This window comes from Perognathus longimembris, chromosome 17 (assembly GCF_023159225.1).
Source record: "Perognathus longimembris pacificus isolate PPM17 chromosome 17, ASM2315922v1, whole genome shotgun sequence".
In the NCBI taxonomy this organism is placed as follows: Eukaryota; Metazoa; Chordata; class Mammalia; order Rodentia; family Heteromyidae; genus Perognathus; species Perognathus longimembris.
The window spans coordinates 6,387,679-6,448,626 of record NC_063177.1 but is presented as its reverse complement, the minus strand read 5'-3'; the positions used below and the strand labels follow the sequence as shown (position 1 = coordinate 6,448,626).

General features: G+C 45.8%; 1 protein-coding gene across 1 annotated transcript; it reads left to right on the top strand.

Moving 5' to 3' along the window:
* The first annotated feature begins 11,760 nt into the window (after positions 1-11,760).
* Gucy2d (guanylate cyclase 2D, retinal) lies at positions 11,761-24,691 on the top strand. Its single transcript, XM_048366050.1, has 19 exons — positions 11,761-12,496; positions 12,584-12,888; positions 15,059-15,410; positions 15,746-15,830; positions 16,419-16,521; positions 16,884-16,985; positions 18,175-18,255; positions 19,797-20,000; positions 20,106-20,262; positions 20,568-20,717; positions 21,339-21,487; positions 22,004-22,167; positions 22,288-22,480; positions 22,742-22,916; positions 23,119-23,217; positions 23,327-23,421; positions 23,557-23,642; positions 23,770-23,864; positions 24,590-24,691. The coding sequence occupies exons 1-18, from the start codon at positions 11,761-11,763 to the stop codon at positions 23,861-23,863; spliced, it is 3,330 nt and encodes a 1,109-aa protein (XP_048222007.1). The 3' UTR covers position 23,864; positions 24,590-24,691.
* The last annotated feature ends 36,257 nt before the right edge of the window (positions 24,692-60,948 follow it).

Below are 60,948 nucleotides of genomic sequence, written 5' to 3'. Positions count from 1 at the left end.
TGGGAATACTGGGGCACAGGAGGCAAAGCTCATGGCCCTGGGTCTACTAAAGTCTTTTCCCAGGAACTCTGACTTGTCTGGCTGATTTAGGCACAGGGATTTTCAGCACAGTCTACGTGCATCTGACAGCCAATGCTTGCTCTCTTTTAATATGAAGCCCAGATGGGTGACTTCAGGTTTACAAATTTGTGCCTTTTAACATTCTAGTTTGTAAAAGCATTTTCCTGACTGGCTGGGGAACTGATCTCTGATGACCTAAAAAGTTACCTTTGCAGGCCTTTAACAGATCTCAATAAGGACACAATCTCAGGTCTACAAGCTTTCTTTCCTAAACAGATGTATCAGCTTAAAATTCTTACTGCCAGTCAGAGCTTTGAGTAAATGCGGGGGGTTGAGATTTTAATCTATCCTCTCATTTGACAAACTTACCCTTACTAACCACTATCACAGATGACTGGCAAGTTCCTGCCCAGTAGACAGACATGGGCATTGGAAAGGCATGCTTATGAACTATTCTTCTAGGACTTCCCGGCTTTGATTAACTTTTGAAAGGCCAAACAGGAGTGACTCTAGGATCTGACACCATCTCTGCCATCCAAGCAGTGGCTTACTGCCTCTGGATGCTCCATCACTTTTGTCCCAGGAGGAGTGACTTTCCACTGGACTTAGACTCAGGGCCTGAGCGCTGTCCCCCAGCTCTCCAGCTCAAGACTAGCACCCTACCACTTTGAGCTCCACACAACTCCGTTCCCAGCACTCTGCTGGCTGATTAGAGACAAGTCTCTCACAGGGACCTTTCTCTTCCCGGGCTGGCTTCGAACCGCAGATTTCAGATCAGTGAGTCTTACAAGAGGCCACTTTACTCCAATTAGAAGTAACAAGGTAGTCCACACAGAAGTAGTTTTTAAGCATGCTCTCTTACCTGGAACTTATTAAGGGCCAGTATTAGATCTTGACAAACTTGCAGGAATCACCTGTGCTTCTCTGTGGGCCTGCTGGAAACTGTTACAAAAAACCTACAAAGAAGCTGGAATGGCAATTAAACATTTTGGCAGCCATAATTCTCCTTTTCTCACTTTGCAATAATTATTTAGGACAATTTTACTTCCAAATTTCTTTTCTTTTTTTTTTTTTTGGCCAGTCCTGGGCCTTGGACTCAGGGCCTGAGCACCGTCCCTGGCCTCTTCTTGCTCAAGGCTAGCACTCTGCCACTTGAGCCACAGCACCCCCTCTGGCCGTTTTCCATATATGTGGTGCTGGGAAATCCAACTGAGAGCTTCATGTGTAGGAGGCAAGCACTCTTGCCACTAGGCCATACTCCAAGTCCCCCAAATTTCTTATCTAGAAATGTATTCTTGATTTCCAAAGCCTTTTTAACACTAACACAACACTTTAGCTTTTATCTGCTTCGGAAAAACTGAAGCTCACAGGCATTCTGAAACCAGGTGCCGCCCTTTGCCTACGGGCTGCTTGTTTCAAAAGAGCCTCTTTTTTTCCCTTCAGTCCCAGTTACTGCATGGCATAAAGATCTTTGAATTTTTAATGCAAGAATTACAATTACAGAATTAGAAATACTTATCCATTCAGCTTTCCAATATATTAGTGAGAAACATTGGCCCATTTCTTCCTACATACAGAGTTAATGAGAGTTTACTTCTACCCCCATTAGTTTAATATATATCCTTTTAAATCCAAATTTCTGACACTTAGCTCTGATTTTTTAATTAAACATTTTTTAACTATAGTTCCTCTTTAAAACAATGCAATAATCCTTTAAAGCATTTGGTAATGCCCAAACTTGATGACCATTTGAATTTAAACTTAAACTTAGTTTTGCATCATACTGCAGTCTTGAACATGTTCACACTCTGGTTCTGAGCTATCTCCTTAACCTCCCTCTAGTGAGCTAGAATCAAGTCTAGAGGGCTAGATGGAGGTTCCCATGATAGAGTGTTACCCATAGCTGTGATCAGATGTTCAGTCCAAAAGGCTACAGAAAACAAAACAACTATAACAATATAAAAGGAGGAAAATACAGGCAAGATCAAGAACAAGAAAAAGAAAAACTGGAGATTTCCCAAATTGGTCTGCTGGGGTTCTTTCTCTGACCCTGCTCAGATGCTTATTTCTTTCTCTCTTATTACCCTCCGTATCGTCCTCTCCCCTAACCCTCGGCCTGCAGGTACGTTAGAGTGAGACGTAGGGGTGACTCCGGCCTGGCGTGCACTCGACCTACGTGGTAATGTGGCTGCTATCCTTCCCTGGGAGCTAGCGTACATAGACCACGGAGTAGGCTTCTGAGAGCGAACTAACTTTATTGAGGGAAGGTCAAGGGGAGATGATTCCGAAGGAAGGGGGTTGGCCAGGATTCCGATAGGCTAAGAGCTGTCACTTGACCTCCAAGGGGCTGGGTCACTTGAGCCCACCGAACCCGGGCGGGGTTGGTGGGCGCCCGGCTGGCTGGCAGGTTGGAGGGCTGTTGGCCCAACCGGTTTCTCTGGATTCCAATCTAGAGGGGGTAGCAGGGCCGCATTCCCCAGGGCTGGGGGAGGTGCATTAAGCCCCTTCCATCTAGGGGGGAAGATGGACCCCAACATTGGTCCACACAACCTCCTGCATGGGTGCAGAAGGAGTGGACTCAAGTTGAAAGCAGGGCTCCAGAGGTCCCCCTTCAAGGACAAGAACAAGAAAAACTGGAGATCTCCCAAATTGGCCCACACAACCTTCCTGCAAGGGTGCAGAAGGAGTGGACTCAAATTGAAAACGGGGCTCCAGAGGTCCCCCTTTAAGGGTGGGGAGTCTGGGGCATCCCCCAGTCTCCCCAGGATTGCCGAGTAAGCGCATCTGCTTTGACAACCCCTTCAAGAAATAAGCAAAAGCAAAACAGACAAACAGACACATTACAGGACAAGACAAATGAACAGGGCTGTTTTCCTACCTTCGGAGTCTGGGGTCTCGGGGGTCTCTGGGGCTATCCCAGACGAGCCCCCAAATGTTGTGCCAAGTCGTGAGACCACCACCAAGAAGACCACCGAGACTCAGACATTCCAAAATGCAAAAGCAAGGCAAGGCTTTATTTAAGCAAGCTGCAACTCGGGCCTCATCCTACCCACCGACACAGCGGAGGTTAGGAGGGAGCCTCGAGCTGTGATTACACTGGGCTTATAAAGGCAAAGAACAAGGTTAAAACAATCAGGTGTTCAAGCAAGCAAGATTAGGACACAGGTACAAATCTGATTGGCTCAGGGTTCAATTCTAAAGTGGGGTTCATGTGGTAAAATGGGGTTCACGTGGTAAAATGGGGCCTGACTTCAAAGTCTGGCACTTCAAACCCAGGGCTTCATGTATAGGAGGCAAGCACTTTTGCCACTATGCCATATTCCCAGCCCCTCTAGGTCCAGTTTTTAAGGAAAGGAACAAAATACAATCTGAGTGCTGGTGGCTCACGCCTGTAATCCTAGTATCTCAGGAGGCTGAGATCTTAGGATGGCAGTTTAAAGCAGCCCTGGCTGGAAAGTCCATGAGACTTTTTATTTCCAATAAAACTACTCAGAAAAAGCCAGAAGTGGTGCTGTAGCTCAAAGAAGCTCAGCTCAGGGACAGCATCTAGGCCCTGAGTTCAAGCCCCAGGACTGTCAAAAAAAAAAAAAGAAAGGAAGGAAAGGAGGGAGAGAGGAAAGGAGGAAGGTAGGAAGGATGGAGAAAAAAGAAAGGAAGGAAATATGGAAGGAAGAAGAGAGAGGTGTGTGTGAGAGAGAAACAAGACACACAACATCCTTGAAAGGTAATATTGGGGTGCTAAATCATTGGGATATGCTACCAACATACAACAGGAGAGCACAGCTGTTTAAATATGATCTTGTCCTTAATTCCTATTGGACTTTTGCAGGCCCAAGTGAAGAGTCTGTGCTTTCAGAAAAAGCAGCCAGCCCATTACATGTTCAGACTCTCCAGAGAAAAATGCAAATTTCAGCTTCATCATGATGCTTAGCATGGAAAGATTATTTTTTCTTTTTCTAAATATTGGAAAAAATGAATACACACTCTGGAGCACAGCACAGTAGTATATACATATAATCTTAGCACTTGGAGTCAGAGGGAGGAGGATTATGAATTTGAAGCCAGCCTGGACTAAAGAGTAAGATGTGTCTCAGAAAAGAAAAGAAGCTGGGTGCTGGAGTCGCACATCAGCAATCCTAGCTACTGAGGAAGCTAAGATCGGAGAATCATGGTTCAAAGTCAGCCCAGGCAGGCAAGTCCATTAGACTCTTATTTGCAGTAAACCACTCAGAAAAATCCAGAAGTGGCGCAAGTGGTAGAGTGCTAGCCTTGAGCAAAAGAAGATCAGTGACAGCGCCTAGGCCCAGAGTTCAAGCCTCAGAACTGGCAAAACAAAACCAGAAAACATGCTCTGTCTTCAGCCTATGGGGAACTGACACTTGGGTCATTGCAGGTGGGAGTATAAATTGGTATAATCCCAAGTGAGGAAAATTGGGTAACATCTCCTCAGACTACCGTGCATTTACCCTAGCAATTCACCCTATACATGTGTTCTACCTACAATAAATGAGATTTGTATAAGGTGATTTGTTGGAGCAGTGTTGTTCATAGCAAAGTCTAATTAGTTAAACAAGCTATGATTGTTCCAGTCAATTCAACACTGCATTTCAATAATCAGCTCCCAATGAAACAAAAACAAAACCTCCGAGATGTTGAAATAATATAGCAAAGTTCAGAACAGTATTAATGTTTATGTAAAAATAGAATTATAAGAAAATAAGTTCTTGGACTGGGAATATGGCCTAGTGGTAAAGTGCTCGCCTCATATACATGAAGCCCTGGGTTCGATTCCTCAGCATCACATATATAGGAAAAGCCAGAAGTGGTGTTGTGGTTCAAGGGGTAGAGTGCTAGCCTTGAGCAAAAAGAAGCCAGGGACAGTGCTCAGGCCCTGAGTCCCAAGCCCCAACACTGGCAAAAAAGAAAATAAAAGAAAAGAAGTTCTTGCTGGGTGTGGTAATGCACCAGTTACCCAGAAGCAAGGGAATACAAAGGCCGCCTGGGCAAAAATGTAAGACTCTGAAAAATGAACTAAAAAGCAAAGGGACTTGGGCAGGGGCCTGGCTCAAGCGGTAAAGTCCTTGCTAAAAGTTTGAGAACCTGAGTTCAATACCTAGTATTGCTGAGAGAGAGAGAGAGAGAGAGAGAGAAATTCTTCTTTGCTTGGGTTTGCAGAAGGTCCTGCAAAGGATACACAAAATCAAACAGTGAGTGGCTCTCTCTTTTTGGGGAAACTGAGGTGACAGGGGCTGAAGTGGAAGTAAGGCTTTACTCTGTTGTGTTCTACTTTTTTTTTTTTTTTTTTTTGCCAGTCCTGGGGCTTGGACTCAGGGCCTGAGCACTGTCCCTGGCTTCTTTTTGCTCTACCTCTTGAGCCACAGTGCCACTTCTGGTTTTTATCTATATATGTGGTGCTGAGGAATCAAACCCAGGGCTTCAAGTATACAAGGCAAGCACTCTACCACTAGGCCATATTCCCAGCTCTCTACTTTTTCCACCCCCCCCATTTTATTTGTGAGAGTACTTGGCCCTGAACTCTAAGTCTCATGTATATGGGGGAGGGGGAGGGTGCTTGTGTACAAAAGCAATACCTTCACTTCCAGCTTTTTTGCTGGTTAATTGAGGATAAGAATCAGACTTCTGCCTGGGCTGGCTTTGAACCAGGATTCTCAGATCTCATATCCTCCTGAGTAGTTAAGATTACAGGCGTGAGTCCCTGGTGACAGGCTCCTCAGCCCTTTCTTGCTTTATTTTTCTAATTGGTCTTCTGTTTAATGCCCAGGCAGGTCTGGATCTGTACCCTCCTGTTTATACTTCCTATTTGGCTGGGATGACAGGCATGGGCCGTTTTTTATTAGTTAAGATGGAATCTCCTGAAAAAATTGCAAATCTAGCTTTGAACTCTGGTCTTCAGAATCTTCACTGAGTAGCTAGCACTTATAAACATGAGCCACCCCACCTGGCTTGTGTATACCTTTTGTTTATTTGTTTTGTTTTTGTTGCCAGTCCTGGGGCATGGAGTCAGGGCCTGAGCACTGTCCCTGGCTTCTTTGTGCTCAAGGCTAGCACTCTACCACTTGAGCCACAGTGCCACTTCTGGCTTTTATCTATACATGTGGTGCTGAGGAATTGAACCCAGGGCTTCATGTAAACGAGGTGAGCACTTTACCACTAGGCCATATTCCCAGCCCCTCATGTATACCTTTTAAAAAGCTACTAACAAGCCAGGTCACAGTGGCTCATGCCTGTAATTCTAACTACTCAGGAAATTGTGGTTCAAAGCTAGCCTGGGCAGGAATTCCATGAGACTCTTATCTCCAATTAACCACCAAAAGCCAGAGTTGGAGCAGTGGCTCAAGTGGTAGAACATTAGCCTTGAGCAAAAAAGTTCAGGGACAGCACCCAGGCTCTGAGTTCAAAACCCCGGACCAGCAAACACATAAAACACTCGCACATGTGCATACATACATACACACACACACACACACACACACACACACACACATACACACACACAGAGCTATTAATGAACCAGTTAGAGTGGCTAAAGCCTGTAATCTTAGTTATTTGGGAGGAAAAGTTGAAGGGGAGTTGATGGTTCAGGGTCAGCCTGGGGGTAAAAAAAATGTTTGCAAAATTCATTCTCAACCCAAAGGCTAAGTACAGTGGCACACACCTGTAAAACCAATGCAAAAGGAAGCATAAAGCAAGACCCTATCTCAAAAATAATCACATGAGAAATAGCTGGTGGGTTGGCTTTAGTGGTAGGGGTAAGTGTGGGCAGATGTGAGGTTCTGAGTTCAAAACCCATTATCACCAGGAAAAATAAAAATCACTGCCATAGTGGTTCAACAAGCAGAAGCTAATTCCTCTGTCAGTTCCTCCAAATCTTGTGCTTTTATGCGATCCCAGGGAGCGACAAGAATACCTACCCAAAGAAGGACATTTTGCCTTTCCTTCTAAGAAAGACCTTCTCGGGTGGGAGCTCACAGCTTCGCAGGCTGTTCATAGTTGTCGGATTTAAATATAATTCTGCCCTCTGGTAACTCCAGCTGGCTACTTCTTTAAGATTTGGCCTCACCCTTTGTACTAGGGTGTATGTTTTGTTTCAATACATTACAGACAACACAAATTAACCAGCAACAGATAAGAAACTTGAGCAAGCTCCTGTAACTTCCGTAAAAGGGAGGGGTAGTGTGGGAGCTGCTTCTGGCTGTGTAATTCTGGAATGAGGACAAAGACAGACTTAAAAATATTCTACACCTGAAATATAACTTTAAAATGGTGTAGCTACTATATTTAAAAAAAACACGGTATGCCAGCTCTTAAAACAATAAAAAATAGAATCATGATGTGATCCAAGAATTTCACTTTCATTTCCCAAGGAACTGAAAGTAGGGCCTTAAGAGAGAGTTATATGTTCATAGTAGCATTATTCTCATAGCCAAAAGGTAGAAGCTACCCAGTGTCCAAGGAGAGATGATTGGATAAACAAATGTGGTATTTAGATACAATGAAATAGAATTCAGCCTTTAAAAAGGAAGGAAACTCTGATACATGCCACAATGTGGAGTGGACCTGAAAACTTGCCAAGTGAAATAAAACAGATGAAAAGGACAGCTTGGCACTGGTGGCTCACACCAATAACCTTAGCTACTCAGGAGGCCGAGATCTGACAACTGTGGTAGGAAGCCAGCTGGAGCAGGGATGTCCCAGAGACTTCATGTGCAATTAATCAGCAAAAAACTGGAGTGGAGGTGTGAGCAAGGAAATTGAGAACGATTCAAGGTCCTGAGCTGAACTACCAGCATGAGAAAATAACATATTTTATTTTGTATGTCCTTGATTATTAGAGGTTGAACATTTGAGGCTGTTACATGAGATACCTAAAATAACCAGACTCATAGAGACAAGAAGAAGAATGGCCGCTGTGCAGACTGGGGAAAGGGAAAGATAGGGAGCTAGTGCTCAATGGGGAGAGATGCCAAAGCAAGTTCTGGAGAGGACAGTGGTGCTGGCTTCACCCAGTGTGGATGCATTTAATGTTACTGAACTTGACACTGAAAAACTGTCAAGATGGTATAATTTACATGTATTTTACCAAAAAGATTTTTTTTTTAAATTTGCCACCACGCTCATGCCTGTAATCCTAGCTATCCTGAAGGTAGAGATGTGAGGATCCTGGCTTGAAGCCAGTCTGAGCAGAAAAATGCTAAGACTCTGGTGTCCAATTATCCAGGAAAAAGCTATAAATGGAGCTCTGGCTCAAGTGGTATAGCTCCAACCTTGAGTCAAAACGTTAAGGGACAGCACCCAGGCCCCAGTACCAGCCCAAATTATTATTATTGATATTAGTGTTAGTATTATTTTGCCCTTTATCTTTATCAACATTGTCGGTGAATGAGTTCTAGAGGAAAGTTGGGGAATTCCTGACTTAGCCAAATCAGCCTCTGAGTTCCATTTTCATCTGAGAAATGAAAGGGTTGAAAGAGTTTCCATGATTCCAAGAGGTTGCACAAAAAGAAAGAAGATGTGGAAAAATGGCCTTCATGGAAAGTAAGGAACAAAGGACTTGCTAGGTGGCTCACGCCTGTAATCCAAGCTATTCAGGAGGCTGAGATGTGAGGATCAGGGTTCAAAGCCAGCTAAGGTTGAAAAGTCCATGAGACTCTATCTCTAATAAAGGAGAAAATGCTAGACTGGAAGCATGGTTCAAGTGGCAGAGCACCAGCCATGAATGAAGAAGCCAAGCAAGAAAAGCTGAGAGTAAGATGCAAAAAGGAATGTGAGACTATACAAGAGAGCACTGACTCTACTATAGGTCAGATATTTGATTTTTTATTTAAAAATAACTTTTTAGTTACTCAGTAAAATATTTCAGACATACAGAAAAATTCCTATAGCAACAATGCATCTCCAAAAAACCTAACAGATCTCCATGTTTTACTAGATATAGTGTGTATTTTTTTTTTAATTTTTGTGCCCATCCTGGGGCTTAAACTCAGGGTCTGGAATTGTCCCTATAAGTTTTTCTAGTTGTTGTTGTTCAAGGCTCTACCACTTGAACCACAACTCTACTTCCATGATACAGAATATATTTTTTCCCTCTTGATCTTGCTTATCATCTTTACCCTTCACTACAATTCAAATTGTAAGACAAGGATTTATGTATGTGTGTGCATGCATTGGTCCTGGTGCTTGAACTCAGGACCTAGACACTACCCCTGAACTTTTTTTTTTTTTTTTTTTTTTTTTTTTTGCTAAAGGCTAGCACTCTTCCACTTGAGCTACCACTTTCCGCTTTTTGATGGAGATAAGAATCTCCAAGGACTTTCCTGTCCTGACTGGCTTTGAACTGGGATCCTCAGATCTCAGCTTCCTGTATAGCTACGATTACAGGTATAAGCTGCCTGTGCCTGGCTTCTTTGTCCATTTTTAACACTAATATAATATATCTTTTTTTTTTTTTTTTTGCCAGTCCTGGGCCTTGGACTCAGGGCCTGAGCACTGTCCCTGGCTTCTTTTTGCTCAAGGCTAGCACTCTGCCACTTGAGCCACAGTGCCACTTCTGGCCATTTTCTATATAGGTGGTGCTGGGGAATCAAACCCAGGGCTTCAGGTATATGAGGCAAGCGCTCTTGCCACTAGGCCATATCCCCAGCCTATATCTTTTATATAAATATAACTATAGGTCAACATAGACTTAGATGAGTAGAGAGATAGAGATGTGCTCTGTTAGTATTTTACAAATACCTTCTAGTCTAAAGCTCATGTTTTCTTTGTTATGTGCTTCTTTTGGGGGCCAAACTTCTTTTTATCTACAGAAATTTACTAAAATTAAAATTTGTGATGATTTAAATTTCTATACCAGATCATCCATCTGTCTGCCTGCAATAAAGATGTCACTTTAAGCCACATTTAAGCCAGATTCCAACTTAGATGGTACTTGAAGAATAGAGAAGAATACCACATCTTTTACTGACATTTAACATTTTTAATGTTTTAAAATTTATTAATCTTTCTTTTCATGGTTTTTACTTTATGTGTTTAAAAAACTCCTACTCTTAGTTAATAAAGGCATCTCTTTTTAAACTTTGTCACTTTTTATTTGGAAATAACTTCAAACTTACAGTGTTGCAAAAAAATAAGTACAAAGAGTTCTTTTATGCTCTTTACCCAGATTTACCTATTGTTAACATTTTTACTCATTTGTTTATTTGAAATTATTATATATCCAATATACTATACATGAAATCTATGTCACATATATCTTCTGAACCATTTGAGGATTACATACAGCATAACATTTAACACTAGACTTGTATGTATTTCCTAAAATAGGGATAGTCTCTAAGCAAACTACAGAGAAGTTAACTTTGTAAATTTGTATCTTGATAACTTTTATCAAATCTACCATTCATAGTCTCATTTTTGTCAGTTACCCAAGTTTTCTTTTTCTTTGCCAGTCCTGGGGCTTGAACTCAGGGCCTGAGCACTGTTCCTGAGCTTCTTTTGCTCAAGGCTAGCACTCTACCACTTGAGCCACAGCACCCCTTCCAGCATTTTCTGTTTATGTGGTGCTAAGGAATTGAACCCAGGGCTTCATGCATGCTGGGCAAGCACTCTACCGCTAAGCCACATTCCCAGCTCCAGTTGCCCAATTATTTGAGTGGGAGAAGTGGAAAAAGTTGAAGCAGTCTGTGTAGCTAGGCCACATTCCCAGCCCCTAAGGTGCTGTTTATGAGTTAGAAGAGAGACAGAGAAAAAGCAATCATTAGACAATGGAGAAATGCGACAACATTTGATCAGATGACCAAAATTAACCAATGAGGAAACAGAAACTCTATGTTTGCAAACTGGATACCCCAAGAACACCAATCCCCCACCCCTACCCCCCAAAAAACCTACAATAATTATCCAATGGTTGTTCTCTTCCAATCAGAAGTGACCTGTAGGGAAATACTCTACCTACCTTTAGCATCTACAGACAAGTCCTATCTCATCCACCTTTTACCAGGATAGTTGAGAAAGAACTCATTTTAAAAGCTTTGTTTCTTCTGTGTCTGTCTGTAGCCTGCAGTTGAGTGTGTGTATGGCGGTGAGGTAGGGATCTGATTTTATTTTCCTCCCATATGCAGTTAGCTCATCATAGCCAGGCTGGCAGTAAGACAGATGCCACCCTAGAGGTGAACTGGGAGCTCCCATCCTCCACTGGTCTGCCTCTCTGATTAGGGATCCTAATCAGCTTGGGGAGATTAAGGGCTCCAGCCGGCTGTTCCCACACCCCCCGCCCTGGGCTGGACAGACAGAAGGGGGATCGACCTGTGACCCCTCACCCGGGCCCCGGGCCCGAGCCCTGGACTTTCTGGTGAGTGGCAAGGGCCCCTCTGCTGGGCCTGGTCTTAGGCCAGACTCAGGACTCCGGTGCGGTCTACGCGTGAGGTCGAGGAGTCCTCCTCCTGTCAGCGGTGACAGTGAGGAGGAGAAAACAAGCTGGGAACTAGGAGCAGGCGAGGGCCAGGGGCGCCCAGCCCTGGCGCTGGGCCCCATCTGATGGTCCGATTCGGCCCATGGGGGTGCTGTGGACGTGGAAATAATCCCCTGGGTGAACTGGGCGAACTGGGATTTGAGAAGTGGGCTTGCAGGTGTATGTGGGGGATGGGGAGCCCTAGGGGAGGTCTGTGTTCACAGGAGCCGGCAATGACCGTGCGCGCTGGCCTGGAGGGTGGCCTTCCCGACCCCTCGCTCGGTGCCTTGGCCCGGAACACCGAGTCTCCCCGTGGCCTCCCGCGCGTCCAGCCCCGGAAAGAAACGCAGCTGCTCAGGCTCCTGTTCTTCCTGCTTCTCTCGCCCCACTCGGCCCTCTCCTCGGTGTTCAAAGTCGGGGTGCTGGGTCCTTGGGCTTGCGACCCCATCTTCTCCCGGGCCCGCCCCGCCCTGGCCGCCCGTCTTGCTGCCGAGCGCCTGAGCCATGCGCTGGCCCCGGAAGGCGGCCCGCGCTTCGCCGTGGCGCTGCTCTCCGAGCCCTGCCGGACGCCGGGGGCGCTGGGCGCCGTGCCCCCCGCGCTGGCCCGCGTCTCCGGCCTGGTGGGACCCGTGAACCCCGCAGCCTGCCGCCCAGCAGAGCTACTGGCCCAAGAGGCTGGGGTCGCGCTGGTGCCCTGGGGGTGCCCGGGGACGCGGGCGGTGGGCACCACGGCCCCCGCCGTCATCCCTGCGGCTGAGGCCATCTACGTCCTCCTTCGGGCGTTCCGCTGGGCGCGCGTAGCCCTGATCACCGCGCCCCAGGACCTGTGGGTGGAAGCGGGGCGCGCTCTGTCCGAGGCGCTCAGGGCCCGCGGCCTGCCAGTCACCCAGGTGACGTCTATGGAATCCTCGGATCTGTCTGGAGCACGCGAGGCCCTGAGGAGGGTCCAGGAAGGGCCTCAGGTCAGAGGTAGGCTCCCCTGCAGAGTGGCCGCTGAGAGCTGGGCACGTCCTGAGGCCGACCCAGCAGCGCAGAGAACCCTGTCTCTGTCCGCAGTGGTGATCATGGCAATGCACTCGGTGCTGCTGGGCGGCGAGGAGCAGCGCTACCTGCTGGAGGCCGCAGAGGAGCTAGGCCTGGCTGATGGCTCCTTGGTCTTCCTGCCCTTCGACACCCTCCATTATGCCTTGTCCCCAGGCCGGGAGGCCTTGGCCGCACTCGCCAACAGCTCCCGGCTCCGCAGGGCCCACGACGCGGTGCTCACCCTCACGCGCCACTGTCCTCCGGGAGGCAGCGTGCTGGACAGCCTGCGCAGGGCGCAAGAGCAGCACGAGTTGCCTTCGGACCTGGATCTGCAGCAGGTAGACAGCCCGAGGGGCAGCGAAGAGGGAGGAGAGCCAGGAAAGCTGACAGCAGATAGCCAAAGGAAGGGGAGAAGGGCGGAGCCAGTGAGGAGGAGGGCGGGACCATGAAGAGAGAACCGTAGCTCTTTCTGGAGTTTCCTCTGGTCTTGCTTGGGGACATCTTAGTGTATTGCACTTGCCTCAGAAGTAGGCAAAGAGAGCTCTGGAAGCAAGATCCAGGAAGTAAATTCTAAATGCAACATCATTTTCAGTCTGTTTCAAAGTAGACCTATTCCCAGATCCACAATAAACAGCTGATCTCAAGAGAGCGGGGAAAGAGGGGGGAACTCAGATCAACCCTCCATGCATAAGTCAGGGCTATGTCTTATGGGGCCTCAAGGCTTCCTATGGTATACAATTTAGACAATTGAAGATCAAGGGCTTTATCAGCTTCTAAGTGCCAGAAGGTCCCTAGGTGACACAAGAGGCTCCTATAACCAAATCTAAAGATAATTTCCAATGTCTATCTAGTACCCAGGATTCCCTAAGTTTCCAGAAACTCAGTTCAGACAATCTAGGAGTTTGAAACAATTAAGGTAGAGAAAAATTTAGATACATAAGCAGAAAATTACCCAACACAAAGGCCATTATTCTAAAAGAGATTATAGATTTTGATCTATAGGGACTGAAATGTTCTCCATCAATATCCTAGCCTGCCCCAAGAGGATTTAGGGTAACAAATGGGGGAAGAGGGAGAGGGAGAGGGAGAGAGAGAGACAGAGAGAGACAGACAGACACAGAGAGAGACAGAGAACGATACAGAGAGAGAGACAGGGAGAGACAGAGAGACAGAGACAGAGAGACAGAGAGACAGAGGCAGAGAGAATGAGAATTGTAAGAATAAGAAGGGCTAGCCAGTGGAGAAAGAAGGGAAGAAAAGTGGAAAGAAACCCTCTTTAGTTGTCAGTAAAGACAAACAGCAAAGTAAGTTGTTGCTAGTACTACTAGTTGCCCAAGTCAGACCCGAGAGAGTCACCTGATTCCTTCTTCTTTGTCGTTCCACATCTAGACACCAAGCCATATTACTTTTACTTCTGAAAGCTCATTGGAATCCATTCACTTTCTCCATCCTCAGTGGCTCTGGTTCAGGCCATAGCATCGTTAACCCATCCCAGAGCATAATCTCCCAAACAGTTCAATTTTTGGGCTTCAATTCTTGGGCCTTTCCCCATCCAATAACTAGATCGAGCTCTGGACACATTCCACCATATCACACCCCAGTTGAAGTCTCCCAGTGGCTTCTGCATAGTTTCTTTCAGCTGGGATTAGAGACCCCCAGTGCCCCATATGGATGGAAGTCTCCTCACATTATTTATCAGGACTTGAGCTTCTCTTCTCTTTTATGAACTTAAGCCAAACTGAGCTACTTTAAGTTCCCTAAATGTGTCTGTCCTCTTTTGTCTCTCAACTGCTGAGGAGTGTTACTTTCTCTCTCTTGCCCAACCTCCTGTACGGTTCTGATTCATCCTCTAAGGGATAGTTACTTACTTCTGGGATCTCCTCCCCGCCTGAATCATTCTGATTCATCCCCCAAGGGATGGTTACTTCTGGGACTCTCCTTCCCCTCCTCCCCCCTCCTTCTTTTCTTCCCCTCAATTCTGTCCCTGAAGTCCCATCACGTTTCCCTATCATTATTTATTGCACTCCTTTAACTTTCTCAACTGTCCCCAACTAAATGAGAAGTTTTGAGCCAGGTTCTCTTTCAATACGTCTCTTATGTCACACATTGCCTGACATGCTAAGAGATGGGAACTGGGAATAGTATAAATCCAATGAGACCCAGAGGTACCATTTTGGTAAAAAGGAAAAAAAAACGGTGGAGGGGACAGAAAACAGAAGCTAACAAAAGGATCGGCTAGAACCAACAATCTTGAGAAGAACTCAGGTCTGGAAAAGAGCAGCTGTGGGCGGGAAGGGCTGAGTGGCTTAGCCAATAGGAGGAGAGGAGCCAATGGGGAGAAAGGAAGTGATAGCCAATGAGGAGGGGTGCGGGCAGGGCAGTCACTGACTAGGAAGGGGCTCACCGCCCTTAAGCACAAAGCTTGAAGGGTACAATGAAATAATTGTGAGGTGCCATGAATCCCAGCCTTTTATGGATTGTGACTCTGGCTTTCTCTTCCTTCTCCAGGTCTCCCCGCTGTTTGGCACCATCTATGATGCTGTCTTTCTGTTGACCTGGGGCATGGCGGGAGCGCTGGCTGCCGCCGGGGGAGGCTGGGTGTCCGGAGCAGCCGTGGCCCGCCACATCAGGGATGCTCAAGTCCCTGGCTTCTGCGGGGCTCTGGGAGGAGCCGCGGAACCTTCCTTCGTCCTGCTTGACACGGACGCTGCAGGAGACCGGCTGTTTGCCACATACATGCTGGACCCATCTCGGGGGTCTCTTCACTCCGTGGGGACCCCAGTGCATTTCCCGCACGGTGGGCCGGGGCCGGGGCCGGACCCCTCCTGCTGGTTCGATCCAGATGTTATCTGCAATGGAGGTGAGGGAAAGGACTCCAATTCCCACCGCGGCAGCACAGATCAGTCACAGAGTTGTGAAAAAGAAGGAACTCTCATCCTGTAGTGCTCCCAGGCCCTTCCAGACTGCTCTCCATCACCTGGCTTGCTCAGGACCCCTCTCTTGAGCAGTCCCAAATGTTTTCAGCATTTTGAGTCCCTCTTTTAGGAATCTGTGACCACCCCCCAAAACCCCTCTTCCCAGCACCTACCCCCATTTCCTGGAGTCTCCTGGGATTGGTCTGGCTGCAGGCCTTCCTGGAAAGGGGGTCTTCCCCTGCCAAGGCACTGAGGGTCTCTCCTGTCATTGTCTCTTCAGGGTTGGAGCCAGGCCTAGTCTTTCTTGGTTTCCTCCTGGTGGTAGGGATGGGGCTGACTGGGGCCTTCCTGGCCCATTATGTGAGGTGAGTAGGGGAGTGAGGTGACAGAGGCTCTCTACCTGTTAAAAATGAAACTGTGCAGCAAAGACAGCAGGCTTAATCCACTCAAAAGTAGAAGGGCAAGATACCTGTGGGTCACACCTATAACCCTAGCTACTCAGGAGGCTGAAATCTGACAATAAGGGTTCAAAGCCAGCCTGGGCAGGAAAGTCCCTGAGACTCTTATCTTGAATTAACTACCAAAAACCTGGGAGTGGATGTGTGGTTCAAGTGGTAAAAACCTAACCTTGAGAAAAAGAAAAGCTTAGGGAAAGTGCCCGGGCCTTGAGCTCAAGCCCTAGTACTAGCACAAAAAGAAGGAAGGAAGGAAGGAAGGAAGGAAGGAAGGAAGGAAGGAAGGAAGGAAGGAAGGAAGGAAGGAAGAGCTTTTCTTAGGGAAGGGAGTAAAGATTTTGGAGAGCTTGCAGAGTTCAGGGGATGTCTACTTTGGCTCTAGCTGCCCTCCCATACACTTCCTTGGCGCTAACAGCATCCCTCTCCCTTATATCTCTTGCTGGCCTCTTCTCACTGAACTTGGTCCTCTTTGTGGGGATGACTTCTTTTCCCCACCAGGCACCGGCTTCTTCATATCCAAATGGTCTCTGGCCCCAACAAGATCATCTTGACTCTGGATGACATCACCTTCCTCCAACCACTTGGAGGCAGCTCTCGAAAGGTCAGGAAAATGGGGCCAGGACTCACTTGTCTTCTCCCTACATATTTGGTCCCTGGCCTGAGCCAGCCCTCACTCCTGTCCCCAGATGGGAAGCCTAGTTTCTGCCTCCAGCTTTGGCTGTGGTCTGAGCTCTGGGGACCTCAATATGTGCAACATCCCTCCCCTGACCGACTACCAGGAGCAGTGTAAAAGTCCAAGACAACTGTAAAGTGGTGTGCACATGGGGAGTCATGTCATTATCACCTTTTGTAACTGAGATTCCTTCATCTCCCCACTTTAATCCATAAAACTCAGGCTGACCTCAATCCAGGACTTTGACCTCAGAATACTTGTGACCCCTTGCATTGACCTCTGCCCTCCAGGTGGCCCAGGGGAGTAGATCAAGTCTAGCTACTCACAGTGCGTCAGACATTCACAGTGTCCCCAACCAGCCCCCTGACAGCACCAACATTGGCATTTATGAGGTAAGCCTGCCCCAGAGCTAGGCTTTGTTCTACTCTAGGAGGGTCAGAGAAGAGGCATTCTCAGGCTCAGAGGAAGGAGGGTGCACACTCTTAAGGGAAACAAATGGTCATATAAAACCCTGCAAACTCCAGGTTGGGATAGAAACCCAGTCCAAGAAAGGCCCAGGGCTGGTGGCTCATAGCTACTCAAGAGGCTGAGATCTGAGGATCCTGGTTCAAACAGCCAAGGCAGGGAATGCCGTGGGACTCTTAGCTCAGTTAACCACCAGAAAATCTGAAGTGGCTCTGTGGCTCAAGTGGTAGAGCACTAGCCTTGAGCTGAAGAGCTCAGGGACAGCACCTAGTACCCAGGCCCAGAGTTCAAGCCCCACAACTGGCATGCATGCTTTTGGAGTCAGTACTAAACTTTAATAACTGTCTTATAGTCCACATTCCTTACCAATGAGTAGTTCTACCTACATGATTTACAAAGGAAAAAAATAAGAACAAGTGGCCTCTTGGTCATTCTGATGACAGCAGTAGATCACTAAGCCAAGCTCAGGTCCCCTGAATGTTTGTACAGGTGCCATGCCATGAACTGGCCCTGCCAACAGCTGAGGACAAAAAAGCCCACAACCAGAAAGGAAAACTATCTATTGGTTTATAATACCCAGACACCCAACACTATTCTCTTGTTGCTATGGACAGTGAGGAGGGCTTTGTAACAATTCACTTTTGCTGGTACCAGTGCCTCATGCCTATAATCCTAGCTACTCAGGAGGCTGAGATCTGAGGATCATGGTTTGAAGCTGACTAGGGCAGGCAAATTGAGAGACTCTGATCTCCATTTAACCTGCAAAATGCCAGAAGTGGAGCTGTGGCTCAAGTGGTAAGCATTAGCCTTGAGCACAAAAGCTAAGGAATAGTGCAAGGCCCTGAGTTCAAGCCCCCAGTAGTAGCCCCAAATGATACAAAAGAAAATCCACTCAGTGAGACTACTGGTGGCCATATCTCCTGCAGTGGGGACTGCCATTCAGACTGTATGCATCTGTCTCACTTCAACACTCCAAAGGCAGACATGGAGCTCCTCATTCGTGAGGCTCTCTGATGGAAGATGTATTCTAGGAGAGTGGAATGAGGAGATTCTAGAGTTCCTTGCATCATGGGACTTCAAACATCTGAGTTCTTAATTCTCTCCTCTCTGCTGCAGGGAGACTGGGTTTGGTTAAAGAAATTCCCAGGAGATCATCACAAAACTATCCGCCCAGCAACCAAAACAGCTTTCTCTAAGGTAAGAATCAGACCCATGATGAAGGATGGGATAGCCATCAATTCCCCCCTCATTACTTTCTCTTTGTAGTGGGGTACAGAAGTAGGTTTCAGTTAAGTGTTTCCTCCATTCTGGAGCAACTTATCTGTCATTCTCTCCCTTTGATGGTCTAATCACAATATATATGTGCACTAACTAATCACATAAGTTATATGTTCATTTGTGGGATGCCTCATTTTTTAATCTGCCTCTCTCGTGGACTTCAAGCTGAGTGAGGGCTCCCCTGTGCCCCTTCTCTGCATTTCCAGCTTATTAGAGAGACCTAGTAGATATTTGTTGGTTGTTGGGTGAATGACAGAAAAATTAAAATGAGTGGGGTTGTTCTCAAGGTAGTAGGGCACTAGCCTGAGCACAGGGGCAGCACCTAGGCCCCATGTTCCAGTCCCAGGACTGACACATGCAAAGAGAGGGGGGGGGGAGGGAGGGAAGGAGGAAAGGTAGGAGGGAGGGAATTAAACACGATTTCAACTTCTGTCATACTTTTTGTGCAGAATAATCCGAGCTGTATTGACCCAGGCTGAATAAAATAGAAAAGGTTGCAATGCAGCAATAAATGGGCTTATTCTAGTCCTTTCGACTTTGATGTCTCTCTTCCTCCTAAACACTAGGCAGCCTTTTTCCTGGCCTGCTTCTCAGAGTCCTCCATAGGAGTTCAAGGTCACTGCTTAGTATTGACTTCAGTGAACTGCCTATATGAGTCAGCAGACTAAACCATTTAATAGCTGGTGTTTTAAATAAAAAGAAGCCTTTTTCTGGTTTTGTGGATCCAAGAAAAGCTAGAAGCACTAATCAACCTCTAGCACCTTTATTTTCCAGCTTGGGAAGGCTCCCTATCCTGACTAGTGGGTGTGGCCTTATGATGACTTCCCTCACTGCTCATTCTGGTCTTCCCTAATTTGGGGAGGGTGGGAGTCTCTCAGAGGCATTTGACAATGATATAGATAAGCAAAGCACCCCAGCCAAGTCCACAGAATGTGCTCTGAAGATGGTCAGCTTCTTTCTGGTTCTCCCTGAAAAGATTGTTACAATGCCAGGCACTGGTGGCATTGTGTGAACCACAGTGCCTGGCATTGGAGCTACTTAGGAGGCTGAGTTCTGAGGATTTTGATTCAGAGCTAGCCCAGGCAAACAAATCTGAGTGTCTCTTATCTTTAATTAACTACAAAACAAAACAAAAATTGCCAGAAGTGGAAATGTGGCTCATGTGGTAGAGTGCCAGCCTTGAGCAAAAAAAAAGCCAAACAACCTAGGATCTGGTCATCATTTATGATTTGTCTATTCCTTATAACTTCAAGTTCAATACCTGATGGGTACCTGATCGGCTCTCGACTGTATTGTATTCCCCCCAATACAGAAGTCCCCTCACCAGCACACTACATACTCTATAAACCATTTCATTCATCTTCAATCCCATGTTCCCAGTGTACATGCTGGGGTATACTCAATAATGCCCTTCGCACACGTTGCCTGTCAAATGCCTGTCAGTTTTTTTTCCCCTTCAGCTCCAAGAGCTCCGGCATGAGAATGTGGCCCTCTACCTGGGGCTTTTCCTGGCGGGGACAGAAGGCCCGGCAGCTCCCGGGGAAGGCATCCTGGCCGTAGTCTCAGAGCACTGTGCGCGCGGCTCCCTGCACGATCTCCTTGCCCAGAGAGACATAAAGCTGGACTGGATGTTCAAGTCTTCCCTCCTCTTGGACCTCATCAAGGTGAGTTGCAGGGGTTGGGTGGGAGGGTGTTAAGGAAAAGGAGGAGAAGTGAGGAGGGCCAGGGGAACCACGCTGGGATTGAGGCTCCCTCTCACCCCGTCCAAGGGAATGAGATATCTGCACCATCGCGGCGTGGCGCACGGACGGCTTAAATCGCGGAACTGCGTGGTGGACGGGAGGTTTGTGCTCAAGGTCACGGATCACGGCCACGGGAGACTGCTGGAGGCGCAGAGGGTGCTGCCCGAGGCTCCCAACGCGGAGGGTAGGCGTTCCGCTGGCCCCTGGGGGAGGCCGCGGGGCGGGGAAACACCGCGGTTTCAGGGCTGCTCTGATTGGCGGGTTTAGGCTGAGGGGGCGGAGTCACCCGTGGGCACTGCCTCGCTCGCGGGGCGTGGCCCGTTCGGGAGGGCGGGGCTTCCTCTGAGATGGCTTTACATTCCAGGTAGTCTTTCCCGGGATTACACTTGGGCTGAGGGGCCTAAGCCTGTGCTTTCTGGGCGCGGACGAGTCTGTCCAGCGTCCCCACATTGCTCCGTGAGCTCACGCTCCTTTCCCCGTGGTCCCCAGATCAGCTCTGGACAGCCCCGGAGCTGCTCAGGGACCCAGCCCTGGAGCGCAGGGGCACTCTGGCCGGTGACATCTTCAGTCTGGGCATTATCATGCAGGAGGTAGTGTGCCGCAGCACCCCCTACGCCATGCTGGAGTTGACACCCGACGGTAAGGGGAGTTCTGGCCGGGTGGTTGGCGCTTTCACGTCGTGAAGTTAGAGCAAAGCCAAGTCAGACTGGCTTTTCCCCCTGATTCTTTTCATCAAATACCAGTGATGAAAATGAGGTGAGAGGTCCCTTAAAATGGAGGTCTCCGCATCAAGGCAGTGGGAAGCCAAGCGTGAAGGAATAGGTAGACGGAGGCAGATCAGACGATCTTTTCTTTTCAAGAGCCTCTCCTGATCCTAGATTCAACTTGCTGCTTCATTGGACTGAGTAGGAGAACTCCCAGCTTCTCCGAGATCCCAAGGAGATAACAGTGGGGAGCGGGAGGGGGTAGGGGAGCAATCTCATCACATTCAAATCTATATCAAGTAGTTGAGAAAGCTACTTGACCGCCCTAACCCTCCCTTATTGTGTATAAATGTTTATTAATGTCACCTCTTACTGAGAAGACCCAGGTTGAGGGTCCTCTTATTGCTCCTAGAGACCCCCTTTCCACATGGCACTGAACTTCAGGAATAAAAGGGCTCTCTGTCAGTGCCTCTTCCTGGGCTTCAACAACTAGGACAGACTTAGGAGGAGCTTCTCTTCTGGGGCACCGGCTCTCACAGTCCCCTTGTGCTTCTAGAAGTGGTTCAGATGGTCCGGAGGCCCCCTCCGCTGTGCCGGCCCGCAGTATCCATGGACCAGGCGCCCATAGAGTGCATCCAGCTGATGACACAGTGCTGGGCAGAGCAGCCAGAACTCCGGCCCTCCATAGACCGCACCTTTGACCTGGTAAGAGATTGGGATTGGGCAAAGACTGTGCTAGCCACTGGGATCCTAGATTCTTTTTGGCACCCTGGGAAGGTCACAGGCAGGCAGGATCCATGGCCTTCTAGGCTACCCCCTAAGGGACAGCCTGAGGACCAGGAATTTGGGGGAGCAGACTTTGCAAAGGAGTGAGCTAGAATCGGGGCTGTAGAGAACTTTGGGTTGACAAGCAGTGCTTAGGGTGGAGAAATACTTAATTCAAATAACACTGAATAAGAACCAAGTATGTGTTTGGTCTACTATGATAGAAAGACCCTTGGCCTGGAAGTTCAAAGATTGAACTGGCTCTAGTGCCCTGTCAATTCCTAGCTGAAAACAATGACTCCTGGGAGCTCTCATTTCCCATGTGCCTCCCAATAATACCTGAAAACGCTTAGCCAGAACTTCCAGGTATTTGATAAGAAGATGAATGGGGAAGGAGTGCTCAAGAATATAGCCCCAGAAGAGGGCATAGCAGCTTTACCAACTTCCTCCTCCTAGTTCAAGAGCATCAACAAGGGCCGGAAGACAAACATCATTGACTCAATGCTGAGGATGCTGGAGCAGTACTCTAGTAACTTGGAGGATCTGATCCAGGAGCGCACAGAAGAGCTAGAGCTGGAAAAGCAGAAGACAGATCGGCTGCTTACACAGATGCTGCCTCCGTACGTGCTATCATGGAGAAGGGTGAGGGGAGAGGGCAGCTGGAGTCCTGCCAGACTGGGAACAGCCTTCAAGTGACACCCCCCCCCCCCACACACACACACTATCTTGCTCATGTCCAGATCTGTGGCTGAGGCCCTGAAGACCGGTTCGTCTGTGGAGCCTGAGTACTTTGAGGAAGTGACCCTGTACTTCAGTGACATCGTGGGCTTCACAACCATCTCGGCCATGAGTGAGCCCATTGAAGTGGTAGACTTGCTCAACGACCTCTACACACTCTTCGATGCCATCATTGGTTCCCACGATGTTTACAAGGTGGCTTATGGCAGGAACAAGACTACCTGACCTTTCAGTTCAGCTGCACCAGTCCCCAGGCCACTAGCCCCAGGCCACGAGCCTAAGTCCTCTTCCTCAGCCTTCCTTACCTCTATCTTTGCCCACTCCCAAACTCTGGTTCCCCACGATGTCAGCAACAATCCCAGTTTAGCTCTCCTTACTACAACAATCCCAATTCAGGCCTCTCTAGGTGTATTGGGAGGGGGAAAGTGCTCAGGGCTGAATTGACAAAATCTCCAGGTGGAGACAATTGGGGATGCCTACATGGTAGCCTCAGGGCTGCCCCAGAGGAACGGGCAGCGGCACGCTGCAGAGATTGCCAACATGTCCCTGGACATCCTCAGCGCAGTGGGCTCTTTCCAAATGCGCCATATGCCGGAGGTACCCGTGCGCATCCGCATTGGCCTGCACTCAGGTAACCCACAGTACCTCGCCCTCCCTGTCTTCCTTTGTGCGGGCCTCATTCCAGATTCCTGTATAGGAGTCCTGGGAACAAGTTAGGGGCTTCTCTTGGTGAAGATGCGCTTGAGAGTGTTGATTGGGGCTGCTAGTGGAGAGTATGGGGTGCTAAGGGCCCAGATGGAGTACCATCCCTCCAACCCCGCCCATCTCCGCAGGTCCGTGCGTGGCGGGCGTGGTGGGCCTCACAATGCCACGCTACTGCCTGTTTGGGGACACAGTCAACACTGCGTCACGGATGGAGTCCACTGGGCTGCGTGAGTGTGACAGGGGTGGGAGGAGTTTGGGGGTGTGGAAGTATGGGGGGGGAACAGGTGGGCGGGTACTGATGGAGATGGGGGCTCAGGGCGTCTTGCCCCGCCTCAGCTTACCGCATCCACGTGAACATGAGCACCGTGAAGATTCTCCGTGCTCTGGATCAGGGCTTCCGGATGGAGCTGCGAGGCCGCACGGAGTTGAAGGTGAGATCGGGCCCTCCCTCCTGCTCCCCGCCCCCATCTCATCTCCGCCTGGGGGCATCCTTCACGTCCTGGGCCATCGAGGGCCTCCACGCTCTCCCAGCCCGCCTAAGTCCCCCTTCTCTTGGATCTCTTCAGGGCAAGGGCGCTGAGGACACGTACTGGCTGGTGGGCAAGCTAGGATTCACAAAGCCCATCCCCAAACCGCCAGATCTGCAACCTGGGTAGGTGCAGCACAAAACACCAGGCAGGCCCCTTCGCCCAGATAACTGGGCCCGCCCTTCCCACGTCCCCGCCCCCACAGCCCCACAGCCCCCTTCCCTGAGGCCACCGCCCTCCCTCCTCCCGCAGGGCCAGCAACCACGGCATCAGCCTGCAGGAGATTCCCCCAGAGCGGCGACTGAAACTGGAGAAGGCCAGGCCGGGCCAGTTCTCTGCGAAATGAGGTTGGTCCAGAGCTGGTGCTCTCTCTCGGCTCAGACTTCCTTGCACCCCGCGATACACCGTGAGGGAAATGTTTCTTAGGCGGCCTGTGCCTCCTTCACAGCCGGGGGGCCTAGTGCTGTGGGCAGAATGCCCCGGCCAAGCCAAGTGTATTTGATTTCTCTCCTAGTAAGCCCAGGCTGGGTCCTAATCTAGGGATTTCTCCTGAGAGGGAAGCATGGTTCCACAGGACCAGAGTGGTCCAGGAATCTGGACTCCTGTTCTGACCTCAGTACATAAACCGGGCTATGCACTGAGCAAGAGCTGGAAGCCTGGGCAGCAACCTCTGCCAGAGGACAGCGTGAAAGTTGTCCCTGGATTTCTGTCGATCTAAAATCCTGTCCAGGAGCCTGGGGCTGGTGGCTCTCGCCTGTAATCCTAGCTATTTAGGAAGCTGGGGTGTGAGGATTACAGTTGGAAGCCAGCCTAGACAAAATGGTACCTGGAATTCTTAACTCCCGTGAATTAGCAAAGAGCCAGAGGTAGAGGAGCTGTTCCAGTGGTCCAGCATCAGCCTTGAGCAAAAAAGCCAAGTGAGAGTTCAATCCCAGTATTGAAACAAAAGAAGACAAAGAAAAAAGAAATTTTGCCCATTACCCCTCCTGCAAGAATGTCTGACTCTCCTCTTCCTATGTGAACCCCTGACCCTTTCCTTCACTTTCTCCTAAAACACTTGTCTTTCCCCCAGGATTAATTTGGAAGGTCCTTTCTGGAAAGCTTCTGTTATAGGTGACCGAACGTCTGGCTAATTCCACTGGTTTTGTCCAAGGATTCTGAGCCAAGACCCAGCTGCAAACCAGTTTCGTGATCTTGAGAAAGCCTCATGTGCTCTCCAGGCTTGGATTCCCCTTGATGGTAGAATGAGGAGTGAGGAGATCATGCTAAGTGGTCTCCATCACCCTGTGGTCCTGATGGCTGGCCTTGGAACACAGCTCCCAGTCCCCAAGCCTGTCAGGGGATATGGGAGTGGGGGATTTTCCCCTTTCCAGGGCCTCTGGAGTGCCAGTGAGGAGAATCCAAGTCCAGAGGAGATGGAGGCCCATGCTCCACCAGGGCGGGGTTGTCAGGTGGCTGCTGTTCAGCTTTAAGTCTCTTTCTCATTTCCACTCCCCCTCCCCATCAAAAACTGGCTTCTCCAGTGGGCAAAACCAAGTCACTTGGCCAAGTGCAGAGAAAAGCTTGCTTTGAGACACTGGGAAAAGGAAATCAAACAGCACCAAACCTTTCCTAACCAGAACAGCCAAGGAATAGGTTATTCTCTGTTTAACTGGGTGCTACAGCACATGCAGTTGGATAGAAAATCCTCTCTGCTTCAATCTTTGTGATATATGTCAATGTCCTGTCCTGGGAAGACTCCAGTGGAAGTTTCCTTTGTGGAACTCTGAGGTTCCAGAGCCTGGGCCTTGGCGTGTTTGAATTTTGGTGACCTTTGCTATTGCCACAGAACCTAGAAGTTAGCAGGCTGCAAACACCCAGTAGGTAGTAAGGGTGCAGTCCCTGGTGGTGTGTAAGTGGACTTGGAGACGTTGCCAACAGAAGATATGAGAACCATAGGAAATTCAAGGTGGGAAGATGAGCTAAGTCTCCACTACAAGAAGTATGGCTAGTGGACTAGCAGTGGCAGCATCACTTGGGGGTAGCTACTGAGTCAGAATATGCATTTTTAACAAGCCCACTCCAAATGTTATAGACCCACCAAAGTTTCTGACTCATAAGACTATTGTATTCTTTCAATTGCAGAATCCTTAAGAGTTTATAAAACATAGGCTAAAACCTGGGCATGGTGGTACATTCCTATAATCCCAGCTACTCAGGAGGCAGAGATAGAAGCATCATCATTTGAAGCCAACCAGGGCAAAAATATGAGACCATATCTAAAACACAAAGCAGAGAAAAAGAGGTTAGGTGTGTGGCTTAAGTGGTAGAGCATTTGAGGCTCTGAGTTCATACCCCAGTACCACCACCAAAAAAGGAAAAAAAAAGTGAGGCTAGAAACAGCCATTAGATTTGTTTTGTTTGATGTCTGGAGTGTTTTTATTTTGTGCTAACATTTTAAAATAAATGCTAAGTCTGTACCTTTAGAAAATGTATAAACTCATCCCTCAGTATCCACAGGGGACATGCTTGAAGACTCCCACGGATACTCAAATCCTTGGCTGCCCAATTCTCTTATATAAAATAGCATAGTATTTGTATAGAACCCATGCACTTCCTCTTACTTTCTTGAAGTCATCTCTAGATTATTTAGAATACTTAATACCATGTAAATGCTGTATAAATACTTGCTATACTGTATTATTTAGGAAATGATGACAAGAAGAAAAAAGTCTGCATGTATTCTGTACAGATGCAACCTTCATAGGCCTAACTGCATAGTGCACACATGATCCTAGAAGGCAGCATCCAAGGATAGGAAGGGGAAAGGCTGCTGAATACAGCAGCATCACAGGAGCTTGCATCTCCCCTTAGCAACAGTCTGTTAGAGCAGAACAATCACTTCATATTTTGTGACAGTACTGGGGCTTGAACTCAGGGCAATGGGCACTGTCCCTTAGCTGTTTGGCTCAAGGTTGGTACTCTACCATTTGAGCCACAGCTCCACTTCCAGCCTTTTGTTGGTTAACTGGGAATAAAAGTCTCATGAACTTTTGTGCCCAGGCTGACTTTGAATCTGAGTCCTCAGATCTCAACCTCCTGATTATAGCTATGAGCCACTGCTGCCCTGCTCCAGCCATCACTTTAATCTAGGTCTTCACACTTCCACTCTCCCCATTCCCACAGATTCTAAGACACCAAGACTTCCTGAAAATCCCTATGGCGGCTGCCTGTAGACATTAAGAGCCACAGATATTAAAATAGTATAGGCACGCCTACAAGTTACTTTGCTTTTTGTTTCTGTTTTTTTTGTTCTGATTGATTAGTTGGCTTCCTTTGCTTCCTAATCATAAACAATTTATAAGAAATAGCAAATGCAGTCCTATGAGTTCTGGTTACCTAAGGTGGTGCTGCTGTAGTGAGTAATTTAGTACAGTTTAATTTTTTTTAACTGCATTTGAAGATGAATTCACGATGAGAACAAAGTGAGAAAAATCTAATGTGCACACACAATTAAAATTATTTACATTGTTAAATAGCTCCTGTAAGATTTTTCTCTGTACTTAGGCCCCAGGATTGAAAGGCAGATTTCAGGTTGCTGGCCTTGGATCCTGGATGTAGCGCGAACCCTCTTCTTCCCCTCCTCCCTGCTTCCCTTCCCACTCCTTCTCTCCTGCTTCTCCTCTACACCAGAGGGCTGGTTATTGGTGTGTGGTTCAGGGAGCCTCAGGGAAGAGTCCTGCAGGGTTCGATGCTAGAGGGACTATCTTGGGCAGGCTAGGGCAGGGCACCCCAGAAGAAAAGAACAAGCAGAGGCCCAAATCACCTTGCAATAGACTCACCAGGGGCAGGGATCAGCAAGTCCCTCACATGTTTAAATATGCCTCATTTTCAGACCAGCTGCTGAGATCTGAAATAATTATATGAGCTGGGGGTGAAGGGCGAGCCCCCCCACCCCAGAACTTACAAAGCTAGTTGGAGAAGAGAAGGAATGATTGATCCTCACTGTTCTTTCTATCCTTTCTCTGTACCTGACCCCTCTTTGCCCCTGCTGCTGTCCCCAGAACCTCCATTTTGCCCACCAACTCCTTCCTGCCCTTCTTTGCAGTTTTCCCCATTTCTGGGGAATCATTTTGGGGCCCAGGTCATCACTTATCACTCTTAAAGCCCCAACTCCTCCCCATCTCCCTAGACTATCATTCCCTACACCCTGGCAACTCCCAGCCCATGACAGCACCTGGTATGGTTCCTGGCACTCCCTACCTTCAAATGTGTTTACACTACTGGGCCAGATGGCCTGTGCCAAGAGCCCACACTTGGGGCTGCCCTCATTTGGGGGACAGCTCTGTAGCTGGGCCAGCCATGGCCAGCCATGGCCAAAGTGGGGACCTTTTCATAGCTGCTGCTTTGATGTCCTGGGGCCCACCTGGTACCTTTTCCTTGTGCTGCTTCTCCTTCCCATCTGTAGTAGTCCCTAGCTTCCCCCTTTTTGTGGATGTGGGGACACTGCACTGTAGGGCGGTGTTCACTGGGGTCTTCTGGTTCTTGCACTGAGGACACCAGGCTGTGTGTTGTGTGTGGTGTTTGTGTCTTGAGATGGTGGGGCCTGAAATAAAGGTGTGCTATCTTCCATGTTGTGGTATAATCTGCCTGCTCAAACCTAGCATGGCCAGGGAAGGCTTCAGATAGGGGTGAACCCTGAGGATGACCTGGGGGAGATGAACAGTCCTCAGGTGCGCATCTGCTCAGTGGGGAGCTAGTTCTGAGGGGCTAGGCAGAGAAGTTTCAAACCTCTCAAACTTGTGGAAAAGACAAGTGTCTTTGAGGTCCTAGAAATTGATGATGTAGTTGGGTGCCAGTGGCTCACACCAGCTACTCTGGAGGCTGAGATCTGAGGATCATGGTTCAAAGCCAGACTGGGCAGCAAAGTCCCCGTGAGACTCTTACCTCCAATTAACTACTCAAAACAGCCAGAAGTGATGATGTGGCTCAAGTGGTAGAGCACTAGCCCTGAGCACAAAGAGGCCCAGGGATAGCACCCATGCCCAGAGTTCAAGCCTCAGGACCTGTAAAAAAAAAAAAGAAAAGAAAAGAAAAGAAAAGAAGTGGATGACATGACTTAATCCCCACCATCGGCAAGAGCGAGGAAGGAAGAGAAGAGAAGAGAAGAACTTGTCTATGGCAATAACCCATGCCCCATCATTGCTAGGGTCAGAATCAGAAGACAGGGTCTCCCATGTGAGGGAGAAAGTTAGGCCCACTGAGGGAGAAAGTGAGGTCTCTGGACAGAGCCCCAGTAACAACCCACACTCTTAAGCCTTCAGAAGTGCCTTTGGGGATTAGAGTAAGACAGCCACCTACTGGTGACCATCATGTAAGTCTCAGAGCTCAGATGTTTCTATCCTAGGCCCAATGCTCCTAACACAATCACTTGAGAAGGATACAGATGGATGGAGAGGAAGGATTTATGCCTCATTCTCAGTCCCATGAAACTGTGTAGAACTGACCCTTGACTTCATAGCCCAATCATCTCATTCCTCTGACTACAAGGATGACATCAAAGACAGGACTGCAAATGAAGCTTGGTGCCAAAATGTAGGAAACCATAGGAGGTGTCTCTCTTTTTGGGTTGCTGAGAGGATAGAACCTAAGCACAGAGAATAGATGAATATGTTACCCAGTGCCGGTGGCTCACCTCTAGGAGGCTGAGATCTGAGGATCACAGTTCAAAGTCAGCTGGGGCAAGAAAATCAGTGAGATTCTTAGGTCCAATTAATCACCAGAAAGGGGAAAAAAAGCCAGTAGAGAAACTGTGGCTTAAGTGGTAGATGCTAATTTTGAGTGAAGATGCTAAGGGACAGCACCCAGGCCCTAAGTTGAAGCTCCAGTACTAAATAATGCTGATGAAAAAGTTGCTTTCTTTGCTTAAGGAGCAACTGAATTAAATGTCAATACAGATTGAACTGGACATCAGCCCAGAATGCCCTGGCATTTTCCTGAGGTTTATAGAATAGATGACAATTAGAACAGCATAACAAGAAAGAAAAGAGAATCATAGCTTGTGAAGGAGGTTGGGTAAAGGATGGATGACCCAGGAAAGGTGGTTATTAAGGACCTCATGGAGGATCAGGCAATACCCCCCTCCCCGCCACATGGTAACTGTTCTGTTGACAAAACCTAGACAAAGGGGAAAGTAAGTGAGAAAATGAGCCCAGCATACAGCCTTGTCAGAACGGCACTGTATTGACATCTTTAGGAGATAAATATCTGGACTTAGCAAGCAGGGAAGTAGGGGTGGGGATAGAATAATCGCTCACTGTTCACAGAACAGGGAAGGAAGCAAACAAAATGGGTTAGATAGTTTCCATATCTAGGAAGACGAGAATCCTGCCAGGCAGGCTCGTGTGTGGTCTTGTAGAGACCCACCCATCCAAACCGAATCTGTTCTGTCACACTGTGCCTCAGCACCCACCCTTGAACATGAGGCTCTACCCCTGCATCCAGAGAAGGGTGTGCCATCCCAGCATTCCAAGATCCATTTCTTCTGCTTACAGGGAACAACACCTGTCAACCCACACTCTCTAGAATCCTAGCATTAATGACTTGCCCAAGGCAGGTCATCCTGCAAATGCTGGAACAAGGGAGCAAATATGGATGTTCAGATTAGGGGTGTTGGGTGCTGTCAGGGATGTGCTGGAGAAAGGTCCTTCAGAGCTGCTGCTGCTGCTGCTTTGTCCTCCTCCTCCTCTTCCTCCACTGCCATCTCCACCTCCTCCTTCAACTCCTCCTCCTAGTTGTTGTCTTCCTCCTCCTCTCCCTCCTTCTTTTTCTTCTTCCTCTTCCTCCTTCTCCTCCTGCTCTTCCTTCTTTCCAGTTCCAGGGTTTAAACTCAGGGTCTTATGCTCTCACTTAACTAACTCCCCCCACCCCTCTCTTTCTCTTTCTTTTTGTGCCAGTGCTGGGGCTTGAACTCAGAGCCTGAGCATTGTCCCTGAGCTTCTTTTGCTCAAGGCTAGCCCTCTACCACTTGAGTCACAGCGCCACTTCTGGCTTATTCTGTTTGTGTGAAACTGAAGAATGGAACCCAGGGCTTTGTGCATGCTAGGCAAGCACTCTACCACTAAGCCACATTCCCAGCCCCTCACTTAGCTTTTTTTTGCTGACAACTGGCACTTTACCACTTGAGCTACACCTTCAGTTCCAACTTTTCTCTTTTTTTTTTTGCTGGTTAAATAAAGATAAGAGTCACAGATTTTTCTGCCTGGGTCGGCTTCAAACTGCTCTCCTCAGATCTCAGCCCCTGAGTAGCTACTGCACATGTGAGCCACCAGTGCCTAGCTAATGGCTTCTTGATTCTTTTCTGCCAAACACACAATTGAGACTCCAGGTCACTGCTGGCGTCATCACATTGTTGAAGGCATTGGTCTGGTGGAATGTGAACCTGAACACATTTTACATCTCTCCAATCTCTGCCTCCTCAACTCCAGTCACTGGAAAGTACCAGTTTCCACCTGCTAGAAACACTTGCTCCTCTAATGGGGAAGTTCACATCTGTGCCTTCACTCCTACCCCAGTTCTGACTGCTTGGCCAGGAGAAGTGGGCCATGTGATCCTTGAGTCCCGGTCTCCTGAAGATAAGGGAAAGAGCAGACAATTCACTAATCACCTGCCACGGAAAGTTCCCTGGTCTGGTTTAGCTGCTGCAGTCTCTCAGGGCCATATCTGCCCAGAGGGGGCATCTGCCATTGCAGGGGGTGGGGTGGGGGGGCATCCAACAAAGCTGGAACAGTTAAGGCTTCATAGCCCCTGTACAAGTCCATCTGTGTCCACTTACTTAATTTGGGGGAATGGGATATGAAGTCAAGACTTTATGCTTGCTAAACAGATGGGCTACACTTAAGCCATGCCTCCAGCTCTCCCCTACATAATTTTACACACTCATTCCTCAGAATCCTTGGGGGATTGGTTCTAGGACGCCCATAGATAAAAAAATCTGAAGACATTCAAGTCCCTTATATAAAATGGCACAGTATTTGTCTATAACCTACATACTCCTCCCATGTTTTAGATTCTGTCTAGACAACTTTTTTTTTTTTTTTGGCCAGTCCTTGGCCTTGGACTCAGGGCCTGAGCACTGTCCCTGGCTTCTTTTTGCTCAAGGCTAGCACTCTGCCACTTGAGCCACAGCGCCGCTTCTGGCCGTTTTCTGTATATGTGGTGCTGGGGAATCAAACCTAGGGCCTCGTGTATCCGAGGCAGGCACTCTTGCCACTAGGCTATATCCCCAGCCCCTAGACAACTTATTATATATAGTCAGTCATAGAGCTTGAATTCGGGGTGCAGGCACTGCCCCTGAGCTTTAATGCTCAAGGCTAGTGGTCTACCATTGCGAGTCATAGCCACACTTCCAGTTGTTAATTGAAGGTAAGTGTCTTAGGGACTTTTCTGCGTGGGCTAGCTTTGAACTGCAATCCTCAGTTCTTAACTTCTTTTTTTTTTTTTTCTGGTTCTGGAGCTAGAACTCAGAGCCTGGGAACTGTTCCTGAGCTTTTATGCTCAAGGCTAGTGCTCAACATAGCACCACTTCCAGCTTTTTCTGAGTAGTTTTTTTGGAGATGAGAGTCTCATGGACTTTCCTGTCTGGACTGGCTTTGAACTTCGATCCTCAGATCTCAGCCTCCTGAGTAGCTAAGATTACAGGCATGAGTCACCAGCACCTAGCTATAACATTTAATGCAGCAGCAGCGTTAGTATTAGGTAAATAGTTGTTACGTTGTATTGCTTAAGAAACAATTAGGGGGAAATAAACACTGAAACTGGGAGTGTGGCTCTATGGGTAGAGTGTCCACCAAGTGTCCACCAAGCAAGTTCAAGGCCCTGAGTTCAAACCCCTGTACCACCAAAAGTAAACAAATAACACTTGGACTAAAAGTAATTACTTTATGGATTTGTGTTTGTTACTGTGTACTAATATCAACTCAAAGTGGGTCAAAGACTTCTATGTCAGACCAGAAACTGAAATTACTGCAAGAGGGAGAAGGAGAAACACTCAGAGGCATAGGCAGGAACTTTTTGAAAAGATTCCCAGGGGCACAGCAATAGAAGAGAGACTTAACAAATGGGATTATATCAAACTAAAAATATTATGCACAGCTAAGAAACTAAACACAAATCTTCCCCACGACCCAGCCATACCAATCCTGGGCATCTTCCTGAAACATCACAAGCCAGGCTACCATAAAGACACCTAGGTAGGTGTCTTGAACATCCATGTTCATTGCTGCTCTATTCAAAATAGCTAAGCTATGGAAACAGCCCAGATGCCCTACAATAAATGAGTGGAGAAAAAAATGTGGCCCCTATACAGAGTGGACTTTTACACAGCCATTAGAAAGAATAATATTGTGTCATCTGCAGGAAATGGATGGACCTAGAATAAATCATGTTAAGTGAGGTAAGCCAAGCTCAGAGAGACAAACAGCATACATTTTCCTCTCAATTCTTCTTCTTATTATTATTATTTTTTGGCCAGTCCTGGGCTTTGGATTCAGGGCCTGAGCACTGTCCCTGGCTTCTTTTTGTTCAAGGCTAGCACTCTGCCACTTGAGCCACAACGCCACTTCTGGCCGTTTTCTATATATGTGGTGCTGGGGAATCGAACCCAGGGCTTCATATATACAAGGCAAGCACTCTTGCCACTAGGCCATATTCCCAGCCATTTTCCTCTTATATGTGGAAGTTAGATCTAAAATGACCCAGGAGAGAGGAAGATGGCGCCGCCACAGTAGGGAGGCACCCCCAACTTGCTCCAACTGAATAGTGAGCTGGGAACTCCAGCCCCCAACACCCCATCAAGAACCCAGCAAAACCAGCAGCCAGAAGCAACAGAGGAACTCAGGAAACGAAAAAGAACAAAAAAAGAAGAGCGTATAACCTGTACGGAGCCAGAAAATCTCCGGGGTACCCCTTCCCCACCCGCCAACTCTGGCCCAAACAGGGCCAGGCTGGGAAAGGGGACCTGGCGCCAGCAAACCAACTGCCAAAAAGTCACACCAGGAGCGCAGAGTCCAGACGGCAGGAGCTCCACGGACCCCAGAACTGAGTGCAGACCCACCCAGACACCAGAGCTGCAGGAACTGCACAGCTGGGATCAGACATAAGCAGCAGGGGAACTGGGCAGTGCAAACTGGGAGAGCCGGGGCCACCACCACCAAGCAACCGATCGCCGCACCCCAGCACCACAGCCCCGAAAAGCCCACGGCGGCACAGGACGCTCACACAACCCAGGACCAGTAAGTCCCCCATTACCCGCCCACCACCATGGGAGACCAGATCTAGCAGAGACCCAAAACCTACAAAGAAGCTAGAGTTCCCTCCCTCCCCCTCCCTGCCCCGAGGGAACAAAGGAGCCAGCCACAAATCAGGGCAAAAGGTCCCTACAGACTCTGGGAGGACACAGGAGCTAGCAGGGGCGGAGCAGCGCAAAGGCAGCAGAGGAGCTGGAGCCAGACCGCACCGGCCCTGCCCCCTCCCCAACAGGGGCCTGGGGACCCGTGGGCATTGGAAGCCCCACCTGAGGCGCCTGGTCCTCGAGGACTTTTTGAACAGCAGTCACAGGCTCACTGGGCCCAAACACACGCCCCCCCCCCCCCCCCGCAGCTGAGGCACAGAGTCTGTGGGCACCAACCCGCGCCCGGATACTTGGCCCTGTTGGGGCTCACGCATACCGCTCCCCACAGCAAACTCGCGAGAGGGCACAAGCACCCTCCAACAGCTCGGGGCAGCACACCCCCAGAGGAAGCACTAGAGTGCACACGCACGCGCTCCCCCCCAAGGGCCAGCGTGGGCCAGCGTGCTAGCCCTCCAGCAAGAGGACCTCCTGCCCAAACCTCCTCAGGAGCTTGGCACAGGTGGGCAGGGCCCCGAGCAGCAGTGCCTGCTCTGCTAGGCGCAGCTCCCACAGGTGGGTGGGCCACCCCTCAACAACACCGGCCCCGGAGCAACCCACACAGGTGGGTGAATCACCTCTCAGCAACAAATCTTAATCTGAGAGGTGAGCTCCTCTGACCAAGGTAACAAGTGGAAAAAAGAACCAAAGAAGAGAAAAGCCTCCATGCCACGCTGAATCAGCAACCCGAAAACCCCCACCAGGGGCACGCTAGGTTCAGCAAAACACAGCGGCAGGACACTATCCCACAGAGAAAGACACAGAACCTACCCACCCCCAAGTGCAGTGAGGGTGACCACCCCAGCAACAACCGAGACGGTCACACTCACCCATTGGGCAGTAAGATTCAACAGCCAAACTCAAACCCAGAGCCAGGACACAAACAAGTCTCCCACTGACGGACCAGCGGGAACCAGCACAAAGCCAACCCAAGGAAACCACCTACAGATCCCCAGATGCGCAAATCACAAAGAAATATTGCAAACTACATGAAAGGGCAAGCCAACTCGCCAGCTCCAAAAAGCAGTACGACCGAAGAGGAGATGGAGAATAAAGGAGTTTAGAATGGAAGTCTTGAAGGACCTTCAGGAAACCAAGAAAGAAATGGAAGCAAAAATGGATACAGTGCAAACCTCCGTTAAAAAAGATCTTAACATCCTGAGAAGCGAAATGGACGAAAAAATAGATTTAAAATATGACTCTTTAAAGGAAGAAATTTCCACTATCAGAGCTGATCTGGCAACCATAAATAGCTCCCTGACATCCATAAACTCCACACTTGAATCCACAGCACAAAGAATTGACCATATTGAAGCCAGAATCTCTCTCTTGGACGATGATGTAGCTGACAAGGTCCAGAAAATTACCACATTCCAAGAAATGGTAAAGCTCCAGGGCAGACTAATCCAGGAGCTAGTGGACAAAGACAAGAGATATAATCTGTGCATAATTGGAATAGAAGGAGCCAAATACCAGAGCAGAGGGCTTCAACATATTTTCAATAAAGTGATTGCAGAAAACTTCCCCAATCTCACAAGGGACTTCACCCAGGTAACCGAAGCCTATAGGATGCCTGTCAGACCAAACCCTAGAAAATCCTCACCCAGGCACATAATAATCAAGACTATAGATCTCAAGAATAAAGAGAAAATTTTGAGTGCAGCCAAAGCGAAGAAAGAAATTTATTACAATGGGAAAAGGATCCGAATAACAGCAGACCTCTCCACACAAACCTACCACGCACAAAGAGAATGGAAGAACACCATCCAAGTCCTATAGGCCAACAACTGCCAACCCAGAATAAAATAACCAGTGAAGCTAGAGTTCAAATTCAAGGGAAAAACCAGATCTTTCCATAGCAAAGAGGATCTAAAGGAGTATGTGAATAAAAAACCAGCCCTACAGCAAATTCTAAGAGGGGAACCTCACCCAACAGAAATCGTACAGTACACACAGACAGAAACAGAAAGAAACTACAATAGCCAGAGCCCAACAGAAAGAACAGCTCACTAAAGACAAGAAAAAAAAAAAAAAAGAGGAAAAACAGCCTAACAGGAAAATGGAAGGGGAAAAAACACTGTTATCCTTGATCTCTTTGAATATAAATGGTATAAACTCTCCAATAAAGAGGAGCAGACTGGCAGAGTGGATCCGCAAACAAAAAGTGGCCATCTGTTGTCTACAAGAGACCCATCTTACAGCAAGGGATAAAAACAAGCTCCGAATGAAAGGATGGAGCAAGATCTTCCAAGCAAACGCACCTACCAAAATGGCAGGAGTAGCCATCCTGATTTCAGACAAGCTGGACTTCTCATTAAAATCAACTAAAAAAGACAAAGAAGGACACTACATTTTAATACAAGGAAAAATCCAGAACCAAGACATCATGGTGATAAATGTATACTCACCAAACAAAAGAGGCCCTGCCTATGTCAAGCAAATTCTCACAGAACAAGATAGACCCAAACACAATCATAGTGGGTGACTTTAATACCCCACTCTCTCCAAGAGACAGATCCAACACCCAGAGGATCAGCAAGGGAGCTGAGGACCTAAGTAACACCATATCCCAAATGGATCTGACAGATCTATACAGAATCTTCCACCCTACAGAGACCCAATACACCTTCTTCTCAGCAGCCCATGGATCATACTCCAAAATAGACCATGTCATAGCCCACACAAAGAACCTCAGCAAATACAAAAGTATCGACGTCATCCCATGTATTATATCTGACCACAGTGGAATAAAGGTAACCCTCAATAACAACGGTTACCACCGAGGTTATACACATTCTTGGAGGCTAAACCCCACACTGTTATCTAACACTTGGGCCACAGACCAAATTAAAGATGAAATTAACGAATTCATAAGCTACAATGACAATGAAAATACATCACAAAGGAACCTATGGGATACAGCTAAAGCAGTACTGAGGGGCAAGATCATTGCCCTCAGCACTCACATTAAAAGAATGGAAGCAGAGCAGGTAAATAACCTCACGATAAAACTTAAACAACTGGAGAAAAAGGAAATGATTGAATCCAAAATGACTAGAAGGAGAGAGATCACAAAGATTAAAGAAGAGATAAATCTGATTGAAAATAGAAAGACCATTCAACAAATAAATAAGATTAAAGCTGGTCTTTGAGAAAATAAATAAAATCGACAGACCCCTCGCAAGACTTACAAAAAAAAGAAGAGACTCATATACGTAAAATCAGGGGGACTCCATCAGAAAAATTACAACAAATACACACGATATTCAAACAATCATAAGGAACTATTCCCAGAACCTCTACTCACTAAAAAACAATAATTTTACAGAAATGGATCAATTCTTAGAGAAGTATAAACTCCCCAAACTGAACCAAGAAGAAATAAATCAACTAAATAAACCAATAACTTACAGCAAAATACACGGGGTAATCAAGAGCCTCCCAACAAAGAAAAGCCCAGGCCCAGATGGATTCACCAATGAATTCTAGAAAACCTTTAGTGAGGAACTAATACCAATACTCCTCAAACTCTTCCGTGAAATAGAAACAGAGGGAGAAATCCCAAACTCATTCTATGAAGCTAATATTATACTCATCCCCAAACCAGGCAAAGACCCAACAAAAAAAGAGAACTACAGACCAATATCACTAATGAGCACAGACACAAAGCTCCTCAATAAAATATTAGCTAACAGGATCCAGAAACTGATCAAGAAAATTATACATCATGACCAATTAGGCTTCATCCCACAGTCACAAGGATGGTTCAACATCCATAAATCAATCAATGTAATTCACCACATCAACAGAACTAAAATCAAGAATCACATTGTTATTTCAGTCGATGCCCAAAAAGCCTTTGACAAAATACAACATCCATACTTATTAAAAGCTCTGGAGAAAACAGGAATAGATGGAAAATTCCTCAAAACAATAAAAGCCATATACAAAAGACCAAATGCTAACATTGTATTAAATGGGGAGAAACTAAAATCATTCCCCCTAAACTCAGGAACAAGACAAGGATGCCCACTCTCCCCACTTCTTTTCAATATAGTGCTGGAATCCCTAGCCATAGCAATAAGACAAGAGGAGGACATCAAGGGGATCCATCGGCAAGGAAGAAATCAAGCTATCCCTATTCGCAGATGACATGATCTTATATCTGAAGGACCCAAAAAACACAGTCTCCAAACTCCTACACCTAATAAATCATTTTGGTAAAGTAGCAGGCTACAAAATCAATCCACAAAAGTCAGCAGCTTTCCTGTATACCAGCAATATACAAGCAGAAAAGAAAATTATGGAAATAATTTCTTTTACAGTAGCCAAAAAAAGAATAAAATACCTAGGGATCAACCTAACCAAAGATGTGACAGACCTATTTAATGAGAACTATAAAAATCTAATAAAGGAAATCAAAGAAGACATAAGGAGATAGAAAGACCTCCCATGCTCATGGGTAGGCAGAATCAATATAGTGAAAATGGCCATATTGCCCAAATTGTTATACAAATTCAACACAATCCCCATCAAAATCCCAGCTACATGCTTCACTGAAATAGAGAAAGCAACCCATAAATTCATATGGAACAGCAAAAGACCTAGAATAGCCAAAGCAATTCTAGGCAAAAAAAAAAAAGCAGTGCAGGAGGTATCACAATACCAGACTTCAAGCTCTACTATAGAGCCATCATAAAAAAAACAGCCTGGTATTGGTATAAAAACAGACCTGAAGACCAGTGGAATAGAATTGAAGACCCAAAAATAAAACTGCACTCTTACAGTCAGCTGATATTCGACAAAGGAGCTAAAGACATACAATGGAATAAACAGTGCCTCTTCAACTACTGGTGCTGGGAGAACTGGGCAGCCATATGCAGAAAACTCAAAGTAGACCCAAGCCTATCACCATGCACCAAGATCAACTCAAAATGGATCAAGGACCTCAACAACAGACCTGAATCCTTGAAACTACTGAAGGACAGAGTAGGAAAGACATTAGAACTTATAGGTACAGGAAGGAACTTCCTGAATAGAGTCTCAGGGGCACAACAGATAGGGGAGAGTCTCGACAAATGGGACTACTACAAATTAAAAAGTTTCTGCACAGCTAAGGACATAGCCACCAAAACAGAAAGACAGCCAATGATATGGGAAAGGATCTTTACCAGCACAGCAACAGACAAAGGCCTAATAGCTGTCATCTACAGAGAACTAAAAAAACTAAGGTCCTCCAAGCCCAGTAAACCAATTAGGAAATGGGCAAAGGAGCTGAAGAGAAGAGATAAAAATGGCAAAGAAACATATGAGGAAATGTTCAACATCCCTGGCAGTAAAGGAAATGCAAATAAAAACAACCCTGAGATACCACCTCACTCCAATTAGAATGGCCTATACTCTGAACTCAGGCAACAACAAATGCTGGAGGGGGTGCGGGGAAAGAGGAATCCTCCTCCATTGTTGGTGGGAGTGCAAATTAGTACAACCACTTTGGAGAACAGTATGGAGGTTTCTCAAAAAGCTCAACATAGACCTACCCTATGACCCAGCCATACCACTCCTAGGCATCTATCCTGAACAGCAGGTCCCAAGATATCAAAAAGACATCTGCACTTCCATGTTTATCACTGCACAATTCACAATAGCCAAAATATGGAAACAACCCAGATGCCCCTACACAGATGAATGGATCCAAAAAATATGGTACCTATACACAATAGAATACTACATAGTGATTAGAAATGGTGAAATATTGGCATTCGCAGGGAAATGGTCAGAACTTGAACAAACAATGTCAAGTGAGACAAGCCTAGAACACAGAAAACAAAGGGGCATGATCTTCCTGATATATGACTGTTAAGGTGGGGGGAGGGGGAGACAGTAGAGACCAGGTCTGTGAAACCAAAAACTTCTAGTCAAATGGTATTTCCCACAGGTTTGGTTCAGCGACCCTACACTATGTAACTAAAACCAAACTCAACATATAAAGGTCAAAAATTGACCTCTCAGTGGATCACAATTGCTCAAAAGCTATGTATGTACGTTCATATAAGACTATTGTCGACATATTGTCTATTGTCGACATTACATTTAAAGCCCTAGGCGAATTTTCTTCGGCGTAAGCCACGTGGCTATTGTATATGTTCTTGATACATTGTATATTGTATATATGTCTACCAACCTAGAGAAGGGAAAGAAAAACAGAATGTAAGATATCACAAGTAATGTACACACTGCCCTACTATGTAACTGTACCCTTTTTGCACAACACCTTGTCAAAAAAAAACTTTTCTTTAATTAATAAATTACAAAAAAAGAAAAAAAATAAAATGCCCAGGACATAATAAATTATACAGAACTCTAGGCATTCGCACACAGTGAGACCAAAAGAAGATACTTTTAGGGGAAGAATACAGAGGAACGGTGCCTATGTGTCTCTAATCATATAAAATAATATTTATCTAGATAAAGTCCAGGAAATAAAAACAAGAGGTTTTTTTCCTTTTTGTTGTTTTCTTTCCTTTTTGTCTTGTTTGTTCATTTATCTATCTTTGGGAGGGTAAGAAGACACAGAAATGGAAGGACAAAGGGTGAACAGATGCAACAGTAATACTAAGACACTATGTTTAGAATGAACTATACAACTTGTGGGTAGGGATGGAGGGAAAAACTGGGAAGAGAGTGAGGGAAGGGGTAACATTGTCCAAAAGGAAATGTACTCTCTCTCTCTCTCTTTTTTTTTTTTTTGCCAGTCCTGGGGCTTGAACTCCGGGCCTGAGCACTGTCCCTGTTTTCTTTTTGCTCAAGGCTAGTACTTTACCACTTGAGCCACAGTGCCCCTTCTGGCTTTTTGTATATATGTGGTGCTGAGGAATCGAACCCAGGGCTTCATGTATGCAAGATGAGCACTCTACCACTAGGCCATATCCCCAGCCCCAGAAATGTACTATTTACTGGACTTATGTAACTATAATCCCTCTGTGTATCACCTTTTTTTTTTTGCCAGTCCTGGGCCTTGGACTCAGGGCCTGAGCACTGTCCCTGGCTTCTTTTTGCTCAAGGCTAGCACTCTGCCACTTGAGCCACAGTGCCACTTCTGGACGTTTTCAGTATATGTAGTGCTGGGGAATTGAACCCAGGGCTTCATGTATACCAGGCAGGCAAGCACTCTTGCCTGTGTATCTCCTTTATAATAACAATAAAAAATTAAAAATAATTACCTTAGAAGATAAGAAGAAGAAAAAGGCTAGGCATAGTGGTACATGCCTGTAATCCCAGCACTGAGTTTGAGGCCAACCTGGGCTATATAGGGAGACCCTATCTCAAAAATAAAAAGTCTATATGTGTTCAGTACAAAGACACATATTTTCCCCCATTTTAAGTGTCAGGTTTGGTGAATCCAAGGATGCAGGACCTATGAATGTAAAAGGCTGACTATTCTTTTTCTTAAAGAGAATCCTCAAATATGAATAAGCTTCAGCTTTCTATACTGGAATCCACTGCTGCATGTGGTTGCCTGGGATCAGCCTCACTCTAGCCCTCTCCATCTCTGAGACCCTCAGAAAGAAACAGTTCTGTCTCCCTCTGGGCACACACATTCTGCACCCCATGGCTGCCTGGAGGGCCCAGGCCATGGTCAGCTTAAGTTCACCCTTTGACCTTGTTGATGAAATATATGCAGACATTTGTTTGTTATCGTTTCCTAAACAATATAATATAACAACTATATGTATAGCATTAACATTCTATTAGATATTATAATTAATCCAGAGATGGTTTAAAGCATCTAGGAGCCTAGTGCCAGTGGCTCATGCCTATAATCCCATTTACTCAAGAGGCTGAGATCCGAGGACTGCGGTTCCAAGCCAACCTGGGCAGAAAAGACTGTATGACTCTTATCTCCAATTAACCAGCAAAAGTCCATCAGTGTGGCTCTAGTGGTAGCAAACACTATATCCTTTCATACAATGATGGTGAGCAGCCCCTATTGCTGGTATTGATGGATCTTGAAACCAGTCCCCTGTGGCTACTGAGGGATGACTATGAGCCTTTTATGAATAGGTTGCCCAATTGACATAGGTTGTTAGCACACACCATTTTTAAATGCCAAATGAAATAAACTTCTTCTCATACTACAAAGCCCTCAGGATCTTTTCATCTTCACCCACTGTTGGTCTCTTGGATCGAAATATGCTTATGACTGCAAGTTCAGCAAGAGGCTTTCCCTTGTGTGCCTCCTCACCCAAACCACCAAGCCAAGCAAATAAATATCCACCCACTTTCTGCTTGTATCATGCCTTACCACTCTTTCCTTTATCACTGGCCAGCACATTGCACAGGGCTTTTCCCTGGGTCCTGATCATTCACTTCCAAGTTGTGTGTCTCCATCTGTTTGAGTCAGTCACTACTATCAACATCTGGTCATCTCTGGGTCCACATAGGTCATATGAATGTGACTGGCAGGTCACTCACCTTGGTTCCTTGAGTGACCTCTCCTTAAGCTTAGCTCTCATCCCAGGATGGATGAATACCAGAATTCCTGCTACACTCTGGACTAACATGGGGTTTGACAAGACACCAGGGACCCAAATGAAACAGAACCTGAGGGGCTGCAAACATGACATGAATAATCTACAGTGAAAGGCTCCAGATAAACTGACCAAGACATGAAACTGGAATGAGGAAGTAGTATGCAGTACTTTATCCTTAATACAATACCAAGGGATGAGAATGTTCCTAACTTTAGACAACAGGCTTAGCCCAAGTCTCCACTGTTGGGGATTTCCTGGGCTCCGGTTCCTGAGCATAGGATCATATCCATGTACCTCAAGGTGGTTGAACTGGGTGATCTCAGATCACCTCCTCAAATCAGAGCTGGTTCCAGAAACTGGGCCTTGTAGGAAGCATGCCTCAACTAAAAGGCTCAAGAATATTCCCTGTGATGACACAGCTGTACAGATGTTCCTTCTGGAGTCAGAAAGGAGGGAGGGTAAAGAGGGGTAATGCTTCTTTGAAGAAGGGAGAGATTTGAGTTTATCCACATGCTGAAGGGAAGGATACTGTAATGAGAGAACAATGCTGGTCATGTGCCAGCAGCTCCCACCTGTAATCCTACCTCCTCAAGAAGCTGAGATCTGAGGATCACAGTTCGAAACCTTCCTGGGCAGGAAAGTCCATGAGACTCTTATCTCCAGGTATTCAGCAAAAGTCAGAAGTGGAAGTATGGCTCAAGTGGTATAGCACTAGCCTTGAGTGAAAAGCTAAACAAGAGCTCTAGGACTGGCACAAAAGAGACAGAGACAAAACACAGAGAGGGATTGATGCTGAGAGAGAGACAGAGAGACAGAGAGAGACAGAGAGAGACAGAGAGACAGGGAGAGACAGAGAGAGACAGAGACAGAGAGACAGAGAGAGACTGGAGTTGAACTGGGTGATCAGGTAAAGAGGTTCCTGAGACTATTGCAGACAGATCCACACACAAGAAGTTGGGATTATTTTGGATGACAGGAAGTTCTAGTGAAAGGATTCTAGTAGGATAGCTTGGGCCTGGGAGTACATACTAAATGGGGTAGGTGGCTGCAGATTCTAGAACTTTTCCATTCTGTTGCTCCGGAACTGGGTAGTGAGCTCATCCTTTAGGAGTAGGGGGAGTGGGAGGAGAATTATTTCATGGGATATTTGTCATGTGCTACAAACTGTGCTAAGCACTTTTCCTGAGAAAGCTCATTCATTACCTTCCAGAAATCCATGAGTCAGGTGCCATTTAACTCCATTTCCCAGAGGGGAACACTGAGACATGGTTGTAACAGCAACCCGATGAGTTGGTCAGGACTATAATTCCCCCAAGATCTTATATATAAGGCCTAATAAAGAAACCTTGGAACAAATCCCCTAAGGAAATGGAAGTTGCTTAGGAGAACAGCAAGGACAGCTGCTCCTCTGAGGCAAGGGAGAAGAAGGTGAACTTGCAAGTTGTTTGTGGAAAGAGCAGCTGCCAAAGAGCATCCTTTCTGGTATCTTTAGGATCATGTGGAACAAAGATATCTGCCATTAGCAAAACAGAGGTGAAAAGTCAGGTCAGGACTAGGGAAGGCTTAGGTAAGGGTAGGCAGTCAAAGAAGGGCTCAGGAGGTGCTATATGGCACTCGATCTTCAAGATCTTCAGCCTCCAGGGGTCCCACATCCCTGAGTGTAGACTCAGGACAGAGCCACACTCTAGAACCAGGCATCTGCGGGCATCTCAAGGCTGCAGCAGGCAGTCCTGGTGGACACAAGGAAACTAACTAGCACCCATCACCACTGGCTCACACCTATAATCCCGAGCTATACTCAGGAGGCTGAGTTCTGAGATTTGCAGTTTGAAACCAGCCCAGGCAGATAAATCTGTGAGACTCCTATCTCCAATTAACCAGCAAAAAGCTGGAAGTCCAGGTATGGTTCAAGTGGTAGAGTGCCAACTGTAAGTAAAAAGTTGAGCAAAAGCTTGAGGCTCAGAGTTAAAATGCATTTTCAGCACAAAACAAAACAGATAGCACATGGATACAATTTGAGAGGCCCTACATTTGCAAGCTCTCAGATGCATAGTTGTTATTTTCTCCAATGAAGCTCGACATCCCCAGGAACCAGGAAAAGAAAAAACTCAACCAGAAGTATTTGGGTCTAAATAGAGTGGCAGGAAAATGTATAGTGTTGGAAAGACGGTGGTTAGACTCTAACGAGTGGAGGAGAGCATGCCTTCCATTGCCCTCTCCAGTTTTTGTATGGTGATGATGGGGGTTGGATTCAGGACCTCAGACGTGCTAGGTAAATGCTGTAACACTAAGGGACATCCTCAATACTACACTAACAAGTTAAGAAATCTGTAATCACACCTGTAATCCTAGCTACTCAGAAGGCTGAGATCTGAGGATTTTGGTCCAAAGTCAGCCTGGGCAGGAAAGTCTGTGAGACTCTTATCTCCAAATAACCACCAAAAAAGTTAGAAGTAGAGCTGTGGCTCAAGTGGTGGATGCTAGCCTTGTGGAAAAAAGCTCAAGGATAATGGCCAGGCCCCGAGTTCAAACCCCGGGACAGACAGACAGACAGACAGACAGATGCACAAGCACGCACATGTGCACACATACACATGCATGCACACACAACTTTCTGCTAGAAAACTCCCTGGAATTATATCATGGTTTCAGATTTTCTGTTATCCGGAATTGACTCTACCAGATGCATGCTACTTTTATAGTCACACACATGGCCAAGGTAGGTGCACACCAGATACAAGTGTCTATGATTCATGCCCTCTGAACCCGTGTGGGGTCCCTGATTCAAACTGGGTCAATGAGAACCTTTCCTGGGAAGCTTAAAATTGGAATGAAGACACTCCAATACTTGTCTCTTTTTGCAACATAGATACTAAACACAGAATATATATATAAAAAAAACATCAGATGCAACTGGATGCTGGTGGTTCATGCCTATAATCCTAGCTACGTATTAGAAGGCTAATACTTAAGAATGTCTATTTGGAGCCAGCCAGGGCAAACAAATCCATGAGACTTTTGTGTCATATAAAGAATACTAGCCAGGCACTGGTAGTGCACATCTATAATCTTAGCTCCTTAGGAGGCTGAGATCTGAGGATCACCATTCAAAGCCAGCCTGAGTAGGAAACTCTGTGAGACTCTTATCTCCAATAAACTACCAAAAGCTGCAAGGTATGGCTTAAGTGGTAGAGCACTAGTTTGAGCAAATAAAGCTCAAGGACAGTACCCAGGCCTTGAGTTCAAGTTCTAGAATGAATGGCATATGCACAAAATCCTAATTAACCCAATCCCCCTAGGTCCCCATCTGTTATGGATTCACCATTGCCACAGACCTACTATACCTTGAGAATGACACTAGGTTTTTTTTCCCCTTCCTTCCTTCCTTCCTTCCTTCCTTCCTTCCTTCCTTCCTTCCTTCCTTCCTTCCTTCCTTCCTTCCCTCTCTCCCTCCTTCCCTGCCTCCCTTCCTCCTTTCCTCCTTGTTTTCCTTTCTTCCTTCTTCCCTCCTCCTCCTTTCCTTCATTTTTTTCTTTCCATTTTTTTGTTTTTGTCAGTTGTGGGGCTTGAACTCAGGGCCTGGGCACTATCTCTGAGCTCTTTTGCTCAAGTCTAGTGCTCTACCACTTTGAGCCACAGCACTACTCCCAGTTATTGAGTGGTTATGGTAATAACAGTCTCATGAGGACTTTTCTGCCTAGGCTGGCCTTGAACCACAAGCCTCAGATCTTAGCCTCCGGAGTAGCTAGAATTATAGGTGTGAGACACCAGTGCCCCACTCTTTCTTTCTTCCCTCCCTCCCTCCCTTCCTCTCTCTCTCTCTCTCTTTCTTTTTGCTTGCTAGCTAACTTGCTTGTTTTCTTCCTTCCTTTAATAAAGATCCTTTTACAAGTATCTTTAGCTCTTTCAAATTTTAGTTTTTATTCATATATATATATATATATATATATATATATATATATATTTCTACATAACCAAGAAAGGAGGGCTGGGAATATGGCCTAGTGGCAAGAGTGCTTGCCTCATATACATGAAGCCCTGGGTTCAATTCCCCAGCACCACATATATGGTGGCACTATGGCTCAAGTGGCAGAGTGCTAGCCTTGAGCAAAAAGAAGCCAGGGACAGTGCTTAGGCCCTGAGTCCAAGGCCCAGGACTGGCATAAAAAAGAAAAAAAGGAATCCATTTTCATATGTTAAAGAGGTTAAGATAAAAATGCTTTTCTTGGGGCTGGGAATATGGCCTAGTGGTAAAGTGCTTGCCTCGTATACATGAAGCCCTGGGTTCAATTTCTAAGCAACACAAATATAGAAAAAGCCGGAAGTAGCGCTGTGGCTCAAGTGGTAGAGTGCTAGCCTTGAGCAAAAAGAAACCAGGGACAGTGCTCAGGCCCTGAGTTCAAGTCCCAGGACTGGCAAAAACAAAACATAAGTGCTTTTATTTTAGCTGTTTGACTGTAACGCCAGGGTATTTGTTATAAGCTATGAAAGCTCCAAATGCAGCTGTGGTTCTCCATTTCATGGGAGAGACACCTTGTCTTCTCACCTTGCACAGAACCCATAACCACACAGCCTCTAGGATGACACTAGCCAGGCCAGTGTCTGCAAAACTCACTTTATGTTAAAGGGATTGCCTTTGGGAACCTTAAAATATATGGGCCCATTATTAGAGGCCATTCCCAAGCTAGCCACAACCAAGCCACAGACTCTGCTAAGGCACAGTTGATTACCATGACAGTAACATCCATGGATGGTGAAGTAGAATCAACGGTTTATTACTTCCAGAGCTGCAGCCTCTACCAAAGGGAATGGCCATTTGTCTCACAAACATGTGGAGACTGGGCACTATGTGATGAGAGACAGAGATGAGCAGCCATCAAGATAAGAGGAGCCATGCCAGGCACTGGTGGTTCATGCCTGTAATCCTGGCTGCTCAGGAGGCTGAAACCTGAGAATCACAGTTCAGAGCCACCCTAGGCAAGAAAGTCTGCGCTTGTATCTCCAATTAACCACCAAAAAGCCAGAAGTGGAACTGTGGCGCAAGTGGTAGAAAGCCAGCCTTGAGCAAAAAAGCCCAGGAACAGTGCTTAGGCCCTGATTTTAAGTCACAACTGTCAAAAATATAAAAGAGAAAGTCTTGTGGACTGAATTACTGGGCTGGCTTCAAACTGGAATCCTCCATAATGAGGATTATAGGTGTGATGCACCAGTGCCCCGTGAAACTTGCACTCTTCCAGGAGGAAGGTTCTGTGATGCTCTTGGACTCAAGAATACTTGACTGGCTGGTCATACCCACCATGTTCCCCTTCCCTTCCAGTGTGGTGCCTCTCCTGTCATACTCTCATCAGCACTTACTGAATGGCAAGAATGATGGTCATAGAGAGCCACTTGGTAGGATGTATAACAAAGAGGCAGGAAATGGAAGAGAGGAGAATGAGTGAGCCACATGATACTCTGAGTTCAGGAATCAAATCCACAGGTGTGATGGGGTGGGATTAATAGATCCTCTAACTGAAGCCACTTCTGACTCAGCCTTGTGCGTCTACAAAACTCCCTACTTAAAGGAAGCTTTCTTTGAGCCAGGTGCTGCTGGTAGCTCACTCATGTAATCCTAGCTACTCAGGGGACTGAGATCTGAGGATTACCATTTGAAGCCAGCCTAAGAAAAAAAAGTCCAGGAGACAGATTTATCTCCAATTAACCACCAAAAAGCCAGACGTAGAGGTATGGTTCAAGTGATAGAGCACCAGCTTTGAGCAAAAAGCTAAGCAAGAGTGTGAGGCCTTAAGTTCAGCTCTAGTGCCAACATATACACAAAACAAAGAAAGAAAAAAAAGAAAGGAAGGAAGGAAGGAAGAAGAAAGGGAGGGAGGAAGGGAAGGAGGAAAGAAGGAAGGAAGGAAGGAAGGAAGGAAGGGAGGGAGGGAGGGAGGGAGAGAGGGAGGTAGACTAATTCCTTCTTACCAACTCTGATCTCCCCAGTATTGGCTTTCAATAGTAGCCCTTTTCTCCTAGGAAACCTCCAATTCTTTTTGCCAGCCAGGTTATTAGTGTAGAATCAACTGCATCCCCTAGTCACAGAGACACACCACAGTGGGGTAATGCCACCCAATGTATTTCATTCTCCTGACCACACTGCTTGGCTCATGGAACCCACACAGAACAATGAAGAGGGAGGTAAGAAGACATTTGACGCCGTTTTGGAAATGAAGAGTGCCTTATACTTCTGGGAAAATCCCTGTTCCAACAGCCTCCCAAACTGGAGCCTAACGTGAGGATGAGGCCAAATCCACAGAAATTAGAGAGAAACACACCCAGCCTTTAGCTCTCTCTGGAGCAGTCATACTGTAACTACAAGACTGGGGAGGAACCAAACAGAACTGTCACACCTAGCTTACATAGCTAATGCAGGACCTGGGGCCCCACCATCTTCCTGCTTTGTATCAGATTTTGGATCTATGGTGAAGTGGGAAATTGATATGGGTGGGTAATCCTTTGTATCTGTCACACACCCATTTCTGATGCTTTGGATTGCAACAGCCAACTGTATTGTGAAAATCAGTTCAGGCTGGAATTTTCTGTTGCTTAAACTTGTTGCTAGTATCCCTACTTGGGCTCTGGGTCCTATCACTGTCATTTTCCTAGGTTTCCACTTCTGAAATGGCTCCTTGTCTCTTCCACATCAACTTCTCTCCCTTACTCTCAATAACCCAAAAGTGCCTCTGTGTTACTGATTCTCAATGGTGACTGACATTACAATCGGCAGGCATTATGCTCCAGGAAGACTCCTGTATCAAATACTGAGTTCTCGGTTTGGTGCAGTTGAGAGGCAGATGATGGAGCCTTTAAGATGTGGGAGTTAGGCCAGGCACTGGTAGCTTACCACCTGTAATCCTAGCTATTCAGGAGGCTAAGATCTGAGGAGTGCCGATCAAAGACAGCCTAGGCAGGAAAGTCCATGAGACCCTTATCTCCAATTAACCACCAGAAAACCAGAAGTGGCACTGTGGCTCAAAGTGGTAGACCACTAACCTTGAGCAAAAGAGCTCAGGGACAGCACTGAGGCCCTGAGTTTAAGCCCTGTGACTGACAAAAAAAAAAAAACACAAAAAACTGTGGGGCCTACTAGAAGGAAGTTGAATAGAGGAGCGCTCTTGAAGAGCTACTAGGACTCCAGCTCCATCTGTTTCTCTCTGCTTTGTGGTCACTATGCAATGACCTGGCGTCCTCTAATACACATTCCTGTCATGATGTATGACCCAGGCCCAAAGTAACAGGGTCCAGTGACCAGGGATTGAAACCTTGGAAGCCATGAATCAAAACTAGCCTTTCTTCCTTCTATGTTGATTTGTTTTTGTGTTTTTTGTTTGTTTGTTTTTTTTTGGCCAGTCCTGGGCCTTGGACTCAGGGCCTGAGCACTGTCCCGGCTTCTTTTTGCTTAAGGCTAGCACTCTGCCACTTGAGCCATAGCGCCACTTCTGGCCATTTTCTGTATATGTGATGCTGGGGAATTGAACCCAGGGCTTCATGTATACAAGGCGAACACTCTTGCCATATCTCCAGCCCTCTTCCCTCTATGTTGATTATCTCAGGTATTTTGTCATAGCAATGGAAAACTGACTAACATTAGGGAAGCTGTGAAACTTGGAACACTTAGTCAAGTACTGCGAAGGGACTTAGGCATTGCTTTTTCAAATGTCCCCAGCCATTCTAATGTGAATCTAAGATTGAGAGCCATTGTGAAAAGATTTGCTCATCTTAAAAGGAACTCTCTGTTGATTCCACAAGCCCTGAGGTGAGCCTCTTTCACTGTTCCACTTTACAGCAAAAACCTATTCAAAAGGATATTTCACCTCCATGGTTTCTACTTTCCTACCTTCTACACACTAGTTCCTCTTTATAATTTTGTAAGATTAAAAAAATAACCCGAGGTGCTTCACGCCTGAAATCCTAGCTACTCAGGAGGCTGAGATCTGAGGATCACAGTTCAAAGCCAGCCCCGGCAGAAAAGGCATGAGACTCATCTCCAATGAACCACCTGGAAACCTGAAGTGGCCCTGTGGCTGGCTCAACTGAGCTGAAGAGCTCAGAGACTGCACCTAGGCCCAGACTTCAAGCCCCACAACTTACAAAAAAACAAACAAACAAAAAGAGATAAATAAGAGCCAGGCATGGTGGCTTACTCCTATAATCCTAACTACTCCAGAAGCAAAATTGAGAGGATCACAATTTGAGGCAAAAGTTAACATCTCAACCATCAGACTGAGTGTGGGAGTACACACTTGTGAGCCCAGCCATTTTGAAGGCCACAAGAAAGATCATTGAACCAAAAATTCAAGACTCTATCCAAAATAAGAAGCAAAAAGAATGGGCTGAGGGTGTGGCTCATGAGGCAGAGTGCCTGACTAGCAAGCAAGAGACCCTGAGTTCAAACCCCAGCTCCATAATAACCAAATAATATGTAAATAATTCGTATATAATGTATAATTATATTATAAATAATATGTGATTTATTCATAATGTATCTTACATACTACATAATATGTTGCATATTGTTATACTATACATTATATATTCATTTATAAATGTTACTTTATAAATTATTTATAAACTTCATGTATATAAGTAATATGAATGTGAGAAAATAAAATTAAAATGAAAGCAAACATGTCACCTGAGCCCATTTCTTTTTACTTAGTCACAACTTTCTCAGGATGCTCCACAAAATTTAGCCAAGAGAATTTGCCTTTTATCTCCTTTGAGGTTATGCCATGCTATGCTTCAGCTTATAGACAGTTTTCCCTTGATATTCAAGGAGGAATGTGGTCCAGCCCCCACAAATACCAAATGCTGCATTGCTCAGTCTCTAATATAAAATCCCACTATACTTGCATAGACCTACACTACTTTTTACATTATCTCTAGATTACTTTAAATGCCAATATAATGCAAATTCTATGCAAACAGTCATCTGACTAGATGTTTATGGAATCATGACAAGAATAGTAGTCATCATGTTTAGTACAGGTGCAACCATTGTAAACTTTAACCATATGGCTCTCATTCTCAGGTTGGATGATTTCAGTGACAAACAACCCACCACAGGTATGGAGAGTTTAAAACAATAAAATATGATAGGATGAGGCTATTGGTAGAGCTGGTGGGAAATTAGAGATGGGAAAAGAAAATAAGTTGGTCTAAGTTATTCTGGACAAAACTAGACCATTTAAAACAAACATGGACTTTTCTATCATCACCTCATCCTAAGCTCCAGTAAAATGGCAATAAAAAGATTCTTTAAAAATGATGTTGCACCAGGCACCAGTGGCTCACACCTGTAATCCTAGCTACTCAAGAGAATGAGATCTGAAGATCATAGTTCAAAGCCAGACTGGGCAAGAAAGTCTGTGAGACTCTTATCTCTAACCCACAGAAAGGTCAAAATGTGGCTCAAGTGATAAAGCACCTGCCTTGAGCCAAAAAAGCCAATGGAAAATGCAGGGCTTTGAGTTCAAGTCTCAGTACTGGCAATAAAAATGATATTAGAGTAGTTTAGACACAGTCACAGGCTTTTTCTTCTTTTTCTACCAAGAAGTGTGCTCAAGCCAGTCATAATAGCTCATGCCTACAATCCTAGCTATTTGGAAAGCAGAGATTGGGAAGATTGTATTTCAAGGCCAGCCTGGGCAAAAGTTTGTATGGCCCTCTTCTCAACCATCCACAGCATCCATTCCAGCTACAGCAGGATTGTAATCCAGGCTCACGTGAGAAGGGTACAAGACCCTATCTCAAAATAAGTCATTACATGGGGCTGGGAATGTGTCTTAGTGGTAGAGTGCTTGCCTAGCATGCATGAAGCCCTGAGTTCGAATCCTCAGTCCCACATAAACAGAAAAGGCTAGAAGTGGCACTGTGGCTCAAGTGGTAGAGCGCTAACCTTGAGCAAAAGGAAGCCAGGGACAGTGCTCAGGCCGAGTTCAAGCCCCAGGAACTGGCCAAAAAAAAAAAAAAAAAAAGTCATTACAGAAAAGGTCTGGAGGCATGGTTCCACAGTAGAGACCCTACCTAAAGAGTGTCAGGCTCTGAGTTTAAACCCTAGTGGGGGGTGGGAGGGAGAAGGGAGGAAGAGTTTGAACTATCTCTCCTCACACCTGGACTCAGTGCTAGAAGTGCTGGGCTGTGACCAGTTTTGGCCCAAACAATGAATCAGCATGGGCTGGGGATATGGCCTAGTGGCAAGAGTGCCTGCCTCATACACATGAGGCCCTGGGTTCGATTCCCCAGCACCACATATACAGAAAATGGCCAGAAGTGGCGCTGTGGCTCAAGTGGCAGAGTGCTAGCCTTGAGCAAAAAGAAGCCAGGGACAGTGCTCAGGCCCTGAGTCCAAGCCCCAGGACTGGCCAAAAAAAACAACAACAAAAAAAAAAAACAATGAATCAGCAGGAACTGGTGGCCTGGCCTGCCAATGGCCTCTGGGGATCCCGGTGCCATGTTGTAAGTGATGAGTGCCCACATGGAGAAAGGCCCCCCTGGGCTCCAGCCATTCCACACCTGGGAGTGAATACCTTTGCTGATCTATCACTAACTGAGGGCTCCAGCTCATACAAGGGAGTCCTGCCCAAGTCACAAAACCATCAGCTAATAAACAATTCTTGGGATTTAAACCTTATTATGAGTTGAGCTGGTGTATTTTGCATTGATAGATGCCCAAAAGAAGAATGTATCACAAATAATCAAAAAATAAAATCCAAAATACTCTGTGACTAATATCCTCAGAGATATAAGAGATAATATGAAAATCACAAACAGAATACTATTCAAAAATACGTGCAGAACAAAAACAAAAATAGAGGTTGAAATCAAGCACTTAGTAAAGGGTAAGAAGAAGCACTGAGATTATGTATTACAAAAAAACCAAAAACAATGTGATAGAAAATTAGAGAGGAAATAAGATGAAAAATGGAAAATGAAGAGCCAAGTCAGATCTGATACTTAAATCATAGGAGTTAAAAAATGGGACAAAAGATAAAAGGAAAACAAGTAAATAATCAATGAAAAAAACTAAAGACATCTTCCAACACTGAGGGGCTTGGGTTTTGAGACTGAAAAAAATGGCTAAGAGTACTGTACATAATGAACACAGACCCACCACACATGTCACTGTGAAACATTGAAGCTGAGGTTAAAGACAGGATCCCACAGCTGTTAAAGGAAGGTAGCAGGTAATAAACTCTTTATAGAAACTCTGATTTTCAGGTAGAGAAATTATGTTACAATTCTGAATCAAAAATAACTTTATTGTCAGATGACGTTGGCTCAGGCCCACAATTCCCTGCATGCTGGGACCTGGAAAATGAAGATTCAGAGCCAGTCCAGGCAGAAAAAAGCTCACAAGATTTCATTTTCAAATAGCCAGCAAAATGTCAGACTGGAGACATGATTCAAGTGGTAGAGCGCCAGCCATGAGCAAGCAATCTGAGTGTGAGACCCTGAATTCAAACCATAGTACCAGCGTGCACACACAAAACCACACACACACACACACACACACATACGAATTATTTCCAAGCTATTGTTCCAACATGTAGGCAGATGATAAGCATTTCCAGATGCACCATCTTAATCTCTCCTCTCCTCTGTCTTTTGCCCTGGAAGGACCTGCTCATGAACTAGCTAAGAAAGAAAGGATAATGGTGAAGCAAAAGCCCATCTAAGTAGCAGCCAGAGCCAGTAGTGGTGTCTGGAGACGGTATGGAACAGGCTCCTTCACAAACAGAGTCAATGGAGCATTTAATGTGTCTGAACCTGCATTGCAAACCGACACCTAAGTGCTCACAAAGTTTTAGCTTAATCACTAACAAGCTAGCCTGCTCTTGTTTATGTTTTTTTTAACAGAAGTTTTTTTTTAATTTTTATTGTCAAAGTGATAGAGCGGTTACAGTTTCATATGTTAGGCATTGGATACATTTCTTGTACTGTTTGTTACCTCCTCCCTCATTCCCCCCTCCCCTCTCCCCCTTTCCCTTTTCCCCCATCAGTTGTTCAGTAGATTTACACTAAACAGTTTTGCAAGTATTGCTCTTGTAATCGTTTGTCTTTTTTACCCTGTGTCTCTCGGTTTTGGTATTCCCTTTCAGTTTCTTAGTTCTAATACCTGTATACACAGTTTCCAATGTACTCAGATAAGATACAGTGATAGTGCAGGTACAACCACAGGAAGGGGATACAAGAGGATCATCAATAATAGAAGCTATGGTTTCACATCACATGTTGAAAGTAATTACAACAGCGATATAACAGTCGTTTCCATAACATGGAGTTCATTTCACTTAGCATCATCTTTTGTTTAACAGAAGTTTTAAATAGATATTCTTTTTTTTCTTGTCTCTTCCCCTCTCCTCATTTTCTCATTTGAGAGAACTCAAGAATATTTTTCTAGCTCCAAGCAGGGTCCCCTCCTTTCTCTCTTAATCCTGTTGATCCTTGGGAATGAAGAAACACTCAGGGAAGCCAGAAATACAAACTCAGAACCTAACTAATCCAGTACATGGGAAAATAAGAGGCCAAGGCAACCATCAGGCTCCAACTGGTGACTCTCCGCACATACATCTGGCAGCCCAAACTCCTGGGCTTTCCCGTAAAAGCCTGTCCCACCTACTTGAGTAAGACTGCCACTTTTGAAATAGAAGCTTACTGCAGTAACTCATTTTACCTAGCAAAATGAATCAACCCTTACATCCTTCTCTACAAAAAACTTCCTTCATTATTTGTGAATTGGTATGAGGTCTAAGAGATCAAATCTCTGCTTTCAAACTTATTGAAGGGTTATCAAGAGAAATGTATAAGTTTTAAGTTAAATTAATGGAAATTGCATAGAAAAGTAGTTATCCATAATAGTTAATATGAAATTATTCTAGAAGACAACAAAAGGCTTTCAGGGAAAGAAAAAAATCATCGATAATATACTATATTATAAAACTTCTTATTACATAATGAAAAGTTTTTTTTGTTTTGTTTTGTTTTTTTGCCAGGCCTGGGCTTGAATTCAGGGTCTGAGCACTGTCCCTGGCTTCTTTTTGCTCAAGGCTAGCACTCTGCCACTTCAGTCACAGCGCCACTTCTGGCCTTTTCTATATATGTGGTGCTGAGGAATCGAACCCAGGGCTTCCTGTATATGAGGCAAGCACTCTTGCCACTAGGCCATATTCCCAGCCCAATGAAAAGGTTTTCAAGTGTAAAAAGGAAAGAGGAAGAAAAAAGAACAGAATCATAGCCAGGCACTGGTGGCTCACACCTGTAATTGTAGATCTGAGGATCATAGTTTGAACCCAGCCAAGCAGGAAAGTCTTTGAGACTCTTAGCTCCAATTAATAAGCAAAAAGCCAGCTGTATCTCAAATAGTACAGCACCATCCTTAAGTGAAAAAAAAGCCATACCAGAGTGAGAAGTCTTGAGCTCAGGCCCTAGAACTGGCGCACACACACACACACACACACACACACACACACACACACACACACACACTCATGGCTTTCATAGCAGAAAGCCAACATTAGCCTTAAGCTGAAAAATCAATAAACAGCATATATATACTACTTTGAGATGTAGCCATAAATACAAAAATTATCAACCAAATAGATTGAAATTATTTTTTATGAGAAGGAAGAGGAAGGAAGTAGGTGATAGCTATTGCCCAGGAGATATTTGTAGAAGTATTTAAATGATATGCATGTAAACTGGGCATGGTATACATGCTTGTAACCTCATCATTCGGGAAGCTGAGTGCAAGATCAGTATGAGCTACAAAGGGAGACCTTGTCTCAGAATAAATAAATGAAGAATGAATGAAAAGCATCTAAAGCTTTTGTGTGTGGTACTAGGGATCAAATTCAGGACCTTGTATGTGCAAAGCAAGTACCCTACCTCCTGTTGCTGGAAAGTCAACACAACCATACGCCTTAGTCCTTGGATTCTGCAATAATCAAGCAAGACACAAATGTAGTGGAAGTGATAGGAAAATTTATTAGAAAAGAAATATGGCAGACAACGGAGATTATGTAGCATAAAGCCACAGAAAGACAGCTGTTCAGCTCATTTCAGCCATCTTTAGGGTACGAGCATTTAGGCTATGAGCATTAGGTATTGAGGAAGAATTAGAGGCAGGGAAAAGGTATGCAGAGTATGGGTGACCTGGTTATGGGTGGCCTGGTTGGCCATCATCTCAGTTCTGGCTCTCCTGGGTTCTGGAGAAGTTGTTTCTGCTATTATCACTTGAGGGGAGCAATCCGATTCCCAGGAAATTATTTCTCCCACTCCTGGGTGCAGCGTGATCATTATCGGTAAGTATCCTCATCTATGGGTGATCTGTCATACAAGACTCCGCTTTTCGTTAGAGGGAATGTTAATCCCTTGGTACAAAGATGTTATTGATCCATCCTGTGTTTCCTGGAACCCAAGGCAATTGCAACGTGACTGTGGAGAGAACAGCTTAGAACAATGGCAAGCACAAGCGGATGGCACAGATGCCAGGCGAGGCACTTCCAATAGACTACAAGTGGGATGTCTCTAGGGTGAGAAGAACAACATCAGCCTTTGGGCTTTGAGAACTTAAGATTTTCTGAAAGAAATTTCAATCCCTAGGTCCAATCTACAGGCTGAAGGCACCTGTGAGTCAGTAAGTTTAATTACAGTATTTTTTTCTCAGAGATCTTGTGATCTCATTGCCATGATTAGGTGCCCTTTGTGTTTCTTCATCGCCCATGGCTTACTGCCACACTATTGCTAAGCTACATCTCCCCACACCAAGCCAGGCATCTCTAACTTTGATTAGAATTTTAAAATTGAAAAGCAGAAAAGGATTACCTTGGGGAAAGGCATTAAGAAGAAGTAGCTATATTTGTTTGTCATTTATGCCAGTACTGGGGCTTGAAGTCAAGGCCTTGCACTCTCCTGTGGCTTGTTCATTCAATGCTAGAACTCTGGCATTTGAGCCATACCTCCACTTCTGGGTTTTTGCTGGTTAAGTGAACGTAAGAGTCTCACAGGTTTTTCTGCATAGGCTGGCTTGGAACCATGATCCTCACATCTCAGCCTTCTGAGTAGCTAGGATTACATGCATGAGCCACTAGCACCTAGCTGAGATAATGCTATGGGTTTTTGTTGTTGTTGTTTGTTTTGCCAGTCCTGGGGCTTGAACTCAGGGCCTGAGCATTGTCCCTGAGCTTCTTTTTGCTCAAGACTAGCACTCTACCTCTTGAGCCACAGCACCACTTCTGGCTTTTTCTATATGTGTGGTGCTGAGGAATCGAACCCAGGGCTTCATGTATGAGAGACAAGCACTCTACCACTAGGCCATTCCCAGTGATAATGCTATGATTTTTAGTACTAGGTAATATTACTCTGGAATAGGGAGCTGCCACAGGTATCAGAATCAACATAAAATTGAATTTTCCCCACTGAAGGCACCTTTAAGTTCAATTATAAGAATTTATATATTGACCTACAGCAAAGATACATTTTCTTTCACATAAATTCAATTAGCTGGGTGCCAATGGCTCACACCTATAATCCTAGCTACTCAGGAGGTGGAGTCTGAGGATCATGATTGGAAGCCAGCCCAAGCAGGAAAGTCTGTGAGAATGTTATCTCTAATTAACCACAACAACCCCCACCCCCCCAAAAGAAATGGATCTGTGGACGAGCAAAAAAGTTAAAGTACAGTGCCTAGGCCTGAATTCAAGCCCCAGTACTGGCATAAATAAATGATTTTGATTTTTAAGTGAATTTAAAGCAAAGTAATCCAAAACAAATTTTAGGATGGGGAAATCTCTAAAGCATCATCACTTTTTCCTAGACTTGCTGTACTTGGGCACATGGACACTTAGGTTGTAGATTTGCATTATAAGAAGGATTTGTCCAAAAAAAATGTACTCATTACCTGACTTGTGAAATGGTAACCCCTCTGTACAACACCTTACTACTAATAATAAAATAATATTTTAAAAATGATCTGCAGAAACAACATTGAGCTCCATCTCACCCCAGTAAGAATGTCATATATCAAGAAAACTAACAATAACAATTGTTGGAGGGGATGTGGCCAAAAGGGAACCCTACTTCATTGTTGGTGGGAATGTAAACTGGTTCAGCCACTCTGGCAAGCAGTATGGAGATTCCTCAGAAGGCTAAATATAGAACTCCCCTATGACCCAGCAGCCCCACTTTTGGGTATCTATCCAAAAGACCACAAACAAAATCACAGTAATGCCACCAGCACAACAATGTTCATCGCAGCACAATTTGTCATAGTGAGAATCTGGAACCAACCCAGATGCCCCTCAGTAGACGAATGGATCAGGAAAATGTGGTACATATACACAATGGAATTATGCCTCTATCAGAAAGAATGATATTGTCCCATTTGTAAGGAAATGGAAGGACTTGGAAAAAGTTATACTAAGTGAAGTGAGCCAGACCCAAAGAAACATGGACTCTATGGTTTCCCTTATTGGGAATAATTAGTACAGGTTTAGGCAAGTCATAGCAGAGCATCACAAGGCCCAATAGCTATACCCTTATGAACACATAAGATGATGCTAAGTGAAATGAACTCCATGTTATGGAAACAATTGTTATGTCACAGTTGTAAGTACTTTCAACGTCCCATGTGTATATGTAGCTTCTATTATTGATGATGTTCTTGTATCACCTTCCTGTGGTTGTACCTACACTATCTCTGTAATCTTATCTGAGTATATTGGAAACCGTGTATACTGGTATTGGATGCAGGAAATTGAAAGGGAATACCAAGTTTGAGAGACACAGGGTAAAAAAAAGACAAACAACTACAAAAGCAATACTTGCAAAACTGTTTGGTATAAGTGAACTGAACACCTCCGGGGGAGGGGGAGGGAAAGGGGGAGGAGGGAGAGGGGTATGAGGGACAAGGTAACAAACAGTACAAGAAATGTATCCAAGGCCTAACGTATGAAACTGTAACCTCTCTGTACATCAGTTTGATAATAAAAATTTGAAAAAAAATGATCTGCAGATAAAATTATCTAACATTGGGAATGCATTATGTATGAAAATGTTCCTGAATACAAATTGAATACTCAGATTTTCTTACAGATGACTCACATGCCACCTCTAAACTTTGTTCCACCAGGTTTAGACAAAGGACATCTTATCAGTATTACTCGAAAGAGGTATACTAATGGCCACTAAGCACAGGAACTATGCTGGCATTACTAATGATTAAGGAAATGTAAATGAAAACCATAGCACATGCCACTAGAATAACTAGTATCAAGTAAAGAGAAAATAACCCAGGTTGGTGAAGATCTGTTCATATTGGAGCCTTCAGGCATGGCTGTGGGAATGTAAAATGGTGCTGCCCTTGTGGAAAACAGTGTAGCAGTTCTCTAAAAAGTTAAATGTAGCTACTGGGAAGCTGATATCTGAGGATCATGGTTTAAAGCCAGTCCAGGTAGGAAAGTCTGTGAGGCTCTTATCTCTAACCACCAGCATACAGGAAGTGTAGCTGTGGCTCAAAGTGGTAGAGCACTAGCCTTGAGCAAAAGAGCTCAGAGAGAGCACCCAGGCCCTGAGTTCAACCCCACAACCAACCAAAAAAAAAGTTAAACATAGAGCCAAGTATTGTGGTATACAACTGCAATCCCAGTACTTGGAAGACTGAGCAGGAGGATTATGAGTTCAAGACCAGCCTGGACTACATAGTGAAACCCTGCTTCAAAAAGGCAAAAACAGCCAGGCATCGATGGCTCATGCCTGAAGTCCTAGTGTTATGCCAAGTCGCCAGAAGACCACCAAGAAGGCCACCAAAACTCAGATGTTCCAAAATGCAAAAGCAAGGCTTTATTTAGCGGGCTACAACTCGGGCCTCATCCTACCCACCGACATAGAGGAGGTTAGGAGGAAGCCCCGAGCTGTGATTGCACAGGGCTTATAAAGGCAAAAAACAAAGTTACAGCCATCAGGTGTTCAAGCAAGACAAAAAAACAAAGTTACAGCAATCAGGTGTTCAAGCAAGCAAGATTAGGACACGGAACAAATCTGATTGGCTCAGGGCTCGAGGCATTCTGGGGGCTGAGTTAAGCATTCCCAGACAGTTAGAGTTCTTGACAGGCTGGGCCCTAATAAACTTGTCCTGGGTTTGCTCACAGGGTCTGCTTATCTCAGGTTCGCGTGGTAGAGTGGGGCCTGACTTCAAAATGGCTTTAGTCTGGCTCTTCACTAGTTGCTCAGTAAGCTGAGATATGAGGATTTCAGTTTGAAGCCAGCCTAGGTAGGAAAGTCTGTGCACTCTTATCTCCAAGTAACTACCAAAAAGATGGAAGTGGAACTGTGGCTTAAGTGGTAGAGCACTAGCCTTGAGCAAAAATACTCAGGGGCAATGCCTAGGCACTGAGTTCAAGCCTCAAGATTGGCTTTTTTTTTTTAAGGCAA

Bases quoted from the DNA above. Each gene is read 5' to 3' on its own strand.
- Gucy2d (XM_048366050.1), top strand. From the start codon at position 11,761: ATGACCGTGCGCGCTGGCCTGGAGGGTGGCCTTCCCGACCCCTCGCTC. The intron at 16,986-18,174 runs GTAAGCCTGCCC...TCTCTGCTGCAG, and splicing joins CCAACATTGGCATTTATGAG to GGAGACTGGGTTTGGTTAAA. The intron at 20,263-20,567 runs GTAGGCGTTCCG...CGTGGTCCCCAG, and splicing joins CGAGGCTCCCAACGCGGAGG to ATCAGCTCTGGACAGCCCCG.